General features: G+C 38.9%; 1 protein-coding gene across 4 annotated transcripts; it reads left to right on the top strand.

Moving 5' to 3' along the window:
- Positions 1–18662: 18662 nt before the first annotated feature.
- On the top strand, positions 18663–29185 carry LOC140782217 (uncharacterized). Of its 4 annotated transcripts, XR_012107836.1 has the most exons (4): positions 18663–19126; positions 19225–19317; positions 27725–27826; positions 28993–29185. XR_012107836.1 is itself a non-coding variant. In XM_073128685.1 (3 exons), the coding sequence occupies exons 1-2, from the start codon at positions 18788–18790 to the stop codon at positions 19303–19305; spliced, it is 420 nt and encodes a 139-aa protein (XP_072984786.1). In that variant the 5' UTR covers positions 18663–18787; the 3' UTR covers positions 19306–19317; positions 28993–29185. The 4 variants fall into 4 exon arrangements, 3 of the variants coding, with proteins under 3 accessions (XP_072984786.1, XP_072984787.1, XP_072984785.1); XM_073128685.1 differs by lacking the exon at positions 27725–27826; XM_073128686.1 differs by lacking the exons at positions 27725–27826; positions 28993–29185 and adding an exon at positions 19730–20072.
- Positions 29186–72089: the final 42904 nt, after the last annotated feature.

Here is a 72089-nt window from a genome sequence, read left to right as displayed (position 1 = left end):
AAGATGTCTCCTTCAGTAATGCTTCTTCAACCACTCTAGAGATAGGGCATCACAATCCTTATATATGATTTCCAAGATAGAGCCAAATCCAAGTCTTATCCGTACTCACGAAAGTCCAATTTTATCAAACTTCATTGGTGCATTCGAATGCGGCCCGAGTGCGTTCGAACGGCATGACTTGATCTTAGGTGCGTTCGAATGAGCCCGAGTGCGTTCGAACTCGACAACTTGAATTTTTTAGGTTGCGTTCGAACGCATTTGGGAACGCAGCTCTCGGTCTGTGTGAACGCAATACCCGCGTTCGAGCGCGCATGCAGATTCAGCGTTCGAACGCGTTTGTGAACGTGACTCTCTGTCTATGTGAACGCAGATTCCGCGTTCGAATGTGTTTGTGAACGCGGTGTGAACTCAACGGCTTTTCTCCAATAATCTTGCAATTCTTCAAACCAGAGATATTCTAGACTTGTGTAAAGCGCATATACATGAAAAAATACACTTAGAATATTTTGTACATAATTGCCAACAAATAAAAACCTAACAATCTCCCCCTTTAGCAATTTGTGACAAAACACCTAGGTTACATGGTATTACAAAGACTTCAAATTGCGCAATCAACAAGTCTAGAATATTTTGCACATCAATCCCTGCAAATAAACATATACCAATCCAAGATCAAGTGAAAATAACTTGAAATGAATAAACAATCCAAACACAAGTTATCAATGGAGCATAAGTTCAATAGTACTTAAACAGACAAAGTTTACAATTCCTCCAAGCAAAGTTATAAACAAGGTTAGAAAGACAGAAAGACTCTAATAAACTCCCCCTATTACCATGCTCCCCCTACACACCTAGACACCTAGACACTCTCCCCCTTTTTGACACAAATGCAAAGACTAGGAACTCGGAGGAAACTGACGATAAAGAATCGTCAACATAGAGTCAAGTACAGTCCCCTAACGAGCTTGTTCAGCTCGTAAATCATTCACTGCTGAATGGAGATCTTGCACTTGAGTACTAAGCTGATCGAAACGGTCCGAGTACTATGGTAACTCCCCTTAGTGTGAGATGTGTCAGCGTCAGAGCTATCATCAAAATTGCCGAGGTGTGATGAACAGCCAGCGGTGGAAGATGACGGCTTGAGAGGAGAGGACTGGTCGTGAGCTTGACTCCGCTTAAGAGTAATCTGATCCAATGGTTTGTGCGAAGTAAGGGAAGGTTCCGAAGCATCCACACGCACCCCACTCTGAGTGCACAAATTTGTAATAAAGATGCCAAACGATAACCCCTCACGAGGTGCTTCTTTCTGTGCAGCTGTGAGTATTGAATCATAGATCACCGCAACTAAATCAACCGAGTCTCTCGATAACATTGCATGAAGAAGGAATGCACGATCCAGACTAATACTTGAATGTCGAGTCTTGGGGGTGACGTTGTAAAGACAAAACAGGTGAAGCATGCGAGCCACGGACGTCAGCTTCAAATGCGGCATCATGTTTCCCTTCCAACGTTCCCCTTTGATCAGTATAGTGCCAGCATATTCATCGACATCTGGAAGTGGAGCAGATGTTGGATACTTGAACTCACCATCAGGAATACGAAGTTCAGCGCGAATAACATCTGAGTCAAGTATACAGACACCCCATGAACAGTAGAACGTATACAACGGTCTAAGACCGTGGCATTACTAAAAAATTCTCGAATAACTTTCACATAAGAAGTCCTGCTCATCTCACACACCGATAACCATTCTCGCTCAGTAAATATCTCTTCTATCCCCAAAGAAGAAAAATTGAAAATGACTACGGGTCATTCACAGATAACAGGACGGGTGCCAAAATTATGTTTGTAACGCCCCGCAGCCATAGATGTCAAAAACTTAGGAGCCGAAGTTGGTGAGGAAGGCGGCCTAGGTTTCTTAGAAACTGCAGCTTTTCTAGGCATTCTTGAGAAAGAAACAAGATGCAAGATTCAATACATGCCCAAAGCAAACAAAAAGATAGCAAGAAATAAAAAAAAAATCCAAGAAACCATAAAGGCTCTAAATGAAATCTATCATCCACTTGAAAACGCTAAGATATCACGTTCAATCACACAAGAAACATCAAGATAGTAACTTTAACCTGATCAAAACTCGAAAACGCATGAAATCAATCAAGATCAAGAGACTTAATTGAATAAAAAATAGGAAAATTGATGGATGGTCATACCTCGCAAAAGTGAAGAAAAACTATGAAATTCGGCCGAAAGACGCTAGATCCGGAGGAGAACTACCCTTTAAAAGGGTTTGTGGTGAGAAATTTGATGAAAAATACCAAGATCTTGAAGATTTGATAGGGAGAAAATGAAGGGTTTCTAGGGTTTGAAAGATGGAAGATGAAAACCCTTGGGGCCAGTCTGCGCATTCGAACGCGCTAGTCACCGCATTCGAACTCAAAAATTTGCATTTGAACACCCTTTTTTTTTAAAATAAAAAATCTAAGAAAAAATCAAAAAATCTTTTTGGAGATGCACCTCTAAAAATTCAAAATAGATTCAAGACATAGAATATGACAATCGAATGAAATAAGTCATACACAGATCAATCAAATCATCAAAAGCATATTATAATCAATTCTAATGCATCACTCAAAATTAAATTAATCTTGATTGATCATAACAATATAGATAGCCCTTTTCATTGATCTTTTATGAACACATTTGTAATGACTAAGAATGAGGTCAAACTGCGCAAATCAACGTAAATAGTGAGCTATTAAAAAAAAATTCATGATGTCATGCTCACTCAAGAATATACACACGTTATGAGTGCATTAAATTTAGTTTAATTATCATAGAAGTTGAGAGAGTGAACAAATCAAAAATGATACAATATACTGCAAGATGATAGAATTGACTATCATAACTCATAATCAAGAGAAAAATCATATTTATATGTCAAGAGTATATTATTGAATCTAGGAGTGCATCAAAATTTTTTTTTATGACAAAAACTCTTGACAAATCTGAAACTAAAACCAAAGAAAAAGTTCAGAGTAAAGAAAACCTAAAAAGAAACGAAAAGAAACAATAAAAAAGAAACACGCAAACCAAACAAAAAAAAATCAATCCAAAGCAAAATCCCTAAAGAAGTACGAAGATACTCAAATCTCTGTAAATCCAAAGGTTTTGTAAATAGATCACTCAACTGTTTCTCCGTCTCAACATGTTCTAGTGCTATTGTTTTGTCTTCAACTAACTCGTGTATAAAATAATGTCGGATATCAATATATTTTGTACGCGAGTGTTGAACAGGATTTTTCGATATATTAATAGCACTCATGTTGTCACAATAAAGCACCATAGTATCTTGTTCAATGCCGTAATCTTTAACCATCTGTTTCATCCACAGTAACTGAGAACAATAACTTCTCGCTGCAATGCACTCGGCCTCTACAGTAGATAAAGATATTGAGTTTTGTTTCTTACTATGCCAAGCAACCAGATTGTTTCTAATATAAAAACATCCACCTAAGGTACTAGTTCTATCATCACATGAACCTGCCCAATCAGAATCCGTGTATCCAGATATGATAGCTCCCGAGTCATACGTAAACCAGATACCTAAGTCAACTGTGCCACCGATATATTTTACAATACGTTTCACAGCAAACAAATGTGTCTCCTTAGATTCAGACTGAAACCTAGCACACACACCGACACTAAATGCAATGTCTAGTCTACTAGCAGTTAAGTACAAAAGACTACCAATCATGCTCCTATACAGTGTCTGATCAACACTTTTTCTTGAAATATCCTTACCTAGTTTGGTAGTAGTACTCATAGGAGTTCTAGCATGTTTTGTATTTTCTAAACCGAATTTAGTCACAAGATCCTTAGCATACTTAGTTTGAGCAATAAATATCTCTTTTTCCAACTAAGTAATTTGAAGTCTTAAAAAGAACTTCAACTCACCCATCATGCTCATCTCAAAATGACTATGCATAAGATCTGCAAACTCCTTAGCTAATGATCGACTCGTTGCCCCGAAGACAATGTCATCCACAAATATTTGTGCCACAACTAAACTCTTGTTTGACCGTCTAATGAACAATGTCTTGTCCACTCCCCCTCGAGTGAACCCCACATCCACTAAAAAAGTAGTCAACTTCTGATACCAAGCTCTTGGAGCTTGTTTTAGCCCGTAGAGGGCCTTTTTCAGTTTAAACACATGAGAAGGAAATTTTTGATCTTCGAACCCTTTCGGTTGTTCCACATAAACATCTTCATTCAGAGTACCATTCAAGAAAGCACTTGTCACATCCATTTGAAATAATTTAAATTTTAAGTGACAAGCAATAGCAAGCAGTATACGAATAAATTTTAATCTAGCAACATGAGCAAATGTCTCATCAAAATCTATACCCTCAACCTAAGTATATCACTGTGCTACGAGTCTAGCTTTATTTCGAACTATATTGCCATGTTCACCACTTTTATTCTTGTAAATCCATTTTGTTCCAATGACGTTCACATTCTTAGGTCTAGGAACTAAATACCAAACATCATTCCTAGAAAATTGCTCTAATTCCTCATGCATAGCATTAACCCAAGAATCGTCTAACAATGCTTCCTTCACATTTTTAGGTTCAAAAGAAGATGTATAACAAGTAAATGATACCTCACTTTGGATTTGTCGTCTTGTCTTAATTGGTTCATTCACGTCTCCGATCATTTATGACAGTGGATGATTTGATTTCACTCTGGCAGATGGTTCCGGTACGTTGCAGTCATCTTTGTTCATTTCAACTTTGTCCTCGTCCTAATTCTCAATTTCCAGCTCAAGCTCCTTTCCTATTTCGTTGTCATATGTATCTGTAGAAATAGAAATATGAGTAGCTTCAGTTAAATCAGTCGTGGATTCATCTATCATAACATTAGTAGATTCCATAACAGTAGAAGTGTCAAGATTAAATACTCTGTAGGCTATACTATTATTCGAATACCCCAAGAAGATGCCTTCGCTACTTCTAGTGTCAAATTTAGTCAAATATTCTCGATCACGCAAGATATAACATTTACTACCAAAAACTCAAAAATATTTAACACTAGGTTTCTTACCTTTTCAGATTTCATAAGCAATCATTTTTGTACCTGGTCTTAGATAAACACGATTTGTCACATGTACCACTGTATTGACCGCCTCTGCCCAAAACCTTTGAGTAACCTTTTTAGCGTGAAGATAACCCTAGCCATTTCCTACACAACTCGGTTATTTCTTTCAACAATCCTGTTCTGTTGTGGAGCTATAGGAGCTGAGAACTCATGTTGAATACCAAGAGAATCGCAAAATATAGAAAAGTTTTCATTTTCTCGACCTATATGACCTTTGTTTTCATCCAATAAATGAAAGCAGCTCTAGGTTTTTGTAAAAAATTGCAATGTGGTCGAATATGCCCTAGAATGCCACAATGATAACATGTCGGAACAAACCCTTTTCTACTCACCTTTTGTCGAGGAGTGTAACTAAAGTTTACCTTTGGTACCGTTGACGATTCACCAGTTTGTAGATTCACCTTCAGTTTAGAAGCATTCATCCATGATTGCTTTGTAAATGCAGTTGATGACTTCAGATATTCTTCCTTTATACACCTACAAAAGCGAAGACAGTTTTATTATTATTTGAATTACTAGTGTATCCAACACCATACCTGTCTTTTCCAAAGATCTAAGCCTTTAGAATCTCGTCAAGTTTGTTCTTCCCTTTTAGAAATGTCACTTCCTTATTCAGTCGCTCTAGTTCAATTTCATCAGCCTTTATTTTATTTTTTGCATTGTCAAGTTGTTCAGAAAGGTCTTTGACAACGTTCAAGTTCCAATTTGTACTTCTCCTCAAATTGAATTCTTTCTAGTTCAATTACCTTGAGTCGTTGAAGTAGTTTAAGATTGCTTTTCTTGAGTTTAAACGACTCCAAGTACAGATCATTATATGCCTTTTGAATTTCAGATTCATCTTCCTCAGCTGGTAATATATCCTGATCATCTGTACTATTAGTATCAACAACATAATTGATATTAAGTAGAGAAGAGACAAAAGCAACAAAGTTTTCTTCGTCTTTTCCAGAATCATCATCAGATTCATCTGAGTCATCCCAAGTAACTTTCATAGCTTTACCGTTCTTCTTAAGGCGATTAGGGCATTCTTGTGCTATGTGTCCAAAACCAGGACATTCAAAACATCGAACTTTATTCTCAGAATTCTTATTTTTCTGTTTGACACTATTGTTGCTCACACCTATATTCGAACTCGCAATATTCTTTTTTTTCACAAAGGCTTTGCTTTTCTCAAGTTTTTCAGCATTCAACTTGTTTGACTTTCGAAAGAATTTATTAAACTTTTTGACGAACATGGCCAACATAACATCTAAATCACCTTCATCATCAGACTCCTCTATAATTTCTTCAACTGTGGATAGAGCAATCCCTTGGACTTCCTCGGTTTCGAAAGACTGGACTCAAATGTTTATAGATTTCCTACCATTTGTTTAACTTTCATAGAATCGATGTCGTTACTTTCCTCAACAGCTATAACTTTCGCTTGAAACCTCTCTAGAAGAGACCTAAGGATCTTACGGACAATTATGTTTTCAGGAATTTTCTCTCCTAGGTTGAAACTGGAGTTGACTATATCACTCAGCTTTGCATAGAACTCATCAAATGTCTCATTCTCCTCCATACGTAGAGTTTCAAAACTAGTAGTCAACCTCTGAAGTTTAGAAAGTTTTACAGCCATAGTTCCTTCGTGAGTAGTTTCTAAGATCGTCCAAGCTTCTTTTGCTATCTCATAAGTAGAAATTCTTCTAAATTCTTCCGAGGAAACACAACTAAAAATTGCATTTATTGCCTTGCTATTCCATCCAACTTTTTCATAGTCTGACCTATCCCATGACTCTATCGGTTTATCAACAAGTTTATCATCCACCATGTACATTGGTGGACTCTAACCGTTCACAATGGCAAACCATACTCGTTCATCTATAGACTTCAAGTAAGCTCTCATCTTACCTTTTCAATATCCATAATTTCATCCATCTAGGATACGAGGTCTAATAGATTATGGTCTATCTCTATGAAAATCCATGGCTATCTAATCTCTCTCAAAGAGTGAGAGAACCTGCTTTGATACTAATTGAGAAACCCCTAGACACAAGTATGTATCTAAATACTAGGCAATGATAATACTCGTTCGCTTAAGTAAAAGTTCGTAGAAATATTAAGAATGAAAGCAGAGATGAACGCCAAGATTTTAACGTGGAAAAACCCAAACTAGAAAAAACTATGGATCCAAACTCGGATCAAAACCAATTACTAGAATAGTAGCAGTTACAAGACTGACTCACAAAACAACCCGTCGATCCAAACGACTTTGTTCTTCTTAGTCTTGCTCGCTAGAACCCACGATTAACTGCTTCTCGTGATTGAAGTCCAACCTCAGTAACCCTCGAGATTGATCTTTCGTCTAGATAACCCTTAAGACGAAAGATTAACTTTTTAATGATGAGTGGAACCTTGTTAGTTGAAGAACCGATGTAGCCTCAAGATGTCTCCTTCAATAATGCTTCTTCAACCACCCTAGAGATAGGGCATCACAATCCTTATATATGATCTCCAAGATAGAGCCAAATCCAAGTCTTATCCGTACTCACGAAAGTCCAATTTTATCAAACTTCGTTAGTGCGTTCGAACGTGGCCTGAGTGTGTTCAAACGGCATGACTTGATCTCAGGTGCATTCGAACGGGCCCGAGTGCATTCGAACGCGATAACTTGAATTCTTCAGGTTGCGTTCGAACGCGTTTGTGAACGCAGCTCTCGGTCTGTGTGAACGCAGTACCCTCATTCGAACGCGTTTGTGAACGCAGCTCTCTATCTGTGTGAATGCAGTACCCGTGTTCGAATGCGTTTGTGAACGCGGCTCTCTGTCTGTGTGAACGCAGATTCCACGTTCGAACACGTTTGTGAACGCGACTCTCTGTTTGTGTGAATGCAGATTCCGCGTTCGAACGCGTTTGTGAATGCGGTGTGAACATAACGGCTTTTCTCCAATAATCTTGCAATTCTTCAAAACCAGAGATATTCTAGACTTGTGTAAAGCTCATATACATGAAAAAAAACACTTAGAATATTTTGTACACAATTGCCAACAAATAAAAACCTAACAAATACATAAATGAAAACTAGATAACATGTCATAACTGATAAAAGTATATAATCCTCGATAATAAATAAATAAATTTCTATATCATACTATCATCATAACTCTCTCTCAAATATGACACATGATGCATACCGACCATAACCATGTTATGATATATCAAATGCAACCACATATGATGTATATTGACCACTCAATAATCAGGTAATCATATGATAATGAAATCATATGTATTTCTCAACATCTCAGTCATCAATGTCATCTCCATATGCCATCACCATACTAGGCCATTGTGCACAATCAACACCTGGTACACGATCTCAACATCATGCCTGAAGGCTCAGAGCATATTTTGCCACCCACAAGGAGTATCTCAATCATAACCAAACCCTGTCATCCGCTAAGGGTATCAACATCCATCCAGACCGGGCACCCTTTCTAGCTGATAGAAATACGTGAGGATAACTCACCACATATGATATAGCTAATGGTATGTGTCTAAATGACTATTGTGCACACAAACTAACGACCTCGGACATAAGGCCACAGGATCGCGACTACGTCAAGCGATCAATCATCCACCAAGCGTGTCCTAACCCTCGCCCCCACTCGGGTATCCTCATGCTTTCTATCAACTATCCTATCTATAAGATATCATGCTTTCCTTCTAAATGACAGATCATATGTATTTTATCTAGTACTATAATAAGTCATGCATATTAGGAATTTAGGTGATAGGAAAGTCAAAAGAAATATATAATGTGATGAAATCTCCAATGGTACATATATCACATGCATACTCATACTAAAGATCATCTTGGTATAAAATCATAACAGTATAATCATCTCCAATCATCTCTATATATCACCAATATACTCATATCCCAGATCATCCTAATCAAATGTATGATAAAATATGCTTGACTAAAATCATCCCTAGATAAAGTTATATAATAATGCTGGAGGCCAAAATATGCATGTACATAATATATAATATATTTTAATTTGAGAAAGGCGTCTAGGGGATAAGACACAAACCACGTATCTCTTACATCCGTCAATCCAACATTAACTCATCGACAGGGTTCACGGGGTCTCACATAAGGCGGTTCGGGATTTGAATATATTTAAGTACCATGAAGTTAGTCATTTATCTAATTAGAATTAATTCAAGTAAAATATAAAGGTTTATTAGGTTTAGAATCACTTCCTTTTATTTTTGATTACATAACTAGATCTATATTATAGATACAATTCAAATACTATAATTATACTATTATCATAAAATACTAGTTGTAAAATAACGAGAAAGGTTTGTTTCTTTTTATGTAAAATATTATAAATATATAATTATAAAGTAAAAGCTAAATAATTATAAATAAGATATAAGTATAGATAAGATCTATTTTATAATAAATTTATAATTCTTACTCTATCTTGATTAATCAAAAATTATATAGTATTTACTTAATTATGCAAAATAATAAATAAATAAATTAATTAATAATACTAGTATCTTATTCTACACACAATAGTATACAATAAATTGTTAAATTTACTTAAAATGCATATACTATGAATATTAATACACAAATCTAATATAAATTAATAAATAAATAAATATAAGTATTACCTATATTTATGTGTAATAGTTATAATCTAATTAATCATTAATTATACTAATTATAATTAATAATCATCATGTTTAAGAATATATAGTATTATGAACATAATTAATATCTAAATAATTTATTTGCATTAATTAAGAAAGCAATACCTAACTAAATAAATAAACAAACATAAAATAAAATAAAATAAATAGTAAAAGCAATGTCACCAGTGCTGGGCTCGGCCTAACATTGCCTGCTACAGTGCTGGGCCGAGCCCAGCACTATTGTAGAAATAGAAGAAGAAACAAAGAAAGGAGAGGAAGAATGGAAGAAAAAGAAGAAAGAAAAAGAAGAAAGAAGGAAGAAGAAAAAGAAGAGGAGAGAAAGAAAGGAAGGGAGGGGAGGATCGGCACCGCCGGGAAGGGCACTAGTTGCTGGTGGCTAGCTAGCGACCGGTCTCTCGCCGATGGCTCGGCTCTGGAAAGCTCGAGCTCACGGGCAAGAAGGAGAGAGGGCGAGAAAGAGAGAGAGAGAGAGAGAGAGAGAGGGGGGGGGAGAAGACCTAGGCAGCGACGACAGCAATGACGACGGTAGGCTGGCGTCAGCAAGAGGGAGAGAGAGAGAGAGAGAGAGAGATTTAATGGGGGAGAGAGGTGGTGGGGACGTCAGCGCTGCAGTTGTGGCGCCGGCAAGCCCACCGGAGCTAGCTAGCCCGGCCAAGGGGGTGCGCAACACCCTCTGCTCGTGCTACCCTAGCATGGCACGAGGTTGGCCACATTGTGACTAGCCACGTCGTGCCATGCAAAAATCAAATTTTTTTTTAGGATTGGTTGTTACAAATCGCACTAGTGTTGGCACTACTCGACTTCACCAAGCAGTTAATGATTGTGTGTGACGCGTCGAGAGTAGGCATAAGAGTTGTATTGATGTAGACCGGGAGGCCGATTGCTTACCTTAGCAAAGCCTTGATAGGGAGATCACAGCAGCTATTCACCTACGAGCGAGAGATGCTTGCTACTTTACATGTAGTGACAAGGTGGAGACCATATTTGATTAGGAGGCAATTTGTGATCTAGATAGATCAGTATTATTTTATAGGACAGCAGATTCACACGCCCGCATAGCAGAGGTGGTTTACTAAGCTATTAAGATATGACTACGAGTTGCAATACAAGAAAAGAGCGGAGAACAAGGTAGTGGATGCGCTATGCTGACAACCCAAACTGGCTGAACTGGCAGCCCTGACTGTGCCTGTCTTTCCATTCGTGGATGACATATGAGTAGCAGGTGCTACTGACCCAGATATCTTGAGGATCTTGCAAGAAATAGAGTACGACCCTACGAGTCATCTTGGGCTTATGAGTAGAGGATAATTGCTATTAGACCGTGGGGGCATTCACTCGCGAACGTGGGCCTACGACGAAGAGTAATGGAGAATTTTCATTCCACCCCTGAGGCGGGACACGAGGGACTCCTACGGGCTCACAGGAGACTACTATAGAGTTGTACGTGGCTTGGAGTATGACTGGAGCTGAGGGCATTCGTGCGTGCTTGCGAGGTATGCCAACCAGCAAAAATTGACTCGAACGGGACTACTCTATTTTTTACTCGTGCCGGAGAGAATTTGGGAGGACATCTCCGTGGATTTTATTGAGGGCTTACCTTCTATGAGGGGGTACTCTGTCATATTTGTTGTGGTAGATAGGTTGAGTAAGTATGCTCACTTCTCAACCCTAACGTACCTATATTCAGCGAGGACGGTGGTAGAGATGTTCGTGCGCGACATTGCCATGCTTCACGGCATGTCGTATTTGATTATATCCGACCGAGACCGAGTCTTCATCAGTGGCTTTTGGACGGAGTACTTTGCATTCCAGGGTACCCGATTGGACCTCAGTTCAGCCTATCATCCATAGAGAGATGCCCAAATTGAGGTGATGAATTGGGGCATAGAGTAGTACTTAAAGTGCTTTATGGGTGAGAGACCGAGGAGATGGCTCGACTACATGTAGTGGGTGGAGTGGTCCTACAATACTGCATTTCACAACACCATCGAGATGATACCATTCGAGGCAGTGTAAGGAATACCACTGCCTACCCTAAAGACATACAACCCCGAGGCATCATCAGTGAGGATTGAGATAGAGATAGAGCTGGCAGTGCCCAGAACATGATAGCGACCTAAAATCGCATGAAATAAGTATAAGATTGCCCGCATCGGGAGTTAGAGTTTGAGGTCGAGGATCTTGTTTTCATGTGAGTTTCACGATATCGATAAGTTACTCTACATCCGATACTCAACCCCAAGTTAGTGCACCGACATTTTAGACCATTTTGCATATTGGAGCGAGTGGGACCAGTAGCGTACATATTAGAGTTACTAGAAAGATCTCGGGTTCATCCCGTGTTTTATGTATTGTTACTACGGGCGAGAGTAGGGGCAGATTAGACTGTGGACGCACATATACTCGATCCAATTGAGGAGATACTAGAACTTGAGCCAATACGCGTGTTGGCGAGACAAAGGTGATGTCAGGAGGGACGACTAGAGATAGAGATATTAGTGGAATGGCTCGGATGGCATTCTAATGAGGCGATGTGGGAGTTTGAGGAGGACATCGTGGAACGCTTTCTGGAGTTACCTTGAGTCCAAGGTAGCGGAAGTGTGTTGATTGATACAACTAGAGCTAGATCAAGTTGTATCAAAAGGAATAAATTTGCTTGAGAAAATAAGGCTTTTTGTCAGGGGGCATTCGAACACTAGGGACTCATATTCACACGCACTATTCAAGCGCTTGCATGCGTTCATAAAAACAAAGAACAAGATTTACTCGTTCAAACGACCTCGAGCCCATTCGAATGTGCTGTTAGGCTTTGATACCAATTGTTAGGCTCTGATACCAATTTGTTAAAGCTCGGATACCAAATTGATGGGATCTAGAACCAAAAGATCGGCTACGGAATAATTCCTTAAGATCTGAATTTATTGCAGGAAATAGTCCGCGCAACCGTGGGAACATATTTGTCAGATATTCTTCAATAGTTATAAAATTACAAAACCAACTGTGTTAGATCCATATCTTCCTAATCTACAACTTTCGTATTTATATCCTTCTCAGATTCGAACTTTAGCAGGGACGAAAATATAGAATAACGTGGGTGATGGTGGTGGTGACGGGTGGAGTGGATGTTAGGGTAATGGAAGGGTATGGAGATGAGGGTGGATTGTGGAAGTGATTAAGGGAAGTAGACGAAGGGAATGAAGTAGTCGAGATCCCAAAGAAGAGGCATGGCTCAACAGTTGAGGGTGATTAGAAGCGAGGAGAAACCTTGCCAATGGTAGAGGTGGAAGGATGGTGAAGAGGGAGGAGGGAGGAGTCTAGAGAGAAGATAGGAGGCAAGAAATCAAGAATCCAATAGCAATGTAAAGTTGGGTGCCATCCACATATTTATAGAGGCTAGCCAACAAGTCCTAAAATAATATGAAACCCTAACAAACCAACTAAACCAGTATTCCTTATCTTCTCCAAATACCTTTTGGATTAAGCTTTCGTTTTGTCATAGATATATTCAAAATCTGGAGAAGTCATGAATATCAAAGTTGTAGATCTAGAGGTTATCGACCTTATTTAACTAGTTTGATATTATTTGGATATGTGTCGAATATTCTACAAATAGTTTTCCAAAACTGCACAGAGCTAGATTTAGCTAATTAGATAAAATTCTAACTAAGTGTATTAGTCCACCATGCTTCCCCCACTTTGCCCTCAAGGTGAAAAGTCAGGGAAACACTCTAAGATATCAGTCTCCAACTCCCATGAGATGGCTTGTCAAGCCACTCAACTAGAATCTCCATCTCCAATCTGGTACCATGTCATCATCGGCGTCTAGCAAGTACTCGAACTGGCTCTACGATCTCTATCTCCTTCAATTGCTCCAGTAGAACCGATCCAACAATCTCATGATCTCCAATGCACTCTCTCAACAATGAAACATGAAAGATAGGGTGCACTCTTGACCCCTCCGGCAGCTCTAAACGATATGCAACTGGACCAACACGCTCTAATACTCGAATGCATCCGCGGTCCAGCAACAACCCGCCTTGATTCTCCAACTTGGGATGGCGCTCCGGATCATCCATCACCTCCTGCAACAATTTCAAAATATATGGGTCAGATGTGCATGCATACCTCACCTCATCAAGGAAAGGAAAGGTAGGAGATGAATAGGCTGCAAGTTTGGTGGTATCGAGTTGGCGCGATAGTGCATCCGCCGCTTTATTTTCCATTCCCTTGTATTGAATTTCATAATCATACCCCAGCAATTTTATGACCTATCGCTATTGTGCCGGAGTGTGTATCCGCTGTCTCATAAAGTATGGAAGGCTCCTTTGATCAGTTCGGATAATGAATCGTCTACCGATCAAATAAGGTCTCCACCTTGTCACGGCATATAGAATTGCTAGCATCTCTCTCTCATAAGTCGATAATTGGTGAGAATTGTCCGTAGTTTTATGCACATCTGCCGGGTGAACTCTAATTTGATGATACCCGGCCCTCAAGTCAAGCTTACTAAATATAGTCGCCCCTACAAGCTCATCCAGCAACTCCTTAATAATCAGAATAGGTTACCGGTCCTTGACAGTAATAGCGTTTAGTGCTTGATAGTCGACACAAAAACGCCATGTTCTGTCCTTTTTTCACACCAATAGCACGGGGGATGAGTATGAACTATGACTTGGTTGTATGAGGCCTTGCTCTAACATCTCGGCTACCATCTTTGAGATAACTTCTTTTTGTACATGTGGATACCGATATGGCCTCACGTTAGTTGGTGCAGCCCCGGGTACAATCTCTATACGATGGTCTGCCGCTCTCCTCGGTGGCAACTCCTACGGCTCCTCAAACAGTCCAGAAAAGTTATCTAATAAATTAGACAATTCAATTGTAATATCTGAACTCGTAAGAGGCTCATCTCCTGTTGGTCCTAACTGAAGAAGATAAGCCAAATTATATGCACCAAACAGCCCCACCATAGGCTGCATCGCAGGAATCGGCGAAGTCCGTACACCACCAAGCCACACATCTTTGTTTTCTTGTTTATATTTCATCAACATGCTCCGGAAATCAAATGTGACGGGTCCCAAACTTTGTAACCACTGAGCACCAAGGACAACATCCACTCCTCGTAGCGCCAACGAATACAAGTTCACAATAATGTTGTGTCCTTGCACCCGTATACCGACTTAGCAACACAAGCTCTCCGCACTTAGCTTCGTGTCGTCTCCAATAGCAACGTCAAACCCCGTAGTCGATTCGGCATCCAAACCCAATGTCCTCACTAATCTCTCGTCTAGAAAGTTGTGTGTACTCCCTGAATCAATGAGGATGTGCATACAATGCTTTCTAATGAGTCCATCTACTCATAACGTCCTCGGCGCAGAAGTACCCGAATATGCATGCATCGATATTTCAACTTGGATATCTTCCTCAACTCCCTTCTCAACGGTCTCCTCATGGGTCTCCTTTGAACCCTCTCCATCATCATCAATCTCATCATCCTCCTCAGGACCATCGATAAGCATCACACTCCCGATCGGTTTAGAACACTGATGACCGAGGGTGAAACGCTCATCACATCGAAAGCAAAGGCCCTTCGCTCTTCACTCCTCCACCTAGGCAGGTGTGAGAGTTTGAACGGGGGGTCTAGTGCCTCTTCTAACATTGGAAGAAGGTTTCAAAGGTGGTCGTGGTCTAGTAGTAGCAGCCGCTGTTTTTGAAACCGCAAAATTTGCAGCCGGCGTTCTAGGTGCAAACCGCCCCTCTCGGTTGCCCCAATTGGTTTTCGCTGCCATCTTTAGAGCCCTATGTTTTTGTTCCATCCTCACGACCTTCTCAAAAGCCTCCTCAAGAGTAGTAGGGCATAGAGCACAAACATCCGCTTGTATCTCCTCTCGCAACCCTGAAATAAATGTACTCATCAATGTACGTTCTTGCCACGGTGGCTCACAACGATTACTAACTCTTTCAAACTCAGCTTGGTACTCCAATACGGTTGTCCTTTGAACTATCTTTCAAACTCAGCTTGCTTAATGAACCATCTTGCTTATCGGTGTGCTCTTCATAGGTCTCCTTATTGATGTCATCTTCCTTGTTTCAACCATTAATGGAGGTCTGAGGTTCGCCTGCTCTAATACTAATTGATAGGCTCTGATACTAATATTTTTTCGAAACTGCGCAGAGCTGGATTTAGCTAATTAGATAAAATTCTAACCAAGTGTATCATGTGCTCGTTCGAATGTGTGCATACGTTCACAAAGACAGAGAACAGATTTTGCGTGTTCAACAAGCTCGGGCGTGTTCAAATGCGCCGCAGCGAGAATGCTCGGGCGTGTTCAAGCTAGGGATTTATATTATTGTTTGGGTTAAATGGATAGTCTCTAAGTACTGTAGAGTGCACCCTAGTTGGATTATATTATAAATGAATCTTTTTTCTCTCTATCTCCCTTCCTCTCTCTCTCCCTCCTCGAGCCCTAACTTCACATAGAGCCCTAGCCAATATTGGCTAGAAACTTTCCCTCGTCTGTCGTTGCCTTACTTTTTCTAGGAGTGACCCCCTTCTCCCCCCACCCTGTCCGATCTCTTCTCTAATCACACATATCCCTATCACTATATCCATTCCCCTTTCATTCCTTCCACCATTAAAAAGCTTCCTTCAATCCAAATACCCAATCTAAACCTCTCTTGAGTCCGGTTCATAACACATTACCCATTTCATCTATACTTTTGTTTATGCATCTTTATTTCGTGCAATGTTTTCGGCTCTCCGGCATTACTAAGTATCACATACTTATTAAAAGAGTAATTTCTTGATAGTAATGAGATCCTTATAGATCTTCTAAATTATGGTATCAATAGAGGTTGATCTTGAGAGGATTACTCACATCTAGGTTCCTCTTCTTGTTGGCTTAAATCTTTAAGAGGACTTTTATTAAATATTTCATGTTCATCTTTTTAAACATCTCCTTTTTCATCATGAATTACCGAAGGAGAAATATACCTCAAATCAACAAGTTCATCTTCACTAGCTTGTGGCTTCTCAACTTTGTCAACATCTTCAATAGTTTGGTCTTGAAAGAATACAACATCCCGGTTTCTAACTAACTTCTTATTTTTTGGATTCCAAAGTTAATAACCAAACTCTTCACGTCCATAAGACAAGAAGATACATAGCTTTAACTTGGCATCACGTTTGTTTCTTTGACCATTTAGAATATGAACTAAAGCTTTGCACCCAAATATCTTCAAGTGCTTAAAAGAGGCATCTTTATCGGTACACCTTCTCCAAATACTCACTATTCAAAGGCTTTGAAAGTGACCCATTTATCAAATAACATACAGTCCGCATTGCCTCTCCTCAAATTGATTTTGACAATTTGTCATGTGACAACATACATCTCACTTTTCACAAATAGTGTGATTAATCCGCTCTGCCACATAATTATGTTGAATAGTGTTGCTTTCCATCTTCTCACATTGGTAACCATCTAATTATGTTGAGTAGTGTTGCTTTCCATCTAAAAGTGAGACGGACCTCAATTTTCTCCACTATTGTCTATCCGAATACATTTTTAAGACATTCTAGTTTCCCTGTCAACTTTTACGTGAGAGTACTTGAAAGTGCCACATACTTCATTCTTATGCTTCATTGTGTATGCCCACACTTTTCTATAAACATTATCTACAAAAGTAACAAAGTAAAATGCATCACCTATAGATTATTTTCTCATGAAGTATGTGAAAATAAAATTCTACTTTGCTTTCCAATAATATAATGAAAACACCGGTTCAAGAACACATACCTTTGATTGCAATATAATATGAAGTATAAGTTGCTTCTCAATACCATCTTCATAGTTACAAAATCATTTACTAAACTTTATATTTCATTTAATTGATCTGCCATTAGTATGCCTTTCTTATATTTCAAATTAATTAAAAGATCTCTTGAAGACATAGAGTTTATTATTTGCACTTTTCCTAGATTCTTTCGTAATGTGCTAGTTGATGTTTCATTCTTCACATAGTAGCGATATTATCATCCAGCCATTGCTCGTTCAAAAGCTTCCACTTGTCTTTTGGCACGTCCTTTCACATAGCATCATTACCTTCCAATGTAGTATGTATTTCTGTGCAATAGAGTAAGTCTAACATATTCCCTTTTCATGCCCTCCAATTAGCATCATTTAAGCTCATCATTTTACTTGTGTTCATTTCCACAGCTCTCTAAAAATTTTTGTCAAATACCATTCATCAACCAAAGCTCTGATACCACTTGTTAGATATAAGCTTTATTTTCCACCCAACAAATTTATCACAATGACAACCTATAACAATGATATTAATTAAGAAAAATATGCAATCTAACAAGTAAAGATATGCAAGTCACCTAAAAACAAGGGTCTAACCAAGCTACTTATTAGCTAAGTGCAAGTCATCTCATGGGGCTAGTCTAAATTAACTTAGTTAAGTGAAACCCAACATAATACCCAACCCATCTAATCTAACTCAACCATTTATTTAATTTGATAACCTATAAGATAGAGTATATTCCATAATAAAATTAAAAAAATTGTATTTGATCAATTTTCTAATAATTTGAAAAAATAGCTATGTGTTCGCCTCTAATCACATGGTCTCCATCCTTTACCTTGCATTCTGTTCCCATTACCACCCTTTAATCGCCATCTTTTCTGCCCCTCGAGATCTTCTTTCTTATTGGCGGGAGAATAAAGAAACAAAGGCCCATGTGTCCACCATCCATCACTCCACGCGTCAAGCACTGTAAGAAAGAAAGAAAGAGAAAAAGAAAGAAAGTTTAGACAAAGCGAAAGCATCCGCAAACCTCAGTGCCCCATACCAACCTTCCTCTCTTGCTGCTGCTATTTCTTAACCCGAGCAAGCCAATTCTGTTATTTGTGGTTTGATGGAGCCAACGAATGTTGTGGTCGAAGAGCCGATCAAAGAGGAAAAGAAGGAGATTATTTCGAAAGAAGCTGAAGAGCTGACCGTCGAGTTGGTACAGTCGTCGTCGGAGGAGGAGAAGATTGTTGCGGTAGAGAAAGCAGCGACTATGGCGGCAGTCGTGCCAGTTGATCCACCACCTTCTGCGAATCAAGAAGTCGTCGAAACTATCGAGGCGGCCACCGGGACCTTCGAGGCTTCTCTTGATACCGATGCTTTGGCGCACGATATCCAAGTGAGAGCGGTTCGCGAGGGTGGAGAAATTTCTCAGGTTACAGAGGGTCCAGGAGAGACTGCTCAGGTGCTTAAAGATGCGTTTTATCTTTTCTCTTTTCTTTTGTTGTGTAATAATAATAATATATTTATTTCTTTATGTGCTCAATATTGGATGCGACGTAGGCCAGTCATGCAGAGGTTCTAGAGCACCGTTCGTCATGCTGGGATTGCTGCGGATTGGTCGATGTTTTTCGCACAATCTAAAGATATTTTCAGGTGCAAAAGATCTAATTATTCAGAAATTTCCTAGGCAAGTTTTTGATAGAAGGAGAATATGTTGGTCTGTAATGTTCATACATGAGTCTTATATGCTTAACTATCTGCACCTTCTTTATTTGCCCTATTGAAAGTTTGTTTTCTAATAATAGGGGTAGGTGTTAATTGGAATAGGCAGAAACCAGATCTGTGGAAGAAAATAGGATGAGTAATTTAGATTAGTAAGATGTGTTTTTTCGTTCGAATGTTATCTGTATATGATTTGGATTTGTCATGGCTTGTTTTATCAAAGAAAGCTAGTTTTTTTTATCTAACCTATAAGAAGATAATATTTATTTAAAAAGAAAAAATTACCGACTAGTATTGATTTAGAGAAATCAAGCAAATTACTCATGGTACATAACCACTTTAGACGCTGTAATTTGTAAAGAAGGAACGGAAGTGCGCTTGTCCCAAGGAATCAAAAGATTTTTGGAGAATAAAGGCAAAGAAGATCATGGAGGAGATAAAATGGCAATACTTTGATCTGGTCGATGAGTTGTTTGGGATGGAGAAATTGCCTTGAAGGAAGGGCCTAAGAAGTGAGAGAAGCTAAATAGAGACTCTCTCTTTGCGACTCTCGATTTCCAGTCCTCTCCCCCCTCCCTGCTCTAGTAGGGGGTGTAATCAAGTTGAGCTTGATCAAGCTAAGGTTTGATTGAGCTTGAATTAAATTACTTTTGAGCACAATTATAGAATCAAGTTTGGACTAAAAATAATTTCAATTTGAGCCAATTTCTAGCGAATATCGATATCAAGCCAAGCTCGTACTCTAATAAGCCGACCAATAAGTAATTTCAAGTTGAACTAATTTAAGCCTAAATCGAGCATGATATCAAGCCAAGCTCGTATTCTAATGAGCTGACTAATAAGTAATTTCAAGTTAAACTAATTCAAGCCTAAATCGAGCTGGATCATGCTTGATTTAGGGTTTAATCAAGCTTAAAATAAGGCATGGTTCAATGTTAAAGGTATAAGAACTAGTATAGCAATATTATGAGCCTTTATATCTTGATTAAAGGTTTATATTAATCATATGTATTATATATTATATAATATTAAATATTATACTACTATTTTTGAGCCTTCTCAAGTTGAGTTTAATCGAGCCAACACATGATCAAGCTTGCTAAAAAATAATTTTGAAATTGTCCCATAGATCAAGCTTGAATGGGCTCACTTGTGAGCCTGTTCTGTAGATCAAGATTGAGTCAACTCAATTATTTTGATAGCTCTAGCTCTATTAGAGCATATGAAGTGATGCATGGTTTTGTTGTGCCTGCGAGAGACCAAGTCTTGCAACCGCAGCTATCCATGGTAGTTTCTAAGGTGGTTGTAGCTCTCAAAGCTTCCCTTTCATTACCTTGACCTATAATTCTACCAAAAAATAGTGATGAACTGCCTTTATGTGACTTGGATGTTACAATTGAGTCCTCCTATGAAAGTATCACATAAGACCTATGGGTTATGGGACCTATATGATCAAAGCCACTAAATTAGCTAGCCAAAGGTCCGAAACAAGGTTAAAACAAGACTTTTGCGCACGCGAACTTGATGAGTGCATGTCAATTTAAACTAGATTTGGATTATACTAAAATAGGGGTGCAGCCAATCTATGACTCTCTCTTCTCAATTGATGTTGCCCAATGCAGGGGTGCATCTGATCATATCTAGGCCAACCAAAAGAGGCACTTGGACCTAGACTAGAAGCACTGCACATTAAGGCTATCGAGTGTGTGCATCAACTAGGATGGTCTAGTTAGTGGTTCCGACTTAGGTCAGTAGGCCTACGTATAAAGGTTGCAGGTGGCTGGCTATGATAGGGACAACCCTATGAGGGATTAAGTAGAGTTTGGCTTAGAAAATATGGCAAACAAAGTTAGGATGCAGTTGATGCTCACAATTGCTGATATATTTGAGTGGTGTCCTTTTAAAGGTGCATCATTTGCTCTTGAATAATGTATAGGTTATCAACAACACATGCCGTGGCTATTCCTAGGTAGACACAACTCTATAAAAACCTAAAGAAGCACTTAGCTTATGGGAGATAGTGCACATCGCTCAAACAAGGGAATGCTTAATGGAGGATGACATGACTTGGCCTAGTGAAGCCCTAGTACATGAAGATCATTGAGAACGGTGGCTAGGGCTTGGCGAAATCATAAACTAAGGTGGATTTCGTTTGGTCTAGTGTGCGCACACGTATTGACAAATATGAGATTTGGTGCATTTTGACTCAATTGAGTCATGCCCCAATTTGAAATCATGTCTTCTAGAATATTAAGAACCCTATTAATGTTTAAACTAGGGGTCATCTCGGGTCTGGCAAGGTCTAAGCGAAATTTGAATTAGCTAGTGCTCACACTTGAGCTGAACTTTGGTTCATCTATAGAATGCAGTAGGTCAATGTGGAACTAGAAAGGATCAAGAGAGGTCAAACCAAGACTTATCCCAATTGTGCTGGTGGATCGAGGTCAGACACTACTATGAACCCTTGGGTCTCATTTAGATGTGCGGGCAAACTGATTAGTTGGGGCCTAGGATGGCCAATTAAAACTTTGGTGCATTCTAGGCTATGGGTTACGTGTCTAATACATTTAGTTATGATCTTTTCTTATTGTATTAGTTACTTATTTTTATTAAAATAAAATTCTTTTTGGTCACATTCGAATACAGGAGGGGTCGCGTTCGAACACACTTGCGAATGCCTGCATTAGGTTCGCAAATACAGAGAACGCGTAATGCGCATTCGAATGCAGTCGGGCAAGTTCGAATGCTGCGTTCGAACACTTGCATTGCGTTCGCACATATAGAGAATGCCTTTTGTGCGTTCGAACGTGATTGGGTGCGTTCGAATGCGATTGGGTGCGTTCGAACGCGATCACCGAGAATCCTCTAGAATTAGGGTTACTTATTATTTTAGGACTTGTTGGCTAGCCTCTATATATATGCGGATGGCAATCAAATTCATTATGCTATTGAATATTGATTTCTTGCCTTTTTATCATCTTTCTACTCTAATCTCCCTCCTCCCTCTTCACCATACTTCCACCTCTATCGTTGGCAAGGTTTCTCCTAACTTCTAATCTCCCTCGTCTCTCGAGTCCTCCCTCTTCTTTAGGATCTCGGTCATTTCTTCCCCTTTGTCTATATCCCTTAAACAACACTACCCATCCACCTTCATCTCTATACCCATCCATAACCCTAACATCCACTCCACCCGTCACCACCACCATCACCCACATTATTCCGTATTTTTGTCCCAGTTGCAGTTCGAATTTGTGAAAGATGTAAATACGAAAGTTATAGATCGAGAAGTTATAAATTTAATCCACTTAGTTTCATAATTTTCTGACTATAGAAGAATATGTGTAGAATATTTTTCCATAATTACACAGACGGCTTTCTATAATAAATTCAGATCTTAAATGAATTGTTCCGTAACCTATCTTTTGGTACAAGAACCCATCAATTTGGTATCAGAGTTAGGTGAACCTCAAACCTCCATTAATAGTGGAAACAAGGAAGATGACATCAACAAGGAGACTAATGGAGAGCACACCGACAAAGGAAGACTCAACCCACGATAACCCTAATTGTGAGACCGATTCTTTTGGAGCAACAACTATAGGACCGAGTCAACCAATGTCTATGGGTGTGAATATGGGCTTGGTGGATGAGTTTAGGGGCATGTTCCAAACATTGCTGCATAGAGTTGATGCAACACAAAAAGTATCACAATGATCTAAAGGAATATGTCATGAATCGATCGGTATTGTCTTCTCCTCGATGACCAATCGGTGCTTCAAGAAGGACCAGCGGTGGAACCTCATTGATCCGATACCCCACAGGTCCAAGTGTGACATGTGAGTGTCAATGATCCCCTCTTACCCATGCCTATACATCATCCCCCACCTTTGTTACAAAACCCAAGACCGGCGGTGGTGGAACCCGAGAGGCGTGCAACACTGGTGTGTTTCGTCGATGAGGAGGATTGGCACTTTGAGGATGAGGTTGATCCCTTTGGAGATGGTTATGGAAGTTCTCGAGGATTTAGAGAAGGAGATCAACATGCACAAAGATTCAGACCTGAAACAAGGATCTTTCGCGAACCCGACAATGTGATTCAGGGGAGAACCGCACGCTTAGACTTTTCAAAATTCCAAGGCGGTGATCCAACGGATTGGGTATTTCAAATTGAATAATATTTTAATTGTCAAGAGACAGTGGAGGATGCAAAGGTCCAGATGGCAAGCTTTCACCTCCATTGAACGACATTACATTGGTATAGATCGATTATTCGTAGTGGTGGATTTATCGGATGGGCTAATTTTTATAGGAGGATTACACAGAGATTTAGGACAGCGGCATATGAAGATTTTGCTGCCACATTAAGGAAGATAATTCAGAGGACGACTGTATTAGAGTACCAAGCAGAATTTGAAAGAGTTAGTAGTCGTTGTGAGCCACCTTGGCTCGAACCAACATTGATGAGCACATTAATTTCAGGGCTACGAGAGGAGATACAAGCGGATGTTGGTGCTCTATGTCCTACAACTCTTGAGGAGGCCTTTGAGAAGGCCATGAGGATGGAGCAAAAACATAAGGCTCTCAAGATGTTAGTGAAAATAAGTTGGGGCAACCGAGATGGGTGGTTTGCACCTAGAACGTCGGTTGGAAATTCTATAGGTTCAAAGGCAGTGGCTGCGAACACTAGACCATGACCACCTTTGAGACCTTCTTCCAATGTTAGAGAAGGCACAAGACCCCTTTGTTCAAATTTTCACACCTGCCCAGATGGAGGAGCGAAGAACGAAGGGCCTTTACTTTTGATGTGATGAGCGTTTCACACCTGGTCATCAGTGTTCCAAACCGATCGAGAGTGTGATGCTCATCGACGGTCTAGAGGAGGATGATGAGGTTGTTGATGATGGAGAGAGTTGAGAGGAGGTCCACGAGGAGGCCGTTGAGGAGGGCGTAGAGGAAGATATCCAAGTTAAAATATCAATGCATGCATATTCGGGTAATTCCACGCCGAGAACATTATGGGTAGGACTCATTAGAAAGCATTGTGTGTATATCCTCATCGATTCTGGGAGTACACACAACTTTCTAGACGAGAGGTTAGTTAGGAGATTGAATTTGGATGCCGAACCGACCACGGAGTTTGACGTTCCTATTGGAGACGGCAGAAAGCTTAAGGCGAAGAGCTTGTGTCGTCGGGTCGGTATTCGAGTGCAAGGACACAACATCATATTGGACTCGGTGGTTACAAAGCTTAGGACCCATCACATTTGATTTCTGGAGCATGTGGAGAAAATTTAAACAAGGAAATAAAGATGTGCAGCTTGATGGCATTCGGTCTCCATTGATTCCAACGATGCAGCCGATGGTAGGGCTGCCTTGTGCGTATGATTTGGCTTATCTTCTTTAGTTAGGACCAGTAGGAGGTGAGCCTCAAATGAGTTCAGGTACTAAAATTGAATTGTCTAATTTATTAAATAACTTTTCTAAACTATTTGAGGAGCCACAAGAGTTGCCACCAAGGCGAACAGCGAACCACCGCATAGAGATTGTGCTCGAGGCTGCACCGATGAACGTGAGGTCATATCGGTATCCACATGTGCAAAAATATGTTATCTCCAAGATGGTAGCCGAGATGTTGGAGCGAGGCCTCATTCAACCATGTCATTGCTCATACTCATCCCCCGTGCTATTGGTGCGAAAGAAGGATGGAATATGACATTTTTGTGTCGACTATTAAGCACTAAACGCTATTATCGTCAAAGACCAGTATACTATTCCGGTTATAGAGGATCTGCTGGATGAGCTTGCATGGGTGACCATATTCAGTAAGCTTGACTTGAGGGCTAGGTATCATCAAATTAGAGTTCACCCAGCGGATGTGTAATAAATTTTTTTTAATAATAATAATAATAATAATTACTATAATAAATAATGATAATATATAAATTTAAAAAAAGAGACAAAAAGAAAGAAATAAAAAAAATAAAAAATATATATATTGGTGTTGCATGGCACGAGCTCGTGCCATGCAACATGGGCGCGTGTTGGGGGCGCCACGTGCGCTCACAACTGCCGGCCCGGCCAACCGGGCCGGACCAAGTAGCTGCGGTGGGCCCCGCCGCCGCCCTTCCCCCTCCTCCACCGCCTTCCCTCTCTCTTTATATATATCTTTCTCTCTTTCTCTCTCACATATTCTCTCTCTCTCTCTCTCTCCTCACATATTTTCTTGCTGACGCCTGTCTACTGCCGCCGCAACACCACCCTCACCGCCTCTCTCTTTCTCCCTCTAAATCTCTCTCTCTCTTTCGATCTCTCTCTCTCTCTCGAGTTCTCTCTTTCTCTCCTTCCCTTGCCGACGTTGGCCTACCGCCGCCGTCGTCGCCACCGCACCACCTTCTCTTTCTCTAACTCCCTCATTCTCTCTCTTACCCTCCTCTCTCTCTCTCTATCACCTCTCTCTTTCTCACCACCTTCTCTCTCTCTAACTCCCTCGTTCTTTCTCTACCCTCCTCTCTTTCTCTCTCTCTAGCACTTCTCTCTTTCTCTCCTCGCCGACGGCTTCTCGTTGTCGCCGTCGTCACCGCCGCACCACCTTCTCTCTCTCTCTCTTACCCTCCTCTCTCTCTCTATCACCTCTCTCTCTTGAGCTCTCTCCCTTCTTTTATCAACGCCAGCTACCGCTGTCGCTGTCGCCGTCGCCGCCACCACCGCTGCAGCCTAGGTGAGCCTCCCTTCCTCTCCTTCTCTTCTTCTTCTTCTTCTTTCTTCTTTCTTTCTTTCTCTTCTTCTTCCTCTCTTCTTCTCCATTCTTGGCCCTCCTCCTCCTCTTGTTGTGTAGCAGACAGTGTTGGAAGAGGACTATTATTATATTTTTTTATATAATTACTTCCTAATGATAAGTAACATAGTCTATTTAGGTAATTAATTATTTTGATAATTATAACTAATATAATTTTACTGAGCATTTTAGTATAATAATTTATTAATTACAATTATAAATATTGCCTTTAAATTTATTTAGAGTTTTAGTTATTATTTATTAGTGAACATATGTAGTCTTATATTTATATTTAACTTATATTATATATGTCTATTTTTAGTATATTAGTATTGTTTAATAGTTTGTATAAAATGGAATATTAGAATTGCAGATTATTTTTGTATAATAGGATAATGATTATTTTATGTATAATATAGGATTAGTTAAATAAGAGTAACTATTACAAAATAACTAATAATAATATTATTCTATAATTATATTTTTATTAAATTATATATATAGTCGTCTTGGTTATTTATAAAAGGGATTTTTATAAATCACACCCTACATTTTGCCTATTTTGTGATTTGCACCCCGTCTTTGGGGATTTTATAACGCGACCCTTCCTTTTTATAGTAATGTTCATTTAACACCCTGAGTTAACTTAACCTAACTATAATCAAACAGAACGATATCAGAAAGAGAATATTCTGTTATAATCTATTATATAATTTATAATATTCTTAAATTACCCTTGTACTCATCTCTAATTTTTTTCATAACTTAAGCCTCTATAATTTATTATCTCATAGCTCCCCAAACTATGAAGAACATCCCTAAATGCCAAGCTGACCTCAAAGCTTCCAAACCCCAAGCAGTAGCTCCCCAAACACCAAGCCATCGGAGTTGAAGGAGCTTGTAGTCAGAAGGTTGCAGCTTGGAATTAGAGCTTCCCAAAGCCTACATCACTAAAACACCAAGCAGTCGAAGGTTGAAGGAGGTTGCCTTCCGAAGTTGCCCAAACGACAAGAGCTTCTCCAAGCCTACATCACTCCTCCTAAGTTGGGATTTTGGGGTTACTTTCTGTAATCATTTTTGGTTGAATGCCATTTTGGGGTTTTAGGGTTTAAAGACAACTCAACCCCATTTTGGGATTTTAGAGTTTAAAGATGATTTCTTAAGGGTATTTTAGTAATTTTTGAACTAGAGTCACATAAACTATATAACATGGTTAATGTCAGTTAGCTAAAGTAACGTTAGGGTGTTAAATGAATATTACAGGAAAAATGAGGGGTCGCGTTATAAAATCCCCAAAGACGGGGTGCGAATCATAAAATAGGCAAAATATAGGGTGTGATTTGTAAAAATCCCTTTATAAAAAGGAGATAAATTACTATATACTTATTTCTATAATTACCAAATGAGGATTTTATTAAATAAATATAAATAGCATATTAATATTGCCACAATTAAATTTATCCTATAAATCTAAGCAATATTAACCTAATAAAATATCATATTTTACTCGAACGAATTATAATCAGATAAACAACTAACTTTATGTTACTTAAACATTTTCAGACTCTAAACCCCCTTATTTGAGACCCCGAGGATCTCACCAACGTCGAGTGGCGGTTGATTGATGGACCCGAGCGATATGTGTGTTGAGTCTTCTGATAAGATGTGAGTAGTCTTATCCCTTAGACGTATTTCTCAAATTAGGTTATATTATATATTATGTACATGCATGTTTTGGCCTCCAGCATGATTATATGACTTTATCTAGAGATGATTACAGTCGAGCATATTTTATCACGCATCTGATTAGGGATCATGAGAGATGATTCTATTGCTATGATTGTTTACCGAGTTGATCTGTAGCATGAGTATGCATGTAATAGATTAGCATGAGTATGCATGTGTTGACGATACAGTTGGAGACTACATTACATCATTTGCTCTTGATTCCTATTCCACCTAAATTCCTGTTATGCATTGACTTGTTATCGTACTGGATATATGCATTTGATATGTCATTTAGAAGGAAAGTATGAAATGTGATTGATATGATAGTTGATAGAAAGCGTGAGGATACCTGAGTGGGTGCGAGGGTTAGGACGCGCTTGGTAGATGATTGATTGCTCGACATAGTCGCGATCCTGTTGGCCTGCGCAGTAGACATTCGGACACATGCCGTTCGCTAGGGCATATGTGGCGAGTTATCCTCACGAGATTTCTATCAACTATGAGGATGCCCAGTCTGGATAGATGTTGATACCCTTAGCGGATGGCAGGGTATGATTATATTTGAGATACTCCTTGCGGATGGCAGAGTATGCTCTAAGCCTTCGGGCATGATGTTGAGACCGGATACCGAGTGTTGACTGTGCACAGTGGTCTAGTATGATGATATTATACCGAGATGTCGGTGATGATTGATGATTGTGATGTTGAGAAATGCATATGATTTTATTATTATTTGGTTACCTGATTATCGAGTGATCAATATGCATTATATATGGTTGCATTTGATATCATAGCATGGTCATGGCCGGCATGCATGATGTGTCATATTTGAGAGAGAGTTATGATGATGGTATGACATGGAGATTTATTTATACATTGTCGAGGATTATATATTCTACCAGTTATGACATGACATGTTATCTATTCTTCATTTATGTATTATTGAGGAACATTCATATACTCATTCATGACGCGATGCTCTTTCTGATTCAAATTATCCAATACATGATTTACTCTCTATTTGATATCACTGATTCAGGGTAAGGTCTATTGACTGAGCCTTTTGCTCATGACTCTCTTTATTTCTTTTCTAACCCCCTCAGATACGTGGTATGTGATAGCGATTTGAGATATCTTGAGAAGATATTTTAGAGCGATGATGACGTGAGCTATAGATGCGAGACGGTATAGATGATAGTTTATATAGGAATTGAGTTGTACCAGTATTTGATATTTGTACTCTATTGTATTAGACGATGAATTGTATAATACAGGTCGAATCATAGTGTACTCTTATATTAGTCATTTTAGTTGTATCTTGATAGTTTGTTGTGGCTTGTATGGGTCCTGCCAAATTATGTAGTGGTTTAATGTATATTATTGTGGACTAGGATATTCATATGTTAACAGGTTTATTTGGTTAATAATATGATTTAATTAGTGATGGGTTATGTGATCACGGATATGTTAGCAGGTAGTATTTGATGATGTCATGATTGTATATGTACAGGAGAGTATCTGTGTGTGACGAGCCCCGCCCGTCCTGTCGCGTGCGTCGCGCGTGCCGTGTGGGCGCATGGGCGTGCACGTGCCGTGCCGGGCGGGGGGCATTACAGGATGTGCACAAAATTGCATTTCGGACTCCGGACGGGCATTACGAGTTCCAGGTGATGCCTTTTGGTCTCACCAATCCTCCAGCTACCTTTCAAGGCCTCATGAATGATATATTTCGGCTTCTATTGTGAAAGTATGTCTTGGTACTTTTGGACGACATTTGGGTGTATAGTAGGATTGAATTGGAGGTGTTGGATGATCCAAAGCGCCATTTAGAGTTTGAGAACCGAGGCAGTTTGCTACTGGACCGCGGATGCATTCGAGTGCCCGCAAATGATAGATTGTGGCAGAAATTGTTAGAGCACTTCCACCAAACTCCAAATGCTAGCCATGAGGGTGTCTTGAGGACTTATAAGAGAATATCTTAGAGTTTCACATAGCTATGATTGAGACGAGATGTGAGGAGTTTTATCCGTGCTTGCGAAGTTTGTCAAAAGGCTAAGGCAACCACATTGAAATTGGTCAGATTACTACAGCCTTTACTTATACTGAATTGTGTTTGGAAAGACATTTCTATAGATTTCATAGAGAGTCTTCTGCTGGTACTTGGTTATTTTGTTATTTTTATGGTAGTTGACATATTGAGCAAGTATGCGCATTTTTCTGCATTGTCACATCCATTTTCAGCCAAGTCAATGGCTGAAATTTTTGTGAGAGATGTTGGTCGGTTACATGGCATGCCATGCACGATTGTCTCCGATCATGATCGTGTATTTATGAGCGACTTCTGGATTGAGTTTTTCAGATTGTAGGGGACTCGATTGAACTTCAGTTCGGCCTACCATCCACAGACGAACGGTCAAATTGAGGTGGTCAATCAAGGCATTGAGCAATACTTGAGATTCTTTGTTGGACAGATGCCAAGACGATGGCTGGAGTTTTTACCATGGGCGGAGTGGTCTTACAACACCGTCTACCAAAGCAGCATTGACATGACTCCATTTGAGGCAGTGTATGGATGCATGGCTCCGACATTACGCGCTTATGATCTAGTGGCATCTACAGATTGGATAGAGGTGGACTTAGCTTTGATGGATAGAGACGCCACATTAAGGAGGTTGGGTGCTCATCTTAAACTTGCTCAAAACCACATGAAGCAAGTTTATGATTGTAGCCATCGAGAGCAGGAGTTCGACATTAGTAGTTGGGTGTTTGTGAGAGTACAACCGTATCGACCGGTGACTTTGCGTTCGTTGCGTAACCAAAAGTTAGCATATCGCTACTTTGGTCTATTTCGGGTGTTAGAGCGTATTTTTGTACTAGTTGTAGTTCGAATCTGTGAAAGACATAAATACGAAAGTTGTAGATCAGGAAGTTAAAAATGTAATCTAATTAGTTTTATAATTTTCTGACTACAGGAGAATAGTTGGAGAATATTTTTCCACGGTTGTGCAAACTGCTTTCTACAATAAATTCAAATATGCTTTCTGGAATTGTTCTGCAACCTATCTTTTGGTACAAAAACCCATCAATGTCTAGATGGGTTACATGCTTGACCAGGATGGAAAAGACACTAAGAAGGGCTAGACAAAGGCTCAACCAAAAGGAGACATTAGGCAAGACCCAAACTCAAGGAATTATCTAGCTTATTAGCGGACGCATGTGTGAGCTAAGCTGAACCAGCTAAACATAGGACTCATCCAAGGTGAACATGGATATGGAAGGCCCTAGGAAGGGTCATACCAAATCTCAGCTTTGGTCTTAATCTAAGCAAGCGCAGAATGCGAAAGGGAACCTAATTAATTGGTGTGTGCATGTGTGAGTTGAGTTGAGCTGAGCTATTTGGAGCACGGGCTCATCATCGCTTGTGGGGGCATGCCCAAGATATATATTGAAGACCCTAGTCTAGTTTGGATCGCATGGCTTAGTGAGGTGACGGTTTAGGCTTGGCCGCAAGAGGGTGAACTTGTATGGCTGGTAGGTGCATGCATCGATTGAGAGCGGAGAGTGACACTAGGCATCAGAGCCACAAGTGAAGGTGGTGGTCCCATGGGTGCAAAGAGCACGTCATGTTTGTATAGCTGTTGAGGATTTGTTATAGGGCTATGCACATGTGTGGTTGTAGGAGCCTTGATTAGTGATCCAATCATTGGCATTGATGATCGTCTGCAAGTTTCTCTGCATTCCAACTTTTTTTTACTATAATAGGGATCCTCTGTTAACCTCTTGCATGGTTTCCATGGATTGATGTGTTCAACCCTCGGATAGTGTGCAAATTTGTCATTGTGAATGCATCGTATTTGTTTGTAGTTGTGCCGATTGCTTTTAGCTCCAGTGATGAATGTAGCTAAATTGAGTTGAGAATAGGCATGGCCATTGTAGTCCTAGCTAACGATTTAATGGTAGGTTCACAACTGTCATTTCTTTCCATTTCCTAAAGAATATGGTTTTTTTTTTTTTAAGACTGTCTTCAACTCAATAAGTTAGGAATGCACCATTAGCAACATGACTGGGTCGACATAAGGTATTAAGAAACTTAGATATTTCATTTTCCTTCTCAAAGACATGTCTTTTATGGTGCGCTTGCTAAGAAACATTGGCTATGGTACTGATTTGATGTAATCCGGATAGTTCTATTACCAAATTATTATGATCCACTTAGCTAAAATACAAAATTTATTATGGCCACTCAAAACATCGTAATTGAATAAGCCTTAGACGGCAAAGAAGTCATTTGTTGCTGTTTGGATGCAGTGTGCACCAATGAAGGCAGGTGCTCACAGAGCTTAGTTGATACGAATCTCCCTTTTGGCTATGGCTCTGATACCAGCTTGATACGATCTCTCCTTGGGTTTAAGACTCTGATACCAGTTTAATATGATCTTGCACGGAACTTTGAGATGAGATCCCGAAATATTCCGCCGTTGGATCGATGTAAAATTTTGATATGTTGTAGGCACGGAAAAGAGCTTTCCAACAGATCAAGTTTCAGGTGAATCGGAGTTGGGGATATCGAGATATCGTTCATTTAGTGGACGAACGTCAGGATACTCTGTTTTTGGATCCGTGGATGGAGGCACGAGATCCTAGGTAATGGTGGATTGTGGAGGGCCAGTGTTAATGGGGTGGCACCGGTGGAAAAGTGATGGTGGAAGGGTTATGGATGATGGAAAGGTTAGGGATAGTGCTGGATAAATTGGAAGAAGGGGGAGAAGAGGGCCACTCCTAAGGGACTAGGGTGATTGGCCTGTCGAGGGAGATTAGAAGCGGCGTCGCCGGGGAGATTGAGAGAACGGGAGCGAAGAAGACGAAGGAGGCAAGGCAAACTCAATTCTCAATAATCAATAATAATTTTGGTTGCCCTACACATCCTTTTATAGGCTAACCAACAACTCAAACTAACCCTAAAACACAATTTTCGCCGATCGCATTCGAACTCGCCCGACCACGTTCGAACGCACCGAATTGGCTGTTCTGGACTTGCGAACGCGATACAGGCGTTCGAACGCAAGTGTGAATGCGCCTGTCGGTTTTTGCGAACGCGATACAGGCGTTCACAGCGCGTTCGAACGCGACTTACAGAAAACTTATTTTAATGAAAAATAAACACTAAAACATGAAACTAAAATACTCCTAAAGTGAATCCATGCTCGAGACGACGTCGGTGAAGTCCGAATCGTATCATTAGTCAGCCCAAAGGTTTCTAGAACTAGTGTGCATCTGGTTTCTTGCCTGTGCACAAACACTGAGTGGTGAGCTTGATGAGTTCGCTCTAGTGGGTTGTTGTGGATGGGGCTTTAGGTGAGACTTTTATGAATTGCAGGGAGCCATGGGGTGATTTTTGGACTCAAGGAAAGGTCATTAAAAGCCCTAGCTAGGAGATGGGTTGAGCTAGAGTTTGAATACTATAGATGGAGGCCTACGTCTAATGTGGATGATAGTGGAATATGGCTAAGTTGAGGATATGATTCGACCAGTTATGGAGGCTAGCCATAGGATAGTGATGATGGTGTAGAGGCCAAGTTATTAATGGAGGTGGCTCAATAAGAATGAGAATTGTACAAGTGGTAGGGACAGCTAAGGTAAAGAGAGACGTAGGGGGGAGAAGTCGAACACAAGAAAGACGAGTGGGTTAAGAAAAATAGAGGTAAAGAGATGGAAGAAAAGTGTAATCTTCAATAATTCAATGCATGTCTAAGAGACATGTCGTCATAAGGCCCTATTTATATGTAACAAAACATAAGGTCCTAAAATCAAATAAGAAACAAACTAATAAGCTTACGAAATCTCATTCAGATTAGATTGTTGTTCTATCCGAGGTAGAGTCCAAATCTAAAAAGAATTGAAAACTATATCATGATGTTGTCGATCTAATCCATATGGTTTTATATTTTTCATATATCATAGCAATATTTGTTAATTTTTTCTTTGAAATTGCTCTAACTATAAATTTCTACAATTCATGGACTTAAACTAGTTTTCAACTTGGACTCAAAGTAGACTTGGATCATATCATTTTTTTACATCATTATGATGAATACATGATTTATGCATTATATACACTTAGTATGCTTATTATGCCATATGTGATGCTAGACGTTAGATCACGTGCAAGTACTATCAAGTAGTTAGATCTCATCTCCGTACACCATTTTACTCACTCAACTAGGGTTAGGAATAAAGTGTGTATATATAGTATTTATATAATATTGGCCTACGCTTGAGATCACTAGTCTTGGGAGGGCAATTATGTGAACAATGCATCGGCTTTGAGTAAGCTTAATTGTTTTCTAGTATAGAGGTCAAACACTTGATGATTTTAAAAATAATGATTGTGATGTATGGTTTATAACTCTAATAGTACTCGATGGCATAGGATTATGGCATTTTCCTTAGCTGGCTATTCATGATCTCACACGGAATGCTGTGACGAGTGATAATGGGATTTAAGACCAGGGTTCTTAGTTTGATAGCTATAGATAATCGATCATATATAGCGTACTAGATATATAATAGAACACTACCCTAAATGTCTATCCCTCCTTGTTGAGTGATGCTCTAGAGAGAGCATGTATTATTTTATGTGCTCACTCTAGAAGAGTGTATGACTATATAATCTTGAGGATTTGAGAGCATATAATGTGATGCATAGTTTACTTTCCGTTATCAATGATGAACCATTGTTATTGTATTTATGATGTTACTATATTATCTTCTAAGAATGCAGTATATTGTTACATTATCTTAACATTATCTTTTGAAAATGTCATATATTGTTATTGTATTTATGAGAATAAGACCACAATAGTTTTAGATTGTGTAGGCAGGCTTACTGAACTTTATATTCACCACTATTTTATGAAACATGTTTGCAGATCAGTAGATAACATTGAGGTCTTGGGGAACTAGATGAGGATTACTTAGATCTCAATTTAATTTTTTTAGGTTATTTATGTTGTCTCTATGTAGGTATTTATTTACTTTTTATTATGTTATAGATATGTATTTCTAAAGACTGGGCTTGTCATAGCGTGGTCTTATTCTTTGCTTAGATTATTGTAATAATTCTGGCTTCTTATCTTACATAATGGGTAGAAATATTAACTAATGGGTCATGAGAATTACTTGGGCTACACCCACATAAATGACATGTATATTTCGTGATGGTTTTTTCCTCTAATAATGGTGTTGTTGAGGACTATAGACTGCCTAATGGATAGGTGTGGAAAGAGGAAATGGGGAAAAGAAGATTGACATGACAATTTAAATGATGTGACAAATAATAATCCTATAGTGTTATTATTTTTAAAAGTAACTTAGTTAGGTATTTAATATTGGGAGGAGGCCATATTGGTTCAAAACTCAAGGTTATTAAAAAAAATAATCGGACAACTAGATTTTAAGGTAACTGAGGCAATTTAGGTATTTTATTTTGTAATTAAAAATGTACTCGAATATTTCTTATCATGTAACTACTAGTACTTTAAAGCTAACTTAGGTTGTTTTTCAACTTTGAAAATCAAAATATATGATATATATCTATATGGTAGGTGTGTTTGATAATAAAGATAAAATCTAAGGTGTCTTTGATAAAAAAAAACTTTATTAAAATCTTACGATCAACATCAACTCAGTGTCACTAGTGGAACACAAAATTGCTATTCAATCGATGAGGGAACATTAGATTTTCCAATTCTAATGGCAAAGAAGGAGATTTGTTCAACGGCCAATGCCTTATCCCCCATTACTCTTGTTTGCATTAGTACTTGTTTTGTTACTGTTGATATCTTAAATCCTTATGTTGGTTAGTCTATCTTCAGCTAAGTGCGGGGATTATTACAAGATTTTATCCTATCTCCTTTGTTCATTTGTGTATCATATTATAACCATTTATTAATGTTTAATAAAATATCTATCTGTCTACGGACTTTCTTTAAAAAAAAATACTATCAATGAATAACTGGTTGAATGCTTCCTTTGTTATTTGATTGCTAGAAATTATTGTTTCGGTCAGCTTCTAAAGAACAACTACCGTACTGCTGAATTCTAAAGACTTCTATTACTAAAACTTTACTCTAATGATCTAAGTGAACTATCGGTTGATCATGAATATATAACAATCATTGTACATCTGATTTAGAGTTTAATGTGATTCGGACTAGACCGGATCACCTCGAAAGACATTGGAATTAATAGATCGAGTCTAGTTATCTTACTTATTATTCTTATGTGGTTTAGTCAATGTCTTAGTAAGTTAAAATTTTATTTAATTAGTTAGATTCAGCTCTGCGTAGTTTTAGGAAAATATTCAGATTATATTTGTCCAGTATTAGAATATTATGAAACCACTTAGATAAGATCAACAATCTCATAAACTATAACTTTTCTACTCAAGGTTTCTCTAGGCAAAATGAAGGACTAATCCGACAAAGATAAAGAAGACTGGTTTAGTTAAGTTTGTTCAGACTCTTTTGATTTAATCTATATAAATTGTCTTATAATTTGTATTTTAGGCATGCTTGGATTGAAGAATTAATTGGCTTTTGCAATTGCATCTCTCAACTCGGCCGCCAGCCTCAAAATCTCCCTTCTCCCTCTTCACCAACCAACACCACCTCTTTCGTAGGTAAGGTCTCGTCTAGCTTCTAATCTCCTTCTTTCGCCTATCCCCCTAATCCCGTAAGGCAGACCTATTTCTCCCTCTTCGTCTCTCTATCTTAACCGTCTCTACCTCCAGTATAATTTTCGTCTTTGCCCATTACCATAGTTGTAAGCCAATCATATTCTTCGACTATCTATGGCATCCGCATCCACAAGCTACCACCACCATCATCTATTGTACAACAAACTTAAGACCTCCATCCCGTAGATCCATCCTTTTTTTACCTTTGGTAACTATTTAGGCGCTATCTTAAGATCTACCTAGCCAAACTTCACGATCTGAGATTTGTTAGAAAGCACTATTCTAGAGCAACAGCATATCAAAATTTTAGAAGGATCCAACAATTAGATTAGCTGAAATATCACATTCACATATGTCCTTAAATATATCCAGAACCGTTATGAATCGGATCAAGCCGGTTTGAAATAGATTTTGTTTTTTAAACGCAAACTTGTTACCTAAACAATAACACTAACAAACTTTTCTATAGTAATTTTGTGACAAAACACAACTCCTAAATAATTCTTGAAGACTTTACAACCTCCTAAATGACTCGAGGCATGATTAATAGGGATTATTATATCTCTAGCTCAATTACAGTCAATGCCAAGTAAAATGCAAATGTGTAGTTCAATTTGATATAAGATAAGCAATAACACAACCAAATTGAAATGAGAAGTTTCACAATGAAACAATTGAGCGCATATGACCACATAATAAATCAATTATAGAACTAGAACTTATATGATATGACAAAAACATAAGTTTAGGAACTCCACCTGAACTGGTTTAGAGATCCCTAAACTAGTTCAATAATCAAACATCTTTTTATTTTGTTTATATCTAATTAAGTTTACTTTTAAAAAATTCAAGACTATGAAATGAGATTAACTAATCGAGTTTGGGGCTTAGTCTCAAACTAAACAAGGCCTTAGACTAGGATACATTCTCAAGCTATTCAAAAAATGAAAGTGCCTCCATCTGAACAACTGAAATTACAAATGATGAAAAACCGAAGTGTAAGATCTCAACATTGTCACAAATTGATAAAGGATGAATCCAAAATTAAGTACAAATAGAGAATTCACATCAATAATTAAGTGACTCATGTAAAATCAATTGACATTAGAGATACAGATGATGTACTGAAGTTCAATGTCAACAAGTTTTAAGTTGAAAATCCAATTGACTATAGAAACACCACAAATATCCTCAGTCACAAGGATGTACAAAGATACAAGTAAATGTAATTACTTATATTTATCAACAGAAGTCAGAAACATGTGCATATAATCATAAGTAATATAAACATAATTGTAAGCATCCAAAAGTGGTATCGCAATACCAGGTATGAGAAATATGCACAACAAGCATACTTGGTAATTACATCCAATACAGACAAATTAACCACAAATAGTAAGCTTCGAATGTGACTTTGAAACAAAGTAACAAAAGAGTCCACTTTTGATATGACCCTGATCAAAGCAGCCAATAAACTATCCATCCAAGCAACCAACTGATGGTAGATGCTACTCGGGGGGTAGCTGCTACACTTTCTTTTTCCTCTTCTGTGTTCACCTCAAATGGGAGAATGTCGTATCATTGACATAAATCTGTGCTATAGCAACATTTTTTTAGATCTCTTTTTATAAAACAAAGTTTTATTGACGCCTCCTCCAATAATGCTGGACTCAATAAATTATGCTGTAAAGTTCTTCATACTAAGCTTTACAGGCCTATTTTAGTCCGTAGAGAGGCTTATTTAATTTGTAAACATATGAGGGGTAGTGTGGTCCTCAAATCCTTTAGATTGTTCTACAAAACCTTTTTCATTTAAAGTACCATTCAAGAAATCACTTTTGATATCCATTTGAAGCAATTTAAATTTCATATAACAAGCATGAGCAAACAAAATTCTTAGTCTCGCTACTAGTGCAAAAGCTTTATCAAAATTTGTGTCTTCTATTTGAGTATATCTTTGAGCAACTAATCTAGCTTCGTTACTAATGATTACACCGTTTTCATTAGTTTTATTCTTAAATGTTCATTTGGTACCTTAATGTTCACATCTTTTGATCTAGGAACTAGCATTCAAACATCATTACACATAAATTGTTCAAGTTCTTCATGCATAGCACTAACCCATGAATTATATAATAAAGCTTCCCTAACATTCTTGGGTTTGAAAGACAATTGGTTCATGAATGTCTTGCATCAATGGATGATTGAGTTTTACATTAGTGGACGGCTTCAATTGTGTTTGATCTTGAGTCACTTCAATTTTAGGAGTTTCAACTTCTTCTTTGCTAACATCCTTTGCAGTCTCATATGATTCCTTTGGCTCCTCCATGGCAACATTAGTTCATACAAAATCAGAATCAGAAGAAGAATTAGACAAGTCCAAATTTGTATCATAAATAATAACATTAGAGGAAGCAGTAGATGTATCTAAACTAAACACTATATAAGCTCTACTATTATTTGAATAACCTAAAAATTATTTCCTTACTGCTTCTAGAATCAAATATGGTTACATGTTCGTGATCTTGAAGAATAAAACACTTGCTCCCAAAAAGCTCTAAAATATTTTACATTAGGCTTTTTTTTCCATTCTTGATTCCATAAGCTATTTATTTTGTCCTACGTCTAAAATAAACTCAATTAATCACATACACAGTAGTATTCACAACCTCAATTCAAAATCTTTGAGAAATCTTTTTACATGCATCATAGTACAAGCCATATCTTGTACAACACAAACTTTTCTCTAAACTATACCATTTTGCTAATGAGTTTTTGATGCAGAAAATGCACCTTGATGCCAGAAGAATTCGATAAGGTACGAAATGCCCTCTTCAATATCTGAATTGATTGTAGGAAGCAGTCCGCGCAACCAAGGAAAAATATTCACGACGTATTCTCTTGTAGTCGAAAATTACGAAACCAATGGTGATTGATCCGCGACTTCCTCATCTACATTTTTGGTATTTACACTCTTCACAGATTCGAATTGCAACTGAAACGAAAATACGCTAGAGTGGGGGTGATGCTGGTGGTGACGGGTGGAGGTGATGATAGGGTTATGAATGATAATGGAGATGAGGGTGGATCGTTGATGTAGTTTAATGGATAAAGATGAAGGGAGAGAAGTGACAGAGATCCCAAGGAGGAGGGAAGATTCGACAGACGAGGGAGATTAGAAGATAGATTTACCAATGGTAGAGGTGGCTAGTTGGTGAAGAGGGAGGAGGGAGATTAGGGTAGAGAGACTAGAGAGAGGATAGAGGAAGATAGAAACTAATATTTATTCATCATAATAATTTTTGCTACCATTCACACCTCTATAGAGGCTAGCGAACAAGTCAAGATTATAATTATTAACCCTAAAACTACTGGACTCTCGCCGATCATGTTCGAACGGGGTTGACTGCGTTCGAACGCTGATACACTTAGTTAGGATTTTTTCGTATTGCATTAGCTGTTTATTTTTATTAAAATAAAATTTCTATAGGTTGTATTCGAACACATGAGGGGTCGCATTCGAACGCCTTGTGAACACCTGCATTAGGTCCACAAATACAGAGAACGCGTAATACACATTCAAACGCGGTCAGGTGAATTCGAACGCTGCGTTTGAACGCATGCATCGCGTTCGCACAAATAGAGAATGTTCAAACATGATCGGCGAAAATCCTCTAGAATTAGGGTTACTTATTGTTATTAGGGCTTGTTGGCTAGCCTCTATAAATATGTGGATGGTAGCCAACTTCATTATGCTATTGGAATATTAATTTCTTGCCTCTTTATCATCTTTCTACCCTAATCTCCCTCCTCCCTCTTCACCATCCTTCCACCTCTACCGTTGGCAAGGTTTCTTCTAACTTTTAATCTCCCTCGACTGTCGATTCCTCCCTCTTCTTTGGGATCTCGACGACTTCTTACCCTTTGTCTATATCCCTTAACCACATCCACCATCCACCTTCATCTCCATAATCCACCATAACCCTAACATCCACTCCACCTGTCACCACCACCATCACCCATGTTCTTTCATGTTTTCGTCCCAGTTAAAGTTCGAATCTACAAAGGATGTAAATACTAAAATTGTAGATTAGGGAGTTATAGATCTAATCCACTTGGTTTCGTAATTTTCTGACTACGAGGAATATTTGATGAATATTTTCCCACGATTCTGCGGACTGATTCTAGTAATAAATTCAGATCTTGAAGGAATCGTTCCATAGCCTATCTTTTGGTACAAGAACCCATCAATTTTGTATCAGAGCTAGGCGAACCTCAGACCTCCATTAATGGCTGAAACAAGAAAGATGACATCAACAAGGAAACCTGAAATAACCCCTAGACACACGTATGTATCTAAACACTAGGCAAAGATATTTTTCGTTTGCTTAAGTAAACATTAGACGAAATATTAAAAACGAAAGCAGAGATGTACGCCAAGATTTTAACGTGGAAAAACTCAAACGGGAAAAAACCACTGATCCAAACTCGGATCAAAACCAATCACTAGAATAGTAGCAGTTACAAGACTGACTCACAAAACAACCCGTCGATCCAAACGACTTTGTTCCTCTCAGTCTTGCTCGCTAGAATCCACGATTCACTACTTCTCGTGATTGAAGTCCAATCTCAGTAACCCTCGAGATTGATCTTTCGTCTCGATATCCCTTAAGACGAAAGATTAAGATTTGTAGATGAGAAGAGCCTTGTGAGTTGAAGAACCAATGTAGCCTCCAAAAAGTCTCCTTGAATGATCTTCTTCAACCCCCTCAAGTTAGGGCAACACTATCCTTATATATCATCTCCAAGATATAGCCAAATCCAAGTTATATTCGTACTCATGAAAATCCAATAAATTGCAAACTTCATAGGTGCGTTCGAACGCGGCCCGTGTGCGTTCGAACGACCTGACTTGATCTCAGGTGCGTTCGAACGGGCCCAAGTGCGTTCGAACGCAACAGCTTGAATTCTTCAGGTTGCGTTCGAATGCATTTGTGAACGCTGCTCTCGGTCTGTGTGAACGCAGTGCCCGCGTTCGAACGCGTTTGTGAACGCGGCTCTTGGTCTGTGTGAACGCAGTGCTCACATTCGAACGCGTTTGTGAACGCGGCTCTCAGTCTGTGTGAACGCAGTGCTCGCGTTCGAACGCGTTTGTGAACGCGGCTCTCTGTCTGTGTGAACGCAGATTTCGCGTTCGAACGCGTTTGTGAACGTGGTGTGAACGCGACGACTTTTCTCTAATGATCTTGCAATTCTTCACACTAGAGATATTCTAGACTTGAGTAAAGCTCATATACATGTAAAAATACACTTAGAATATTTTGAACACAATTGCCAACAATTAAAAACCTAACAATCTCCCCCTTTGGCAATTTGTGACAAAACACCTAGGTTACAAGATATTACAAAGACTTCAAACTGAGCAACCAACAAGTCTAGAGTATTTTGCATATCAATCCCTGCAAAGAAACATATACCAATCCAAGATCAAGTGAAAATAACTTGAAATAAAAAAATCAAAACACAAGTTATCACAAGAGCAAAAATTTAAACAGACAAAGATTAAACACACGTTATCACAATTACTTCAAGTTAAGTTCAAATGCCAACGACACTAAGACAAAGCAAGGTTTCAACATTAAGAAAACTCCACTAAACTCCCCCTATGCCCATACTCCCCCTACACACCTAGACACCTAAACACTAAGACACTATCTACGACACTCTCCCCCTTTTTGGCACAAATGCCAAAGACTAGGAACTCGGAGGAAACTGACGATGAAGAATCGTCAACACGGAGTCAAGAACAGTCCCCTGACGAGCTTGCTCAGCTCGTAATTCATTTACTGCCGAATGGAGATCCTGGACTTGAGTACAAAGCTGATCGAAACGGTCCGAGTTCTGAGGTAACTCCCCCTCAGTGGGAGATGAGTCATCGGCAGAGCTATCATCGGAACTGTCGAGGTGCGATGACCGACCAGCGGTGGAAGAGGATGGTTTGAGAGGAGACAACTGGTCGTGAGCTTGACTCCGCTTAAGAGTTATCCGATCCAATGGTTTCTGCGAAGTAAGAGAAGGTTCCGAAGCATCGACTCGCACCCCACTTTGAGTGCACAGATTTGTAAGAAAATTGCCAAATGGTAATCCCTCACGAGGTGCTTCTTTCTGTGCAACTGAGAGAATCGAATCATAGATCACGGCAGCTAAGTCAATAGAGACACCCGATAACATGGCATGAAGAAGGAACGCACGATCGAGACTAATGCTGGAATGTCAAGTCTTGGGTGTAACATTGTACAGACAGAAGAGGTGAAGCATGCGAGCCACAGATGTCAGCTTTGCATGCGGCATCATGTTACCTTTCCAACGTTCCCCTTTGATCAGGACAGTACCGGCATATTCATTGACATCAGGAAGTGGAGCAGACGTTGGATACTGGTACTCACCATTAGGAAGACGAAGTTCAGCACGAATAACATCAGAATCCAAGTAGATAGATACACCACGAACAGTAGAACGTATATAGTGATCGAAAATCGTGGCATTACTAAAGAATTCCCGAACAATTTCCACATAAGCAGTCCCGCTCATCCGACACACTGATAACCATCCTCGTTCAGTAAAGATCTGTTCAATCCCCAATTCAGAAAAATCAGATATAACCACGGGTCTTTCACAGATAACAGGACGGGTGCCAAAATTATGTTTGTAGCGACCCGCAGCCGCTGTTGAAGAAAACTTGGGAGCCAAGGATGGCGATGAAGGCGGCCTTGGTTTCTTGGTCACTGTCGCCTTTTTAGGCATTCTTGAAAAGAAAACACGTTGCAATATTCAATACATGCCCAAAACAACCAAAAAAATAGCAAGAATTCGAAAAAAACTCGTAGAAACCATGAAGCCCCAAAAGGAAAAACATATTTCACTTGAAAAACGCTAAGATATCACGTTCAATCTCACAAGAACCATCAAGAGTTTAACATTAACGTGATCAAAAGTTGAGAACGCACAAAATCACTCAAGATCAAGCATGTTTATGGAATAAAAAAATAGGAAAATAATGGATGATCATACCTTGCAAATGTGGGGAGAAACTCAAAAATTTTGTGGAAAGACACTAGATCCGGAGGAGATCTACCCCCAAAAAGGATTTGAAGTGAAAAATTCGATGAAAAACACCAAGATCTTGAAGATTTGAGAAGGGGAAAAATGAAGGGTTTTTAGGGTTTGGAAAAAGGAAGATGAAACCCTTGGGTTCGGACGCAGTATTTAAAGAACCCACGAGTGCGTTCGAACGCACCAGTCCGCGCGTTCGAACGCACCGCGTTCGAACTCAATAATCCTCGTTCGAACGCCCTTTTTTATTTTTTATTTTTTATTTTTTTTATTTTTTTATTTTTTTAGAAGCTAAAAACAAGTTCAAAATTATTTTGGAGATGCACTTCTAGAATTCCAAACTATATTCAAGACATAGAATATGACAATCAAATGAAATAAGTCATACAAGATCAATCAAATCATCAAAAGCATATTATAATCAATTCGAATGCATCACTCAAAATTACATTATTCTTGATTGATCATAACGATATGCATATGTAAGATGTGCATTAATAACATGAACCAATCTTTTTAAACAAACTTTTCTATATAAACAATGATGCAACACAGTAGTCAAACCGACTTAGTATGGAAATGTTGCACTTTTCGACTTATTCTCCATAACACAACAGGAATTTTTCCTATATATATATATATATATATTTTTTTTTTTTTTTTTATTTTTATTTTTTTTTACTGAAACATATATGTGCAATGACGGCTTTCACACATGAGTAGGTAGCCCTTTTCTTGTAGTACAAATCAACCGATGTGCAAGAAGAGATTCACATATATCATTTTTTTTTAAATTGCAAATAATGTACTGAGTCAAACTAGACTTGAAACAAGACGGCTTTCACACTAACTCATTGTAGCCCTTTTCATTGATCTTTTATAAAAATATATTTGATAACTAAGCATGAGGTCAAACTATGCAAATCAAAGTTAATAGAGAGCTATTTAAAAAAAATATTCATGATATCATGCTCACAGAAGAATACACATACATTATGAGTGCATTAAACATTTATAATTATTGAAGTCGAGGGAGTGACAAAATTAAAATTGAAACAATATACTACAAGATGACAAACTTGACTATAATAACTTATAATCAAAAGGAAAAGCATATTTTTATGTCAAGAGTATAGTATTGAATCTAGGAGTGCATCAATTTTTTTTTTTATATAACAAAAACTCTCGACGAATCTAAAACTAAAACCAAAGAAAATGTCAGAGTAAAGAAAACCAAAAAAAATGAAACGATAAGAAACTCGCAAACTAAAAAGAACTCAAATCCCAATAAAATCAGTCCAAAGCACAAATCCCTAAAGAAGTACGAAGATACTCAAATCTCTGTAAATCCAAAGGTTTTGTAAACAAATCACTCAACTGTTTCTCCGTCTCCACATGTTCAAGTGCTATTGTTTTGTCTTCAACTAACTCGCGTATAAAATGATGTCGGATATCAATATGTTTTGTACGCGAGTGTTGAACAGGATTTTTTGATATATTAATAGCACTCATGTTGTCACAATAAAGCACCATAGTATCTTGTTCAATGCCATAATCTTTGACCATCTGTTTCATCCATAGTAACTGAGAACAACAACTCCCTGCTGCAATATACTCGGCCTCTACAGTAGATAAAGATATTGAGTTTTGTTTCTTACTGTGCCAAGCAACCAGATTGTTTCCAACATAAAAACATCAACCTGAAGTACTTTTTCTATCATCACATGAACCTGCCCAATCAGAATCCGTGTATCCCGATATGATAGCACCCGAGTCATACGTAAACCAGATACCTAAATCAACTGTGCCACTGACATATTTTATGATACGTTTCACAGCAAACAAATGTGACTCCTTAGGTTCGGATCGAAACCTAGCACACACACCGACACTAAATGCAATGTCGGTCTACTAGCGTTAAGTACAAAAGACTACCAATCATGCTCCTATACGAAGGTCTCGATCAACACTTTGTCCTGAAATATCCTTACCTAGTTTGGTAGTTGTACTCATAGGAGTTCTAGCATGTTTTGCATTTTCTAAACCAAATTTAGTCACTAGATCCTTAGCATATTTGGTTTGAGCGATAAATATCCCTCTTTCCAATTGAGTAATTTGAAGTCCCAAAAGAACTTCAACTCACCCATCATGCTCATCTCAAAATGACTATGCATGAGATCAGCAAACTCCTTAGCTAACGATTGACTCGTTGCCCCGAAGACAATGTCATCCACATATATTTGTGCCACAACTAAACTTCTGTTCGACCGTCTAATGAACAATGTCTTGTCCACTCCCCCTCGAGTGAACCCCGCATCCACTAAAAAAGTGGTCAACTTCTCATACCAAGCTCTTGGAGCTTGTTTTAGCCCGTAGAGGGCCTTTTTCAATTTAAAAGCATGAGAAGGAAATTTTTGATTTTCGAAACCCTTAGGTTGTTCCACATAAACTTCTTCATTCAGGATACCATTCAAGATGGCACTTTTAACATCCATTTGAAACAATTTAAATTTTAAATGACAAGCAATGGCAAGCAGTATACAAATAGACTCTAATCTAGCAACAGGAGCAAAAGTCTCATCAAAATCTATACCCTCAACCTGAGTGTATCCTTGTGCTACTAGTCTGGCTTTATTCCGAACTATATTGCCATGTTCATCACTTTTATTCTTGTAAATCCATTTTGTTCCAATGACATTCACATTCTTAGGTCTAGGGACTAAATACCAAACATCATTCCTAGAAAATTGCTCTAATTCCTCATGCATAGCATTAACCCAAGAATCGTCTAACAATGCTTCCTTCACATTTTTAGGTTCAAAAGAAGATGTATAACAAGTAAATGATACCTCACTTTGGATTTGTCGTCTTGTCTTAATTGGTTTATTCACGTCTCCGATCACTTGTGACAGTGGATGATTTGATTTCACTCTAGCAGATGGTTCCGGTATGTTGCAGTCATTTTTGTTCATTTCAACTTTGTCCTCGTTCTGATTCTCAATTTCTAGATCAAGCTCCTTTCCTATTTCTTCGTAATTTGTATCTACAGAAACGGAAACAGGAGTAGCTTCAGTTAAGTCAGTCGTGGATTCATCTATCATAACATTAGCAGATTCCATAACAGTAGAAGTGTCAAGATTAAATACTTTGTAGGCTCTACTATTATTCGAATACCCCAAGAAGATGCCTTCGCTACTTCTAGTGTCAAATTTAGTCAAATATTCTCGATCACGCAAGATATAACATTTACTACCAAAAACTCGAAAATATTTAACACTAGGTTTCTTACCTTTCCAGATTTCATAAGCAGTCATTTTTGTACCTGGTCTGAGATAAACACGATTTATCACGTGTACCGTTGTATTGACCGCCTCTGCCCAAAACCTTTGAGTAACATTTTTAGCGTGAAACATAACCCTAGCCATTTCCTGCACAACTCGGATTTTTCTTTCAACAATCCCGTTCTGTTGTGGAGTTATAGGAGCTGAAAACTCATGTTGAATACCAAGAGAATCACAAAATACAGAAAAATTTTCATTTTCAAATTCTCTACCATGATCAGAACGAATCCTAACTAGGGTTGTAGATTTTTCATTCTGCAATTTTAAGCATAGTGATTTAAAAACTTCAAAGGTTTCAGACTTCTCCCGTAGAAAGGCAACCTAAGTATATCTAGAGTAATCATCGACCATTAAGAATATATAGCGTTTACCTCCAAGACTTTCGCTTTTGTTGGACCCATCAAGTCCATGTGAACTAATTGAAGCACACGGTTGGTGGTAGCTGAATTTACCTTCTTGTGTGAGATTCGAATTTGTTTTCCAATTTGACATGAACCGCACACTCTTTTTTACATTTCTTTCATCTTAGGTATTCCTCTTACCACTTCATGTTTGGACAGAGTAAATAATTCCTTGTGATTCACATGTCCAAGACGTTGATGCCAGAGATCTGCAATGTCGAAAGAGGCACTGTTACATTTCAGTTTATGTGAAGTTCCAACAATATAGCAATTATCAGATGTTCTAAATCCATAACATACAACATTACCATCATGATCTAGAATAGTACAATCATTTTTGGAGAATTTTACCTCATAATCTTCATCACAAAATTGACTGATACTCAGTAGATTTGCTTTCAAGCCCTTAACATACAAAATATTTTTGAGACTAGGAATCCCTGGAATACTTACCTTTCCTTTACCTATTACCTTTGATGAATTACCATCTCCGATGTCACAACTCCCCCTTCATGTTTTTCAAGATTAGAAAATAACAACTTGTCACCCGACATGTCTTGAACAGCCACTGTCTAAATACCACAAATCAGAATTTAAAGCTTTCAAGGCTGTATGCACAACATAACATCTTAAATCACTTTTCTTGACCCATATGGCCTTTGTTTTCATCCCATAAATGAAAGCATTTCTAGGTTTTTGCAAAAGTTTGCAATGAGGTCGAATATGCCCTAGAATGCCGCAATGATAGCATGTCGGAACAAACCTTTTTCTACTCACCTTTTGTCGAGGAGTGTGACTAGAGTTTACCTTTGGTACCGTCGAAGTTTCACTAGTTTGTAGATTCAACTTCAGTTTAGAAGCATTCATCCAGGATTTCTTTGTAAATGCGGTTGATGGCATCAGATATTCTTCCTTTTGTATACCTGCAGAAACAAAAACAATTTTATTATTATTTGAATTACCAGTGTATCCAACACCATAGCTGTCTTTTCCAGAGATCTGAGCTTTTAGTATCTCGTCCAGTTTGTTCTTCCCTTTTAGAAATGTAACTTCTTTATGCAATCGCTCTAGTTCAATTTCATCAGCATTCATTTTATTTTTCGCATTGTCAAGTTGTTCAGAAAGATTTTTGACACGTTCAAGCTCCAATTTGTACTTCTCCTCAAATTGAATTCTTTCTGGTTCAATTACTTTGAGTCGTTCAAGTAGTCTAAGATTGCTTTTCTTGAGTTTAAATGACTCCAGGTACAAGTCATTATATGCCTTTTGAATTTCAGATTCATCTTCCACAGTTGGTAGCATATCAAAATCATCTGTACTATCAGAATCAATAATAGAGTCAGTATTAAGCAGAGAAGAGGCAAAGGCTACAAAGTTTTCTTCGTCTTTTTCAGAATCATCATTAGATTCATCTGAATCATCCCAAGTAACTTTCATAGCTTTACCCTTTCTCTTAAGACGATTAGGGCATTCTTGTGCGATGTGTCCAAAACCAGAACATTCAAAACATTGAACTTTATTCTCAGAATTCTTTTTTTTTTGTTTGACATTGTTGTTGCTAGCACTTGTATTTGAACTCACAGTATTCTTCTTTTTCACAAAAGCTTTATTTTTTTCAAATTTTTCTGCATTCAACTTGTTTGGCTTCCGAAAGAATTTATTGAACTTTTTGACAAACATAGCCAACATCTCAACATCTAAATCACCTTCATCATCAGACTCCTCTAAATTTTGTTCAACAGTGGATAGAGCCATCCCTTTGGACTTCCTCGGTTTTGAATGACTGAACTCAAATGTTTGAAGATTTCCTACCAATTGTTCAACTTTCATAGAGTCGATGTCTTTACTTTCCTCAATAGCTGTAACTTTCACCTGAAACCTTTCTGGAAGAGACCTAAGAATCTTACGGACAATTCTGTTTTCAGGAATTTTCTCTCCTAGGTTGAAACTGGAGTTGACTATATCACTCAGCTTTGCATAGAACTCATTAAATGTCTCATTCTCCTCCATACGTAGGGTTTCAAAACTAGTACTCAATCTTTGAAGTTTCGAAAGTTTTACAGCCATAGTTCCTTCATGAGTTGTTTCTAAGATCGTCCAGGCTTCTTTTGCTATTTCACAAGTAGAAATTCTTCTAAATTCTTCCGAGGAAACACAACTAAAAATTGCATTTATTGCTTTGCTATTCCAGCCAACTTTTTCATAATCTGTCTTATCCCATGACTCAATCGGTTTCTCAACAAACTTATCATTCACCATGTACATTGGTGGACTCCAACCATTCACAATGGCCATCCATACACGCTCATCTATAGACTTCAAATAAACTCTCATCCTAGCTTTCCAATATCCATAATTTGATCCATCTAGAATAGGAGGTCTAATAGATGAAGGTCCATCTCTATGAAAATCCATGCCTATCTGATCTCTCCCAAAGAGTGAGAGAACCCACTCTGATACCAATTGAAATAACCCCTAGACACACGTATGTATCTAAACACTAGGCAAAGATATTTTTCGTTTGCTTAAGTAAACATTAGACGAAATATTAAAAACGAAAGCAGAGATGTACGCCAAGATTTTAACGTGGAAAAACCCAAACGGGAAAAAATCACTGATCCAAACTCGGATCAAAACCAATCACTAGAATAGTAGCAGTTACAAGACTGACTCACAAAACAACCCGTCGATCCAAACGACTTTGTTCCTCTCAGTCTTGCTCGCTAGAACCCACGATTCACTGCTTCTCGTGATTGAAGTCCAATCTCAGTAACCCTCGAGATTGATCTTTCATCTCGATATCCCTTAAGACGAAAGATTAAGATTTGTAGATGAGAAGAGCCTTGTGAGTTGAAGAACCAATGTAGCCTCCAAAAAGTCTCCTTGAATGATCTTCTTCAACCCCCTCAAGTTAGGGCAACACTATCCTTATATATCATCTCCAAGATATAGCCAAATCCAAGTTATATTCGTACTCACGAAAATCCAATAAATTGCAAACTTCATAGGTGCGTTCGAACGCGGCCCGTGTGCGTTCGAACGGCCTGACTTGATCTAAGGTGCGTTCGAACGGGCCCAAGTGCATTCGAACGCAACAGCTTGAATTCTTCAGGTTGCGTTCGAACGCGTTTGTGAACGCTGCTCTCGGTCTGTGTGAACGCAGTGCCCGCGTTCGAACGCGTTTGTGAACGCTGCTCTCGGTCTGTGTGAACGCAGTGCCCGCGTTCTAACGCGTTTGTGAACGTGGCTCTCGGTCTATGTGAACGCAGTGCTCGCGTTCGAACGCGTTTGTGAACGCGGCTCTCGGTCTGTGTGAATGCAGTGCTCGCGTTCGAACGCGTTTGTGAACGCGGCTCTCTGTCTGTGTGAACGCAGATTTCGCGTTCGAACGCGTTTGTGAACGCGGTGTGAACACGACGGCTTTTCTCCAATGATCTTGCAATTCTTCACACCAGAGATATTCTAGACTTGAGTAAAGCTCATATACATGTAAAAATACACTTAGAATATTTTGAACACAATTGCCAACAATTAAAAACCTAACAAAACCAATGGAGAGCACACCGACAAGGGAAGACTCAACCTATGACCGTGAGGCGATTCCTTTCGAGCGACCACGACAGGATTGAGTCGACCAACGTCCATAGGTATGAATATGGGCTTGGCGGATGAACTTAGGGGCATGTTCCAAACATTGCTGCATAGAGTTGACGCAATGCAAAAGGATCATAATGATTTAAAAGAATATGTCATGAACCGATTGGCTTCATCATCTCCTCAATAAAGATCGATGTCTCAAGAAGGACCAGCAGTGGGATCACACCGAACTAATACCCCACAGGTCTAGGTGCAACATGTGAGTGTCAATGATCCCCTCTTACCCATGCCTACACATCATCCCCCACCTCCATTACACAATGAAAGATCGGCGGTGGTGGAACCCGAGAGGCGTGCGACACCAGTGCGCTTCGTCGATGAGGAGGATTGGCACTTTGAGGATGAGGTTGATCCCTTCGAAGATGGTGATAGACGTGCTCAAGGATTTAGAGAAGGAGATCAACATGCACAAAGATTCAGACCTAAACTAATGATCTTTCGCGAACCCGACAATGCGATTTTGGGGAGAACCGCACGCTTGGACTTTCCAAAATTCGAAGGCAGTAATCCAACAGATTGAGTGTTTCAAGTTGAACAATATTTTGATTGTTAAGGGACAGCGGAGGATGCAAATGATACGATTCGAACTTCACCGACGTCGTCTCGAGCATGGATTCACTTTAGGAGTGTTTTTATTTCATGTTTTAGTGTTTAATTTCCATTAAAATAAGTTTTCTGTAAGTTGCGTTTGAACGCGGGTGGAGTGAGTTTGAACACGGTTTGTGAACGGAGTTGTGAACGTGCTGAAGAGAATGTACTGTGCGTTCGAACGCACTATGAACGCCTGCATCGCGTTTGCAAATACCGACAGGCGCATTCGATCGCGTGTTCGAACGCCTGCATCGCGTTCGCAAATCCATAAGAGCGAACTCGGTGCGTTCGAACGCGGTCGACGAAAATTGTGTTTTTAGGGTTAATTTGAGTTGTTGGTTAGCCTATAAAAGGATGTGGTAGGCAACCAAATTGATTATTGATTATTGAGATTGAGTTTTGCCTTGCCTCCTTCGTCTTCTTCGCTCCCGTTCTCTCAATCCCCGGCGACGCCACTTCTAACCTCCCTCGTCCGGCTAATCACCCTAGTCCATTAGGGGTGGCCCTCTTCTCCCCCTTCGTCCAATCTATCCAACACTTGCCCTAATCCTTCCATCAACCACAACCCTTCCACCATCACTTTCACCGGTGCCACCACATTAACGCCGGTCCACCTTCAACCACCATTACCTAGGATCACGTGCCTCCATCCCCGGATCCAAAACAGACCATCTGACCTTTGTCCACAAATCGGATGATATCTCGAGATCCCCAGATCCGATTCGCCTGCAACTAGATTTATTGGAAAGCTCTTTTTTGAGGCTACAACATATCAAAGTTCCGTGCCAGATCTAGTCCACATCAAGAATTGGAAAAGATTGACCCTTCACCAAAAAGGCGAGATCGTATCAAGCTGGTATCAGAGCTCCATAGCTAGAGGCGTGATCGTATCAAGCTGGTATCAGAGCTCCATAGCCTGAGGCATGATCGTACCAGCGAAAGTCCAGATGGCAAGCTTTCACCTCCAAGGAACGACATTGCATTGATATAGATCAGTTATTCGTGGTGGAGGATTTATTGGTTGGGCTGATTTTTGTAGGAGGATTACACGTAGATTTGAGATATGAAGATTTTGCTGCCACATTAAGCAATATGATTCAGAGAACGACCGTATTAGAGTACCAAGCAGAATTTGAAAGAGTTAGTAGTTATTGTGAGTCACCTTGGCACGAACCGACATTGACGAGCATATTCATTTCAGGGCTGCGATAGGAGATACAGGTGGATGTTCGTGCTCTATGTCCTACCACTCTTGAGGAGGCTTTCAGAAGGCCATGAGGATGGAGCAAAAACATAAGGTTCTCAAGATGGCAGCAAAAACAATTTTGCGGGTTCAAAGGCAACTACTGCTAGTACTAGACCACGACCACCTTTGAGACCTTCTTCTAATATAAGAGAAAGCACAAGACCCTCTGTTCAAACTCTCACACCTGCCCAAGTGGATGAGCGAAGAGTGAAGGGCCTTTGCTTTCGATATGATGAACATTTCACCCCCGGTCGGGAGTGTGATGCTCATTGACGATCTGTAGGAGGATGATGAGGTTGTTGATAATGGAGAGTGTCCAGAGGAGGTCCATGAGAAGGCTGTTGAGAAGGGCATGGAGAAAGATATCTAAGTTGAAATATCAATGCATGCATATTCGGGTACTTCCATGCTGAGGATGTTGCGGGTACTTCCTCATCAATTCGGGGAGTACACATAATTTTCTAGGCAAGAGGTTAGTGAGGAGAGTGGGCTTGGATGCTAAATCGACCACAGGGTTTGACACTGCTATTGGAGATGGCACGAAGCTTAAGACGGAGAGCTTGTGTCGTTGGGTTGGTATTCGGGTGCAAGGACACGACATTATTGTGGACTTGTATCCATTGGCGGTGCGAAGAACGGACATTGTCCTTAGCACTCAGTGGTTAAAAAGCTTGGGACCCGTCACTTTTGATATCCGGAGCATGTGGATAAAATTTAAGCAAGGAAACAACAATGTGCGGCTTGATGGCATTCGATCTCCAACAATTTCTGTGATGCAGCCTTTGGTGGGGCTGCCTTGTGCGTATGATTTGGCCTATCTTCTTCAGTTAAGACCAGCAAAAGATGAGCCTCAAATGAGTTCAGGTACTACAATTGAATTGTCTAATTTATTAGATAAGCGAGCACTTGCGGCTTGTGCGTGAGGTGTTGAATATCTTGCGACAAAACCAGTTAAAAGTCAAGATGAGCAAGTACCTTTGGGGAGAGCCACGAGTGGAGTAGTTGGGACATATAATCTCAGCGAGAGTTGTGGAAGCCGATCCAACCAAGATCAAGAATATGGTGAACTGGTCGATTCCCACTAATTAGCGGGAATTGAGGGGATTCCTTGGGTTGACTGGGTACTACTGGTGATTCGTTGCCAAGTACAGCAAGATTGCTGCCCCACTGACCTCTTTACTCAGAAAAGGAGGGTTTTAATGGACGGGCAAGGTGATAGAGGCTTTCGAAGCATTGAAGATAGCCATGTCTACTGCAACGATTCTAGCACTACCGAATTTCAGCAAGCTCTTTGTGGTGGAATGCAACACTTCAAGTGAGGGCATTGGAGCTGTTTTGATGCAAGAGGGCAGACCCGTGGCATATATGAGCAAGGCATTGTTGAACCATTCGCGATAGCTATCCACCTACGAGCGCGAAATGCTAGCAATTCTACACGCTGTCACCAAATGGTGACCCTACATGATTGGCCAACGGTTTACTATCCGCACGGAATAGCGTAGCTTACCCTACTTCATGGAGCAATGTGTGCACACCCCAGCACAGCAACGGTGGGTCACGAAACTCCTTGGGTATGACTACGAACTAGTCTACAAAAAGGGGATTGAGAACCGAGTGGACGATGCCCTTTCGCGCCAACCGAACACAAGTGAGATTGCCTCTTTTTCAGCATCAACCTTTCCTCTATTTTTAGATATGTTGGGAACCAATGCTGAGGGTCAAATCATAGAGGAGCTTGAGTCAGAGTTCAAAGATCGCTTCCCTATTTTCAAACCTTGAGGACAAGGTTGCGGAAGTGCGGTGGATTGATACGATTCAGACTTCACCGATGTCGTCTCGAGCATGGGTACACTTTAGCGGTGTCTTTGTTTCTTGTTTTAGTATTTAATTCTTAAAAAAATAAGGTTTTTGTATGTTGCGTTCGAACACGGTGTAGTGCGTTCGAACGGGGCTGTGAATGCTATGTTAGCACATCTAGGGAGTGCGAATTGTGCATTTGAACGCCGGGTTCGAACACGCCTACGAACGCCTACATCGCGTTCATAAATCTAGAGAAGTGCAAAAAATGGGCGTTCGAATGCGATCGAGCTCGTTCGATTGCGGTCGGCGAAAATGTACTATTTAGGGTTATTTTTGAATTGTTTGGTTAGCCTCTAAAGGTGTGGATGGCAATCATGGAGTGATTATTAATGAATTGAGTTTTTGCCCTGCGTCCTTTGTCTTCTTCTCTCCTGTTCTCTCGAGATCCCAACATCCAATTTGCTTGAAACTTGATTTGTTGGAAAGCTTTTTTCTAGGGCTATAACATATCAAAAGTTGCTCATAGAAACACGATCACAATCGGAGACAATCGTGCTTGGCATGCCATGTAACTTACCAACATCTCTCACAAAAATTTCAGCCACCGACTTGGCTTAGAATGGATGCGACAATGTAGAAAAGTGCGCATACTTACTCAGTCTGTCAACCATGAGAAAAATTATAGAGTAGACACGTACGAACAGAAAACTTTCTATAAAATCTATAGAAATGTATTTCCAAACACGGTCTGGTATCCGTAGAGGTTGAAGTAATCCGGCCGATTTCAATGTACTTACCTTCGCCCTTTGACAAACTTCAGAAACATGGACAAAACTCCTCACATATTGCCTTACTCTTAGCTACGTGTAGCTCTGAGATATCCTCCTATAAGTTCTCAAGACACCCTCATGTCCAGACTTCGGAGTTTGGTGGAAGTGGTCCAACAATTTTCTACTGCAATTCGTCATTTGCGGGCACCCAAATGCACCTGTAGTACAGTAGCAAACCACCTCGGTTCTCCAACTTTGGATGGCACTCCGGATCATCCAATACCTCCTTGTAACAATCTCATAACATCTGGATCTGTTGTACATGCATACCTTAGCTCGTCAAGAAAGAAAAAGTGGGAGAAGAAAAGGTTGCAAGCTCGGCGATATTGAGTTGGTGCGATAGTGCATCTGCCGCTCTATTTTCTGTCCCCTTCTTGTACTGAATTTCATAATCATACCCCAGCAATTTTGTGACCCATTTTTGCTGTGCTAAAGTGTGAATTCGATGTCCCATAAAGTATGGAAGACTCCTTTGATCGGTTCGAATAATAAATCGCTTACCGACCACTTTATCACTACATGACGAATTGCCAATATCTCCCTCTTCTAGGTCGATAATTGCTAGGATTTTTGTGATAAAGCCTTGCTGAGAAAGGTTATGGGACTTCCTCCATGCATTAGTATAGCTCCTATGCCAACTCCCGACGCATCGCATTCCACAACGAACTCTTTGGTGAAGTCCTTTAGAGCTAGAATGGGCGTCGTTGTCATTGCTGTTTTTAATATTTCAAAGGCTGAAGTGGCTTCCTCCATCCATCTAAAAGAGTCCTTCCTCAATAAAGAAGTGAGAGGAGCAACGATCTTGCCATACCCAGTGCTGAAGCAATGATGATACCCGGTCAGCCCTAAGAAGCCGTGCAATCCTATGGTGAAAGTAGGGATCAGCCAAGCTATCATGCACGTCACCTTTTGAGGATCCGCCGCCACTACTTCCGCTATTATGCTGTGACCTAAATACTCCACTTGTGGAACTCCCATAAGCACTTGGACTTCTTAATCTTCATCTGGTTTTGCTTCAACAAATTCAGCACACCCTCTAAATGCCGCCAATTCTCCATTTTAGTCCTATTATACACCAAAATATCATCAAAGAATACCAAGACATACCGTCGTAGTAGAGGCCAAAAAATATCATTCATGAGGCCTTGAGCTAGAGAATTTGTGAGACCAAATGGCATCACCCGAAACTCATAGTGCCTATCCGAAGTCTGAAATATAGTTTTATGCACATTCGCCGGGTGAACTCTAATTTGATGATAATTGACCCTCAAGTCAAGTTTGCTGAATATAGTCACCCTTGCAAGCTTGTCTAGCAGCTCCTTTATGACCGGAATGGGATACTAGTCCTTAATGGTGATAGCATTTAGTGCTTGGTAGTCGACATAAAAACGCCACGACCCATCCTTCTTCCGCACTAATAACATGGGCGATGAGTAAGAACTATGACTTGGTTGTATGAGGCCTTGTTCCAACATCTCGGCCACCATCTTGGAAACAAATTCCTTTTGCACATGTGGATACGGATACAGTCTCACGTTCATTGGTGCAGCCTTGGGCACAATCTCTATGCGATGGTCCGCCGTTCGCCTTAACGGCAACTTCTTTGGCTCCTCAAACAATCTAACAAATTTATCTAATAAATTAAATAAATCAATTGCAATACTTGGACTCATTTGAGATTTAGTCCTAACTAAAGAAGATAGGCCCAATCACTCGCACAAGGTAGCCCCACCATCAGCTGCATCACTGGAATCGACGGGGACCAAATGCCATCAAGATGCACCTCTTTGTTTCTTTGCTTAAATTTTATCCACATACTCTAAAAATTAAATGTGACGGGTCCCAAGATTTGCAACCACTGAGTGCCAAGGACAATGCCACTCCTCGCAGCACCAATGGATATAAGTCCACAATGATGTCATGTCGTTGCACCCGTATACTGATTCGGTGGCACAAGCTCTTCGCTCGAAGCTTTGTGCTGTCTCCAATGGCGATCAACCCCGCGATCGGTTCAGCGTCCAAGCCTATCTTCCTCACCAACCTCTCGTCTAGGAAGTTGTGTGTACTCCCAAAATCGATAAGGATCTGCGCACAATACTTTCTAACGAGTCTGTCCACCCGCAATGTCCTCGGCGCGGAAGTACCCAAATATTCATGCATAGATATCTATGCATGGATATCTTCCTCTGCGCCCTCCTCCTCATGGACCTTCTCCGTAAACTCTCCCCGTCGATGAGCATCACACTTTCGATCAGTTTGGAACACCGATGACTGGGGGTGAAACGTTCATCGCATCGAAAGCAAAGCCCTTTGCCCTTCTCTCCTCCACCTAAGAAGTGTGAGAGTTCGAACGGGGGGTCTTGTGCCTCCTCTAACATCGGAAGAGGGTCTCAAGTGTGGTCGTGCCTCAGTACTAGCAGCCGCTGCCTTTGAACTTGCAGAATGTCCAGCCAGTGTTCTCAACGCAACCTGCCCATCTCGGTTGCCCCAACTTGCTTTTGCTGCCATTTTAAGAGCCTTGTGTTTTTGCTCCATCCTCATGGCCTTCTCAAAAGCCACATCAAGAGTGGTAGGACAAAGAGCATGAACATCCACCTGAATCTCCTCCCGCAGCCCTAAAATAAATATGCTCATCAATGTCGGTTTGGGCCAAGGTGGCTCACAATGACTACTAACTCTTTCAAATTCTGCTTCGTACTCCAATACGGTTGTTCTTTGGACCATCTTGCTTAATGTGGCAGTAAAATCTTCATATGTCACTATCCCAAATCTGCGTGTAATCCTCATATAAAATTCTGCCCAAATGGTAAATCCCCCACCTCGAATGGCCAATCAATACCAATGCAATGTCGTTCCTTGGAGGTGAAAGCTTGCCATCGTCACCTTTGCATCCTCCACTATCTCTTGACAATCAAAGTGTTGCTCCACTTGAAACACCCAATCCATCGGATCACTGCTTTGAAATTTTAGAAAGTCCAAGCGTGCGGTTCTCCCCCGGATAGCATTGTCGGGCTTGCGAAAGATCCTTGGTTCATGTCTGAACCTCTATGCTTGTTGATCTCCTTTGAATCCTCGAACACACCCAACACCATCTCCAAAGGGATCGGCATCATCATCCAAGTGCCAATCTCCTTCATTGACGAAGCACACCGGTGCCGCGCGCCTCTCGGGTTCCACCACCGCCGACCTCGGGTTGTATATCGAAGGTGCGGGATGATGTGTAGGGATAGGTAAAAGAGGCTTATTGACATTAACATGTTGTACCTAGACTTGTAGAGCATCGGTTCAACGTGGTTCCATCGCTGGTCCTCTTTGAGGCACCGATCTTCGTCAAGGAGATGACAAAGCTGATTGGTTCATGACATATTCCTTCAATACATTATGATCATTCTACATTGCGTCCACCTAATGCAGCAATATTTGAAATATGCCACTTAGTTCATCCGCCAAGCCCATGTTCACACCTATGGACATTGGTTGACTCGGTCCTACCGTGGCCACACCAACAAAATTGACCTCACGATTAGGGTTTTCGTAGGTTGAGTCTTCACTTGTCGGTGTGCTCTCCATTGATCTCCTTGATGAAGTCATTTTTCTTGTCTCCACCATTAATGGAGGTCTGAGATTCGCTTGGCTTTGATACCAATGATAAGATACATAACGTCCTCTTCAATATCTAGATTGATTGTAGGAAGTAGTTCGTGCAACTAAGGGAAAATATTCTGTTAGGTTTTTAATTATTGGCAATTGTGTACAAAATATTCTAAGTGTATTTTTACATGTATATGAGCTTTATACAAGTATAGAATATCTCTGGTTTGAAGAATTGTAAATTATTAGAAAAAAGCTGTTGAGTTCACACCGCGTTCACAAACGCATTCAAATGCGGTGCGTTCACAAACGCGTTCGAACGCGAGTACTTGCGTTCACACAGACCGAGAGCTGCATTCACAAACGCATTCGAACGCGGGTACTGCGTTCACACAGACCGAGAGATGTGTTCACAAATGCGTTCAAACATGGGTACTGCGTTCACACAGACCGAGAGCTGCGTTCACATACGCGTTCGAACGCAACCTGAAGAATTCAAGTTGTCACGTTCGAACGCACTCGGGCCCGTTCGAACGCACATGAGATCAAGTCATGCCGTTCAAACGCACCCGGGCGGCGTTCGAACGCACCAACGAAGTTTGAAAATCTTGGACTTTCGTGGGTACAGATAAGACTTGGATTTGACTCTATCTTGGAGATCATATATAAGGATTGTGATGTCCTATCTCTAGGGTGGTTGAAGAAGCATTATTGAAGGAGATTTCTTGAGGCTACATTGGTACTTCAACTATCAAGGTTCTACTCATCTACAAAAGTTAATATTTCGTCTTAAGGGATATCTAGACGAAAGATCAATCTTGAGGACTAGTGAGGTTGGACTTCAATCACGAGAAGCAGTGAATTGTGGGTTCTAGCGAGCAAGACTGAGAGGAACAAAGTCGTTTGGATCGACAAGTTATTTTGTGAGTCAGTCTTCTAACTGCTACTATTCTAGTGATTTGTTTTGGATCTGTGGTTTTTTCCCGTTTGGGTTTTTCCACGTTAAAATCTTGGCATTCATCTCTGCTTTCGTTATTAATATTTCTTCAGAATTTTAGTTAAGCGAACGAGTGATATCATTGCCTAGTATTTAGAAACATACTTGTGTCTAGGGTTTTTTCAATTGGTATCAGAGCAGGTTCTCTCACTCTTTGAGAGAGATCAGATAGGCATAGATTTTCATAGAGATAGACCCTCATCTATTAGACCTCCTATCCTAGATGGATCAAATTATGGATATTGGAAAGCTAGGATGAGAGCTTACTTGAAGTCTATAGATGAATGAGTATGGTTTGCCATTGTGAACGATTGGAGTCCACCAATGTACATGGTGGATGATAAACTTGTTGATAAACCGATTGAGTCATTGGATAGGTTAGACTATGAAAAAGTTGGATGGAATAGCAAGGCAATAAATGCAATTTTTAGTTGTGTTTCCTCGGAAGAATTTAGAATAATTTCTACTTGTGAGATAGCAAAAGAAGCTTAGACGATCTTAGAAACTACTCACAAAGGAACTATGGCTGTAAAACTTTCTAAACTTTAGAGGTTGACTACTAGTTTTGAAACTCTACATATGGAGGAGAATGAGACATTTGATGAGTTCTATGCAAAGTTGAGTGATATGGTCAACTCCAGTTTCAACCTAGGAGAGAAAATTCTTGAAAACAGAATTGTCCGTAAGATCTTTAGGTCTCTTCGAGAGAGGTTTAAGGCAAAAGTTACAGCTATTGAGGAAAGTAAGGACATCGATTCTATGAAAGTTGAATAATTGATAGGAAATCTACAAACATTTGAGTCCAGTCTTTCAAAACCAAGGAAGTCCAAAGGGATTGCCCTATCCACAATTGAACAAAATATTGAGGAGTTTGATGATGAAGGTGATTTAGATGTTGAGATGTTCACCATGTTCGTCAAAAATTTTAATAAATTCTTTCAAAAGTCAAACAAGTTGAATGCTGAAAAACTTGAGAAAAGCAAAGCCTTTGTGAAAAAGAAGAATACTGCGAGTTCGAATACAGGTGTGAGCAACAATAGTGTCAAATAAAAAAAAAGAATTCTGAGAATAAAGTTCGATGTTTTGAATGTTCTGATTTTGGACGCATAGCACAAGAATGCCCTAATCGCCTTAAGAAAAAGGGTAAAGCTATGAAAGTTACTTGGGATGACTTAGATGAATCTGATGATGATTCTGGAAAAGACGAAGAAAATTTTGTAGCTTTTCCCTCTTCTGTACTTAATATTGATTCTGTTGTTAATACTGATAGTACAGATGATCAGAATATGTTTCCAGCTAAGGAAGATGAATCTGAAATTCAAAAGGCATATAATGACCTGTACTTGGAGTCATTTAAACTCAAGAAAAGCAATCTTAGACTACTTCAACGACTCAAGGTAATCGAACTAGAAAGAATTCAATTTGAGGAGAAGTACAAATTGGAACTTGAACGTGTCAAAGACCTTTCTGAACAACTTGACAATGCAAAAAATAAAATGAAGGCTGATGAAATTAAACTAGAGCGACTGAATAAGGAAGTGATATTTCTAAAAGGGAAGAACAAACTTGACGAGATTCTAAAGGCTCAGATCTCTGGAAAAGACAGGTATGGTGTTGGATGCACTAGTAATTCAAATAATAATAAAACTGTTTTCGTTTCTGCAGGTATACAAAAGGAAGAATATCTGAGGTCATCAACCGCATTTACAAAGCAATCCTGGATGAATACTTCTAAACTGAAGGTGAATCTACAAACTGGTAAATCGTCAACGGCACCAAAGGTAAACTTTAGTCACACTACTCGACAAAAGGTGAGTAGAAAAGGGTTTGTTCCGACATGTTATCATTGCGGCATTCTAGGGCATATTCGACCTCATTGCAATTTTTTGCAAAAACCTAGAACTGCTTTCATTTGAAATATTATGTTGTGCATATAGCCTTGAAAGCTTTAAATTCTGATTTGTGGTATTTAGACAGTGGCTGTTCAAGACATATGTCGGGTGACAAGTCGTTATTTTCTAATCTTGAAAAACATGAAGGGAGAGTTGTGACATTCGGAGATGGTAATTCATCCAAGGTAATAGGTAAAGGAAAGGTAAGTTCTCCGAGGATTCTTATTCTTGAAAATATTCTTTATGTTAAGGGCTTGAAAGAAAATCTTCTGAGCATCAGTCAATTTTGTGATGAAAATTATGAGGTAAAATTCTCCAAAAATGATTCTACTATTTTAGATCATGGTGGTAATGTTATATGTTATGGATCTAGAACATCTGATAATTGCTATGTTGTAGGAACATCATATAAACTAAAATATAATAGTGCCTTTTTTGACATTGCAGATCTTTGGCATCAACGTCTTGGATATGTGAATCACAAGGAATTATTTACTTTGTCCAAATAAGAAGTGGTAAGAGGAATACTTAAGATGAAAGAAATGTCAAAAAGAATGTGCGGTTCGTGTCAAATTGGAAAACAAATTCGGATCTCACATAAGGTAAATGCAGCTACCACCGACCGTGTGCTTTAATTAGTTCACATGGACTTAATGGGTCCAACAAAAATGAAAAGTCTTGGAGGTAAACGCTATATATTCTTAATGGTCGATGATTACTTCAGATATACCTGGGTTGCCTTTCTACGTGAGAAGTCTAAAACCTTTGAAGTTTTTAAATCACTATGTTTAAAATTGTAGAATGAAAAATCTAGAACCCTAGTTAGGATTCGTTCTGATCATGGTAGAGAATTTGAAAATGAAAATTTTTCTATATTTTGCGATTCCCTTGGTATTCAACATGAGTTTTCAGCTCCTATAACTCCACAACAGAATGGGATTGTGTAAAGAAAAAATCGAGTTGTGCAGGAAATGGTTAGGTTACTTAAAGGTTTTGGGCAGAGGCGGTTAATACAGCGGTACATGTGATAAATCGTGTTTATCTAAGACCAAGTACAAAAATGACTGAATATGAAATCTGAAAAGGTAAAAAACCTAGTGTTAAATATTTTCGAGTTTTTGGTAGTAAATGTTATATCTTGCGTGATCGAGAATATTTGACTAAATTTGACACTAGAAGTAACGACGACATCTTCTTAGGGTATTCGAATAATAGCAGAGCCTATAGAGTATTTAATTTTGACACTTCTACTATTATGGAATCTGCTAATGTTATGATAGATGAATCCACGACTGATTTAATCGAAGCTACTCCTATTTTTATTTCTTCAGATACATATGACGAATAAATAGGAAAGGAGCTTGATCTGAAAATTGATAATCAGGACGATGACAAAGTTGAAATGAATAAAGATGACTACAACGTACCGGAACTATCTGCCAGAGTGAAATCAAATCATCCACTGTCACAAGTAATCGAAGACGTGAATGAACCAATTAAGACAAGACGACAAATCCAAAGTGAGGTATCATTTACTTGTTATACATCTTCTTTTGAACCTAAAAATGTGAAGGAAGTATTATTAGACGATTCTTGGGTTAATGCTATGCATGAGGAATTAGAGCAATTTTCTAGGAATGATGTTTGGTATTTAGTTCCTAGACCTAAGAATGTGAACGTCATTGGAACAAAATAGATTTATAAGAATAAAAGTGATGAACATTACAATATAGTTCAAAATAAAGCTAGACTAGTAGCATAGGGATATACACAGGTTGATGGTATAGATTTTGATGAGACATTTGCTTCTATTGCTAGATTAGAATCTACTCATATACTAATTGCTATTGCTTGTCACTTATAATTTAAATTGTTTCAAATGGATATTAAAAGTGATTTCTTGAATGGTACTCTGAATGAAGATGATTATGTGGAACAACTGAAAGGGTTCGAAGATCAAAAATCTCCTTCTCATGTGTTTAAACTGAAAAAGGCCCTCTATGGGCTAAAACAAGCCCCAAGAGCTTGGTATGAGAAGTTGACCACTTTTTTAGTGGATGTAGAGTTCACTCGAGGGGGAGTGGACAAGACATTGTTCATTAGACGGTCGAACAAGAGTTTAGTTATGGCACAAATATATGTGGATGACATTGTCTTCGGGGCAACGAGTCAATCGTTAGCTAAGGAGTTTGTAGATCTCATGCATAGTCATTTTGAGATGAGCATGATGGGTGAGTTGAAGTTCTTTTTGGGACTTCAAATTACTCAATTAGAAAGAGGGATATTTATCGCTCAAACCAAGTATGCTAAGGATCTTGTGACTAAATTCGGTTTAGAAAATACAAAACATGCTAGAACTCCTATGAGTACTACTACCAAACTAGGTAAAGATATTTCAGGAAAAAGTGTTGATCAAACACTATATAGGAGCATAATTGGTAGTCTTTTATACTTAACTGCTAGTAGACCTGACATTGCATTTAGTGTCGGTGTGTGTGCTAGGTTTCAATCTGAACCTAAGGAGACACATTTGTTTGCTGTGAAACGTATCATAAAATATATCGGTAGCACAATTGACTTAGGTATCTGATTTACTTATGACTCGGGAGCTATCATATCTGGATACACGGATTGGGCAGGTTCATGTGATGATAGAAAATGTACCTCAGGTGGATATTTTTAGATTGGAAATAATCTGGTTGCTTGGCACAGTAAGAAACAACACTCGATATCTTTATCTACTACGGAGGCCGAGTACATTACATCAGGAAGTTGTTGTTCTCAGTTACTATGGATGAAACAGTTGGTCAAAGATTATGACATTGAACAAGATACTATAGTACTTTATTCTGACAACATGAGTGCTATTAATATATCGAAAAATCCTGTTCAACACTCGTGTACAAAATATATTGATATCCGACATCATTTTATACACGAGTTAGTTGAAGACAAAACAATAGCACTAGAACATGTTGAGACAGAGAAACAGTTGGGTGATCTATTTACAAAACCTTTGGATTTACAGAGATTTGAGTATCTTCATACTTCTTTATGGATTTGTGCTTTGGATTGATTTTTTTTGTTTGCGTGTTTTGGTTTGCGTGTTTCTTTTTTTATTATCTCTTTTCATTCTTTTTAGGTTTTCTTTACTCTAAACTTTTCTTTAGTTTTAGTTTCAGATTTGTTGAGAGTTTTTGTCATAAAAAAAATAAATAAAAAATTTCATGCACTCCTAGATTCAATAATATACTCTTGACATATAAATATGGTTTTTCTCTTGATTATGAGTTATTATAGTCAATTTTGTCATCTTGCAGTATATTGTATCATTTCTGATTTATTCACTCTCTCGACTTCTATGATAATTAAACTAAATTTAATGCACTCATAACGTGTGTATATTCTTGAGTGAGCATGACATCATGAATTTTTTTTTAAATAGCTCACTATTGACGTTGATTTGCATGGTTTGATCTCATGCTTAGTCATCACAAATGTGTTCATAAAAGATCAATGAAAAGGGCTACAATGAGTTTGTGTGAAAACCATCTTGTTTAGAGTCCAGTTTGACTCAGTACATTGCTTGCAAATTAAATAAATTTTTTTGATATTTGTGAATATCTTCTTGCACATTGTTTGATATGTACTACAAGAAAAGGGCTACCTACTCATGTGTGAAAGCCATCATTACACCTATATGGTTTATGTATAAAAAAAATACAGGAAAAAATTCCTGTTCGGTTATTGAGAATAAGTCGAAAAGTGCAAATTTAAATACTAAGTCGGTTTGACTACTGTGTTGTAATTGTTTAAATAGAAAAGTTTATTTAAGAAGATTGTTTCATGTTATCTATGCTCACCTTGCATATGCATATTGTTATGATCAATCAAGATTAATTTAAATTTGAGTGATGCATTAGAATTGATTATAATATGCTTTTGATAATTTGATTGATCTATGTATGACTTATTTCATTCGATTGTCATATTCTCTGTCTTGAATCTATTTTGAATTTCTAGAAGTGCATCTCCAAAAAGATTTTTTGATTTTTTCTTAGATTTTTTACTTTAAAAAAAATGGCGTTCGAACGCAGTGACTGGCGCGTTTGAATGCACTCGAGGATTCTTTATATATTGCGCTCGAACCCAAGGGTTTTCAACTTCCATCTTCCAAACCCTAGAAACCCTTCATTTTCTTCCTCTCAAATCTTCAAAATCTTGGTCTTTTTAATCAAATTTCTCACTACAAATCATTTTAGAGGGTAGTTCTCCTCCGGATCTAGCATCTTTCGGCCGAATTTCTTAGTTTTTCTTCACTTTTGCGAGGTATGATCATCCATCAATTTTCCTATTTTTTATTCAATTAAGTTTCTTGATCTTGATTCATTTCGTGCATTTTCGAGTTTTGATCACGTTAATGTTATTATCTTGATGTTTCTTGTATGATTGAACGTGATATATTAGCATTTTCAAGTGGATGATGGATTTCATTTCGGGCCTTCATGGTTTCTTGAATTTTTTTTTGGATTTCTTGCTATCTTTTTGTTTGCTTTGGGCATGTATTGAATCTTGCATCTTGTTTCTTTCTCAAGAATGCCTAGAAAAGCTACAGTTTCCAAGAAACCAAGGCCGCCTTCCTCACCTACTTCGGCTCCCAAGTTTTTGACACCTACGGCTGTAGGGCGATACAAACACAATTTTGGCACTCAACTTGTTATCTGTGAATGGCCCGTGGTCATTTCTGACTTTTCTACATTGGGGATCGAACAGATCTTTAATGAGCCAGGATGGTTATCCGTGTGTCGGATGAGCGGGACTGCGTATGTGGAAGTGGTTAGGGAATTTTTTAGTAATGCCACGGTTTTAGAACGTTGTATATGTTCTACTGTCCGTGGGGTTTCGATCTACTTGGACTTCGATGTTATTCGTGCAGAATTCCAACTTCCTGATGGTGAGTTCCAGTATCCATCGTCTACTCCAGTACCTGATATCAACGAATTTGCTGGTACTGTGTTAATCAAAGGGGAACGTTGGAAGGGCAATATGATGCCTCATGCAAAACTGACATCAATGGCTCGCATACTTCACCTGCTTTGTCTGTACAACGTCACCCCCAAGACTCGCCATTCTAGTATTAGTCATGATCGTGCCTTCCTCCTTCATGTGATGTTGTCGGGAGTTTTTGTTGATTTGGTTGCGGTGATCTACGATTCCATTCTAACAGCTGCACAGAAAAGAAGCGCCCGTGAAGGGTTGCCGTTTGGCATTTTTATTACTAATTTGTGCACTTAGAGTGGGGTGCGAGTGGATGCCTCGAAACCTTCCCTTACTTCACAAAAACCGTTGGATCGGATAACTCTTAAGCGGAGTCAAGCTCATGATCAGTCGTCTCCTCTCAAGCCGTCCTCTTTCGCCGCTGGACGCTCATCACACCTCGACATTTCTGATGATAGTTCTGACGATGACTCATGTCACACTGAGGGGAAGTTACCACAGTTCTCTGATTGTTTCGATCAGCTTAGCACTCAGGTGCAGGATCTCCATTCGGTCGTGAATGATTTACGAGCTGAGCAAGCTCGTTAAGGGACCATACTCGACTCCGTGTTGTCAATTTTTCATCGTCAGTTCCCTCCGAGTTCCTAGTCTTTGGCATTTGTGTCGAAAAGGGGGAGAGTGAGTGTGAGTTTAGACGTGTGTTTGGTGTTTGGAGTTTAGGAGTTTACTGGTGTAGGGGGAGTAATGGTGTTTACTAGTTTATGTTTACTGCTTAAATACCTTTGCATGCATACCTGTGAACTTTGTTTGCTTGAGTACTTGTGAACTGCTTACTTGATAAATTGTGTTTGGATTGTTATTCATTTCAAGTTATTTTCACTTGATCTTGGTTTGGTATATTTTTATTTGCAGGGATTGATGTGCTAAAAGTACTAGACTTGTTGAATGCTCATTTTGAATTCTTTGTAATATCTTGTAAACTAGATGTTTTGTCACAAATTGCCAAAGGGGGAGATTGTTAGGTTTTTAATTATTGGCAATTGTGTACAAAATATTCTAAGTGTATTTTTACATGTATATGAGCTTTATACAAGTCTAGAATATCTCTGGTTTGAAGAATTGCAAAATTATTGGAAAAAAAGTTGTTGAGTTCACACCGCGTTCACAAACGCGTTTGAACGTGATGCGTTCACAAACGCGTTTGAATGCGGGTACTTGCATTCACACAGAACGAGAGCTGCGTTCACAAACGCGTTCAAATGCGGGTACTACGTTCACATAGAATAAGAGCTGCGTTCACAAATGCGTTCGAACGCAGGTACTGCGTTCACACAGACCGAGAGCTGCGTTCATAAACGCGTTCGAACACAACCTGAAGAATTTAAGTTGTCGCGTTCAAACGCACTCGGGCCCATTCGAATGCACTTGAGATCAAGTCATGCCGTTCGAACGCACCAATGAAGTTTGAAAATCTTGGACTTTCGTGAGTACGAATAAGACTTGGATTTAGCTCTATCTTGGAGATCATATATAAGGATTGTGATGTCCTATCTCTAAGGTGGTTGAAGAAGCATTATTGAAGGAGATTTCTTGAGGCTACATCAGTTCTTCAACTATTGAGATTCTACTCATCTACAAAAGTTAATCTTTCGTCTTAAGGGATATCTAGACGAAAGATCAATCTCGAGGGCTACTAAGGTTGGACTTCAATCACAAGAAGCAGTGAATCGTGGGTTCTAGTGAGCAAGACTGAGAGGAACAAAGTCGTTTGGATCGACGGGTTGTTTTGTGAGTCAGTCTTGTAACTGCTACTATTCTAGTGATTGGTTTTGGATCCGTGGTTTTTTTTCGTTTGGGTTTTTCCACGTTAAAATCTTGGCGTTCATCTCTGCTTTCGTTCTTAATATTTCTTCAGACTTTTATTTCTTCAGTTCTTAAGCGAACGAGTGATATCATTGCCTAGTATTTAGATACATACTTGTGTCTAGGGGTTTTTCATATTCACCAAATATTTTCCTGTAGTTAGAAAATTATGAAACTAAGGGTGGTCAATTTGAGACTTGCTGATCTACATTTTTGGTATCTATGTTATTTATAAATTCGGACTGCATCTGGGATGAAAAGACGCTAGAGTGGGGGTGATGGTGGTGGTCACGGGTGGAGGTGATGATAGGGTTATGGATGATAATGGAGATGAGGATGGATGGTTGATGTAGTTTAAGGGATAAGGAAGAAGGGGGAGAAGTGGCCGAGATTCTAAGGAGGAGAGAGGACTCGAGAGACGAGGGAGATTAGAAGATAGATGAGACCTTGCCAACGGTAGAGGTGGCTAGTTAGTGAAGAGGGAGGAATGAGATTAGGGTAGAGAGACTAGAGAGAAGATAGAGGAAGATAGAAACAAATATTTATTCATCATAATAATTTTGGCTGCCATCCACACTTTTATAGAGGCTAGCCAACAAGCCAAAATAATAATTATTAACCTTAATACTAGTGGATCCTCGCCAATCGCGTTCTAACGGGATCGACCACATTTGAACATACGAAAGATGTTCTCTGTGGATGCGAACTGATGTAGACGTTCGCACGCAAGCGTTTGAACGCGCCCAACCGCGTTCGAATGCATATTTTGCATTCTTTGTTTTTGCGAACTGATGTAGGTGTTCGCAAAATCGTTTGAACGCACCCCTTCCACGTTTGAACGCGACGTACAAAAAAATTATTTTTTCCAAAAATAAACAACTAATGCAATAAGAAAAGACTCTAGCAAGGTGTATGAGAATCACAAAACATGGTTTTTTTTTAATTCTCAAATTCTTTACTATGATATGAAAGAATTCTAACAATTTTCGAATCTTTTTTTTATTTTGAAGTCGCAAACACAAGGATTTAAAAATATCAAAGGTATAATATTTTTCTTATAAGAAAAAGATCAAAGTTATTCTAGTCATCTACCAAACTAAAAATATATTTCCTTCCACCGATACTTTTAGTTTTATTGGGCCCATAAAATTCATATGTATTAATTCAAAAGGTCTTTTGGTAGAAAAAGAATCAATCTTTGATCAACCTTAAAGTTCACATGGTCTAAATTTTGATGCCATAATTTAGAATCATCCAAAGATGCAGAATTGCATTTTAAAAAAGCATTCAAACAAACACCATAAAAATTATCCATAGTTCGAACTCCATTCACCATAGTATTACCACTTTGATCTACAATCATAGACTGACTTGTTGAAAAGCATACTTCATGATGATCGCCACATGTTTTCTAATAGAGATTTGCTTTTAAAACCTCAACATATAAAATATTTTTAAATATTGATAAAGCCAGAATAATCAGAACACTTGTTCTTACAACTTTAGTAGTGTTACCATTACCAAAAGTCACACTACCACCCTCAAATTATTCAAGAGACTGAAACAAAGTTTTATCACTAGACATATGTTTAGAGCATCCACTACCTAATTACTATATATCATAATTCAATGTTTTAAGAGCCTAATGCACAACATAGCACTTAAGATTAGTTTTTCTTATCCACACCTATCTTGATTTTATACCAATTTTAGTAATCTTTACATTCTTCGAAGTATAACAGTTTGGTCTTACATGGCCTAAAACATACAATAATGATAAATAGGTATGGATTTTAATTTTCTCTCATAGGTATTGTTTCTAAAATTTTAAGGTACCTTTTTCTTGTTTACTTTTGTAGTTTTTGTTTTGCAATTGATGGAATAGGAGTCACTGGTACATATTTTTTGCTTGAAAGCTCTTAAGTGCCTACAAAGACAAAACCTATCTTAGTATTACTAAAATTTCCTGTGTACCCGAGACCATATCTCTCTTTTCTAGTAATTTGTGCAGTCAATATCTTCTCCACCTTGGCTTATCCTTTTAAGAAAGTAACTTTTTTAGAAGTCTTTCTCATTCCAGTTTAGATTTCTCAAGAAGATCCTTAAGATCATTCATATCTTCTTCTAACTTATTCAAGTTTTCTAACACTTCACTTAATTGATCCTGTAATATTTTTTTTTTTTGATTCTGAGAGCTTTAGTTTGCCAGAAGTATTAATGTAGTTATTCTTCAATTTATATGGCTTTTGGCACCATTCATCATATGCCTTTTGAATATTTATATCTTCATTGTTGTCTACCCCTTGATCTATGCTCAAATTCTCAACATAATTGTTAGATGATACAATTGATGTGGTAAATGTTGCAAAATTTATTATTTCTGATTCAAAATCACTGCTATCCGACTCATCTGAAACATCTCAAATGACTTTTATAACTTTTCTTTTTATTTTTAATCACTTTTGATATTCTTCTGCATATGTCTGAAACTTTGACATTCATAATATTATATACCTCCACTTGGACCCTTGCCCTTTTGTTTCAAATTCACAGATTGAGTAGGAGCACTAGGCCCTTTGTTTTGTCAAGAGACTTAGACTTATTGATTTTAGTTGAAATATTCTTTGATTTCTCAAAGAATTTTTTAAACTTCTTAATAAATAGAGCAATCATCTCTAGATCAAGATCACTATCATTATTGTGTCATCTTCAACTTTTTGCACAGAATTCAAGGCATCCTCTTTAGATTCTTTGGGATGACGAAGAGTAGCTTTAAAAGTTTAAAGTTTCCTAACTAGTTGTTTAACTCTAATATTGTGTACTCTCTTCAATAGCAGTAATCTAACATTGAGATCTCCGAGGTAAGAATCTAAGAATTTTTCTAACAAATTAATTTTTAGGAATCTTATCACTAAGGTTAAAGCTGGAATTGGCGGTATCACTAAGTTTGGTATAAAAATCATCAAAAGAGTTATTATCATCCATACGTAGAGTTTCAAACCTAGCTGTAAGTCTTTGAAGCTTAGATTATTTGGCAATTGGAGTATCCTCATATATTGTCTCAAGAATATCCCAAGCTTCCTTGGCAACTTCACATGTACAAGTTTTGCGGAATGTATTAGGAGAAACTCCACTAAAAATTA

This window comes from Typha latifolia, chromosome 2 (assembly GCF_019914945.1).
Source record: "Typha latifolia isolate L0001 chromosome 2, TyphaL0001v2, whole genome shotgun sequence".
NCBI lineage: Eukaryota > Viridiplantae > Streptophyta > Magnoliopsida > Poales > Typhaceae > Typha > Typha latifolia.
The sequence above is the reverse complement of the archived record's forward strand: the minus strand, read 5'-3'. Positions and strand labels throughout refer to the sequence as shown.

Coding starts and splice junctions, on each gene's coding strand:
- LOC140782217 (XM_073128685.1), top strand. CDS start 18,788: ATGGAGCCAACGAATGTTGTGGTCGAAGAGCCGATCAAAGAGGAAAAG. Junction 19,127..19,224: donor GTCCAGGAGAGACTGCTCAG/GTGCTTAAAGAT, acceptor GATGCGACGTAG/GCCAGTCATGCAGAGGTTCT.